The sequence below is a fragment of the Corythoichthys intestinalis genome, chromosome 21 (genome assembly GCF_030265065.1).
Source record: "Corythoichthys intestinalis isolate RoL2023-P3 chromosome 21, ASM3026506v1, whole genome shotgun sequence".
NCBI classification, from domain to species: Eukaryota; Metazoa; Chordata; class Actinopteri; order Syngnathiformes; family Syngnathidae; genus Corythoichthys; species Corythoichthys intestinalis.
The window spans coordinates 13083322-13155410 of record NC_080415.1 but is presented as its reverse complement, the minus strand read 5'-3'; positions in this window follow the sequence as shown (position 1 = coordinate 13155410).

Genomic DNA, 72089 nt, shown 5'->3' with positions numbered 1-72089 from the left:
AGAGGGGTGGGGGCAGGGCTGGATTGGGTGAGTGACACTGTGGTGATACAATTTGATTCAACTGATAGATAGATACTGCAGGTATAATAACAAATAGCAATTTCACATAGCAAAACAAATAATTATAAACACAAATCGGAATAATAATACAGTGGTACCTCTACATACGATCACTTCGACACACGATCTTTTCGACATCCGACGTAAAATTTGAGCCGCCATTTGTTTCTACATCCGACGAGTTGCTCGAAATACGACGACATGACAGCACTGCAAACGAACGCACGGTGGATTTTCTTGTGTGAGAAATCAACACAGTTTTCAAAAAAAGTTGATACAGTTGGAGAAACAAGGAAAAAAGTGATGCTTACCTTTGAAATGAAGATGCAAGTTATAGAAAAATATGAGCTTGGGGTGCGCGTCCCTGAACTGGCTCAACAATACAGCTCCATGGTCCTCTTCCGACCACCGTTCGCCACTATTTATAAGTTAAGGTGACAATTATTATTGTGGTAACATTGCCAAGGAAATCGCCAGCTTCGTCGCGTTTTTATCATTTATTTAAGAACTTATCCAACACAAAACGCCCATTGTCTTAAGCAGTTGACCGCTCTCAAGAAAACGAAAGTATTATCTCTACCGCACCGACCTATCTCACTGAGACGTCACCTTCGCGGTGCGTTCAGGGACAGTAAAAAGTGTCCGCCATATTAGAATCCGATTCGTTACATTATTTACAGGAATAATTATTAATTATTCTTCTTATTATTATATTATTCTGAATTATTTATTTATAACTTATTTGTTTTTCTATGTTTAATTGCCATTTGTAACAGTGCCAGCAGTATTTATTAAGAATTTAGTGTATGTTTTTAGGCTTTGGAACGAATTAATGGAATTATAATGTATTCCTATGGGAAAATCCTGCTCGACATACGACCATTTCGACTTACAAACAAGGTCCTGGAACGAATTAAATTCGTATGTAGAGGTACCACTGTAATAATAATGTAACGAATCGGGTTCTAATGTGGCGGTTGTTGCTGTTACTGAACACACAGTGTGACTGATGCGAGAGAGAGAGGTGCGGAAGAGTGGGAAGTTTTACTTTATTTTCATGTTCTGTTGTTGGCGTCGGCTACGGCGGACAGTAACCGTATCTCAGACACCTGTGGGAGACGATGTAGCCGCTGAATCATAATCCCTTTTCCATAACATTTCTTTTATGGCCTTTTTGTTTGCCTTGATTTTTTTTTTTTTAAATGTGTCACCTCTACATTATTATTATTATTATTTTTTGTCTAAGTGGTGTATTCTGAAGCCAATCTGATTGACAGACATGTGGCATTTGAAACTGGTAGGTAGGCTCTTTAGTTGCATGGTGCCGCATTCGAAACGTTAAAAAAATCGTAAAGGCGACAGGTGCGCCATCAAGCAGAATAATTCATCGTCCTCCTTCCCCTACTTCTTTGTGTGTGCGTGTGCTGACAGAGCGCATCCTTCGTCTTGCCAGAGCCGACTAAAGATGGACCGCCTGTCGCGTTTGTGCCAGATAAGGGAAGATGTTGTCTGCATGGGCAGAGCAACAACAGCGATAATGACAATGCCACAACATAAAAAAAGTGAACGGGGATAACGTGAATGTCACACTGGCACAGATACTGCAGAATATGCGTTTTGCCTGGAAAATGACAATTCATTTTGATTAGTGATGCACGATAATACATTTTTCAACCGATACCGATAATTTCCTCCTCTTTCCAACCGATAACCGATAATGGCAAGCTGATAATTCTATTAAAAGATTTACCGGTATGTAAAATTTTAAACTATACACAAGAGAAAATATTACTGTGCAAAATTATAATTTATTGCTCTTTGTTTTCAACATCAAATATGAACAAGTAGTAAATTCCAACATCTAAATAATGACAGATTGTCTGACATTGTGTAATGGTAAACTTTTGGCAACAATTTGTTAGGTTTTGTGTTGGGTTTTTCCTAGTGTGACTTGTCTCTGTGATTACCCATTGATTTCACCTGTGTGTGTTCTCCCAGTGTATCCTGCAATCTGCATCCACCTGTGTTACCCAGCTGTTCCTCGTCTCGTTACCCCTTGTCTGCGTGTGTATATAATGGCCCAGTTCCTTGTCACCCCTTGTTGCGTCATTGTCTATGTCAGTGTCTATGTCTACGTCTATGTCTACGTCAATTTCAAGTCCGGTCCAAGCCCTCTTGTACCAGTCCCTCCGATTTAAGTAAGTTTTGTTTGAATCTTGCCCTTTTGATCCTCAGTGCTTTCAGTTGTACTTTGTGTTTTTGTTAGATATCATTAAACGTTTTTTTGAGTTCACCTGCCTTGCCGCTTTTGTTTCCCTGCAATTGGGTCCACACAACCTGCCTGCCTGCCCGCGTCCCTGACACAATTACTTACAGAGTAAACTTAAGTTGCACAAAAATGCCTTTAAAAGTAAGCCATTCCTAACATATATAACATTACTACACTGCAAAAACACACCTCCTTAAAACTAGTCAGTTTTAAGTGTAAATCTATTGGGAAAAAAGTGAAATTATCTGCCAGCGCTTCAAGTGTATTTCTCTCAGATTTCTTGGAAGAAAAATAAGCTTAACAGCCTTACTTTAAGCAATAAATTATTATACGTATTCCTAAAAAAAAAAGGGGGAAATGTGAATTTTTAAATGTTTTTTCAACTGTGCTGACCTATAATGTTTATTACTGGTTATTGCACTTGGAAGGAAGAAGATAAGATTTTGAATAATATTTATGGCTACAGAATATTATTGTTATTTCTTTACAACAGAAATGTGAACATTTAAATTGATAAGTGTCAATAAGTGCCAATAAATAAAATAAAATAATAATATATAATAATAATAATAATAAAATAAAGTTTTGATTATCTACTGTGACTGTAATTGAGCAGACAAATAAGTTAAATAATTTGAAAAGTGATTGCCAATGTTATATGCTTTGTTGCACACTGTGAAAATGATTAACTCAAAAGAGGCCAGAGACTCACGACACTTGTTCACAACAGCTAATCTGATACACGGCAGTACTTTTTGGCCGGAGTTTGAGCTATGCGTATTGTTTTGTGCCTGAGTTTTTTTTGAGCCGAAAATAAAGGCAGTGTACTGAATGCATTACTGACTGGCTGACTTCTTGTGTGGTTTTCTGCGTGTTTAAATTATTTACGCATGCTTACTTGACATCACTTGTCCAAATGTTCGTGGTGAAACTGATGTGTTTGGTTTTTTGTTTTTATGAAGAATGGTGGTCGTATAAACTGCATTATTTTTTTTATCCGGGGCTTTGGCTCTCTGGTGATTTCGGGAAAACGTCTTCCGTCTCGGCGGCCCCAGCTACGTTCATACCGGATAATCCGCCCACCCCGGCCGGTTCGCCACGGCATATTCGGGGCCTGGCTCTGCTCTGGATGGAGGCGCACGCCTTGTATCCCGCATGCCATGGGGGAACGCTCGAGAATCTGGGGTGTTCACCGGAGGTCCAGCCGCCGGGGAACCGGGCTCGGCCAGCCCCGCCTGGGGTGAGGCAGCGGCGGCGGCCTGCCGGTATCGGCACAACACCGGCCAGAGCGGCGGGCTCCGTCAGAAGACGGCTACATGTCGACTATCGGTCTCGTGCCGGTGTTTAGCCTTAGATGCGAGTTTACCAACCGCTTTGGGCTACATTCCCAAACAACCCGACTCCGGGAAGGCTGCAGCGTCTCTGTATAGTCACAAGCCCCGTATCTTAGCTTAGTTTGTGTTTACAATAGCTTTAGCATTCCCGCTAGCAGCAGCTTCGTATTCGTTCCAAAAATCTTTGTGATGCAGTTTTAAATGGCTGCTGGGTTAGTGGTGTTGAATGACCACGCTTTCTTTCCGCTTCGTGGAACTTCGGCAGTGCATGTTTTGTAGATGGCGAGAGCGTCGTTTTTTTTTTTTCCACACACGATAAATCCAGCAAAGCTAGTAACAGCCGCCTTAGTCTACAACTGCTTCTTGTAATGTAACTCCACCTCCTCAACCCCTCCTCCCTGAGGGGCTTCAGAGAGGGGAGGGTTTGAGGAGGTGGCGTGCTGAATTCTTCGGTTGCGCACATTTGGAGGCTAAATCAAGTATAAAATTATCGGATTGGATTATCGGTTGAATTTTTTTATTATCTGGATTATCTGTGTGACGTCATAATTGCCATTATCGGCCGATAATTATCGGTGACCGATATTATCGTGCATCTTTAATTTTGATAATTATGATACATTATGCACTCCCAGTCTTTTTCTATTGTGTAAAGTGGGGGTCATCAAGGAATGGTTGGAGCATTTGCAAGAGTCATGCACATGTGCAAACATATGATTATTTTTCATTCTTTTCATCACTATTGCTCAAGGTGGCGTTTCTGAGAAAAACTGATGATTGGAGTCATCACATGTAAATATATGTCATTCAATGTGCATGTTATTGTGATTTTTTTTTCGTAGTGTTTCCATTTCTATCGTTCAAACAGTTATAACTCATCTATTTCATGTCCTCAACTTGTTGAGAATCAGTGTTTGGAAAGTTAATTTTCCACATGAACTAGTTCAAATTGCAGTTCGCACATTTTAACATGAACTGTTCAGTTCATAGTTCATAATTCAACATTTTTTAACCAAAGTTCATGGTTCCAAAAAATCTTTGTAATTCTGTTCTTTTTTTTCTCCCCAAAAATTGCTGCAAGCGATTATCAATATAGAACCAAAGACAGCAAACGGACCTTTTCGTAAAACTCACTTAAATGTTGGTACACTGCAAATTTATAACATCTTAAATCAGATTATTCTTCTTAAATCTAGTCTAATAATTTTCTCCATCTTGTTTTGAGTGTTAAAGACTAGTTAACAGATTAATGCGTTAGATATACGTACAGTGAATAAAAATGAGTATTTGAACACCCTGCTATTTTGCAAGTTCTCCCACTTAGAAATCATGGAGGGGTCTGAAATTTTCATTGTAGGTGCATGCCCGCTGTGAAAGAGATAATCTAAAAAGATAAAAATTAGAAATCACAATGTGTGATTTATTTTAATGATTTATTTGTGTTATACAGCTGCAAATAAGCATTTGAAAACCTGAGAAAATTAATGTTAATATTTGGTAAAGTAGCCTTTGTTTGTAATTACAGAGGTCAAACGCTTCCTGTGGTTTTTCACCAGGTTTGCACACACTGCAGGAGGGATCTTGGCCCACCCAACAGTCAGATTTCTGGGCTGTCGCTGAGAAACGGAGTTTGAGCTCCCTCCAAAAGCCTGGAGACCAGCTAGGCCATGCTAGAACCTTGTTATGCTTCTTACGGAGCCAGTGCTAGTCCTTGGTTTTCCTGGCTGTGTGCTTCAAAGTATTATTATGTTGGAAGACCCAGGCATGACCCATCTTCAATGCTCTGATGAAGGAAGGAGGTTGTTCCCCAAAATCTTACAATACAGGACCCCAGTCATCCTCTCTTTAATACAGTGCACTCGTCCTGTACCATGCGCAGAAAAACATCCTCAAAGCATGATGCTACAACCCCAATGCTTCACAGTAGGGATGGTGTTCTTGAGATAATACTCATCATTCTTCTTCCTCCAAACACGGTTAGTGGAATTATGACCAAAAAGTTGTATTTTACTCTCATGTGACCACAAAACTTGCTCCCGTGACTCCTTTGCATCATCCAAATGGTCACAGGCAAACTTAGGACAGGCCTCAACATGTGTTGGTTTAAGCAGGGGAACCTTCTGTGCCATGCGTGATTTGACCGTCATGTTTAGCTTCTTCCATTTTCAAATGATTGCTCCAACAGAGGCGCAGCAGTTTTTTCACCAAGCTGCGTGGCCCTTTCCAGCCTTGTGGAGGTCTCTGGTGTCTTTGGACAGCTCTTTGGTCTTGACCATGTTACAAGTTTAAGTCTTACTGACTGTATGGGGTGGACAGGTGTCTTCATGCTGCCATCGACCTCAAACAAGTGCATCTGATTCAAGATAATACATGGAGTAGAGGTGGACTTTTAATGGGCGGACTCACAGGTCTTTCAGGGTCAGAATTCGAGCTAGACAGATGTTCAAATATTTATTTGCAGCTGTATCACACAAATAAATTGTTTAAAAAAATGGTAATTGCTGGATTTTTCTTTTTAGATTATCTCGCTCACAGTGGACATGCAACTACTACGACAATTTCAGACTCCTCCATGATTTCTATGTGGGAGAACTTGCAAAATAGCAGGGTGTTTAAATACTTATTTTCTTCACTGCAAGTAAATATTACCTTTTTCATATGAAGCCTATAACATTTGCTTTCAAATGTTTTGAACAATATCTGTTCTTTAACTAAAAAAACTAGTCATAAATGTTCTAAGAATAAATATACTATCGCTATACTATTATAGTTTAAATTTTACTTGAAACACTGGTAGATAATTTCACTTATTTGTCGTAGATTTACACTGAAAACAAAGAAATGTAACTAGTTTTAAGGAGGTGTGTTTTATTCAGTGTATGGGCCAGGTGTTTTGCACTCCATCAGAAATTGCAACTCTGCAGGTCTGCGCATGCGATCAGTGTTGTCACGACATGGCGCTCGGAGGACCCAAATGCAGGGAAACAAAAGCAGGGAGGCAAGGCAGGGTGACAGTGAACTAAAAATATCTTTAATGATAACAAAAAGTAAAGTACAAACCAAATTCAAACAAAAGACTGGATATGATTTACTATGGTAATTCACTATATAAGCACAATGTGAGCATGGCCACAGACATGAAATGAGAACAGACACTTGGCTAGACAAAGACCCAACAGGAAGAGACAGCACATGAAGAACTTAAATACAGACATGGGGTGATGAGACAATGAGACACAGGTGGTTGATGCAAGAAGCAGCAGATTGGTCAAGACACAAAGAGCAGGCCACAACAGGTGAAATCAGTGGGTAATCATGATGACCAGACACACTAGGACAAAATCTTAAAGTGATCCTCTACCTTAAATACATGTAGACTCTAATAAACCACAATTGTTCACTTGTACTAAAATATGTTGTTAGAAACACATAAAATATTAAATCAATGGCAATATTTTATAATATTTATTACATATTTTGACCGTTAGTTGGCGCCATGGTTTGCGGGCTCGCAGTGATGACGTCATTGGGATCTTTCCAAATGTGTAGCGTGTTCAACAATTGCTTATTGCGGCCTAAACTCGCGAAGTAAAATGCCACGATGTGCTGCTTTTGGATGCAATTTCCAGTAAAATGGAAACAAGGGGGAGTAAGGTGAGTGGTCAAGGTGGAATTATTATTTTTAGTGAATAAATGTGCATAAGTGGAAGCTTCTCCACCTTTTTGGTCCCTGTATGCACGTACGTATCCTACCCACCACGCGTTACAACTGGCGCCCGAACATTTTTCCTGGATCCTCAGTCAGGTAAGTGATCCATCTATTTTCTGGTCCCACGGTCCCACCTCGTCTGCAATATTGGTTTCGGATGTGTCTATTTTGTGGAATCGACCACCTGATCGCGGCTGCAACATTGCAATGGGATCGGTCTAATTCCTGGATCTTCGAGTGATTAAAAAACACGGATTTGAATTACTATTGCTATCTTTTTTGTTGACTATTCTTGGTGGGAGTTTTCCCCAAATCATACCAAATAATCAAAGCACTATGGCACGCTACAGTGACGACAGTGACTCTGACATGGACCTTACAACAATGTTCGAGTTCGTCAGGGAACGCGTGTTTGCGTACTGCTGAGCTCCCGAGTGAAGAGTGGTCAAGGTGGAAATATTATTTTTTTCGTGAATAAAATTTGCATAGGTGGAAGCTTCTCCTCTTTTTGGTACTTTTATACACGTATCCTACCTACCACGCGTTACAATGTACAAGACATGGATTACATTTGTGTGCTCTTTGGCCTGTACTGTATGTAAAGCACATGACAGCTCTGGATGCTAACAATCTACATAATTATATTGGGATAAGTTTGAAAACGCAATATGCTTATCTTGAATATCTGCTAATAAAACCGGAGTTCCCAACAGCATACACTCTCGCTCCCAACCGGAGTTCCCAACAGCATACGCTCTCTAGCTCTGTTGTCATTGGGACTTTTGCCCAACTTTTGTCTTATCAGGTATTTGCTGCACGCATTTTTCCCTGAAGCTCGTCTTGTGAACGACCGACAGTGCTGTCCTGCTCCTGACTTTTCAGATCTGGTTCAAATAGGAAGGGTGGAACCGACGACATGTTGGGAAAGCTAACGAGTGACACGCTGGAATTTCGGCAACGGGCCCGGTGACGTCACGCACTGTGACGTAACAAGAATGGCGACCTATCACTTAAAATAATTTTACAAACTTTATTAAAATACAAAACATTAAGAGGGGTTTTAGTATCAAATTATTATAGCTCATACTAACATTTATCTTTTAAGAATGACTTGTCTTAAAAATAGAGGATCCCTTTAACAAAACTCAGCTCAAGACATGACATATGTTACAAACGGCTGTAAATGCAGCAATTCCAAAGCAAACACCAAAAACTTTATTCAAAGAAAGGCATATATACTTTCGTTTTGTCATTAACACACACGCTGGAAAGTTCTCCTCACACACATCCTCCATGTGGCTGTGCTCAACTCGACTTCACACCGCTCTCTCACCGTTAACGTCTTCACCGTGCTGTTAAGCATTTATTTACATGACTGCTCAAAAAAATTAAAGGAACAAAGTGTTCCTTTAATTTTTGTGAACAATATGTACTGCTCCGCTGGTGGAAAGCTGTTGTCTACTGTGTTCATGCTGTCGTATTTGCCAAAACAACACAGCCGTGACTTTTTTAATAGTGTTTTTATCTTCAGTTTTGTCGGATTCTGAACTCATGAATGAGGTTATGAACACCGCTCACAACCGCTAGAATGAGCACGTTCACAGTAATGTTCAGTAGACAGAAAAATGGTGCATTCAATTCACGTTTGCGCAAAATATGAACGTGTTCATGCACAACACTCTTACCCCTGTGCTATCGTCATGCCACTGGCTTTCAGCTCATTTTAGAATTGATTTTAAACTTTTACTTTTTGTTTTTAATTCTGTTAACGGCTAGGCATACGCTTCACTATCAGTTGATAGGACATAGGGCTCGGGGCCGACCAATAGGGGGCCTATTTTCATAAACTTAAAATTCAAATATTTTCAAATCCAAAGCTGCTAGCGACCTAAAATCAAAACAGGCAACTCCATTAAGCATATATGGCTACGTTCATACTACAGGTCTTAATGCACGAATCCGATTTTTTGTCATATCCGTTTTTTTGGCGTGCCCGTTCAGACTGCCTTTATCCATTGAGACCGTTCAAGTATTACGCATGCGCACTAATTCGCAGTCCGACACGCGCTAAGCAAGAAGACCCGCATGCGCAGAAGCATCAAAATAAATGACAGACGTCATCCGCCATTCCAGGGATATCATATTTTGCTTTTCAAAAGGTGGACACAAATAACAGACAAAAATAATCCCCGTTTAGGCTTATATTCAAAGTTTATATGGATCGATAGCATGCACGCATGGTCCGTGCACGTCACACACACATACGGGCAGTTTGTCCCGACTCTCGGCCGTGGAGGCAATGTTGAAATACTGCTCACTTGGAACAGAGAAAAAACTGAGCATTCTCAGGCTTATCCTCAACCCATTTTTATTTTTTATGACTGTTGTCAAGCTCAGCCCTTCCTCAAAAGCCGTGTTCACTGCAAGCTAGGCGCTAATAACGCACAGGCGCATCGCTACGGTAACGACTCTCTCGCTATTTGATGACGTAATTGCTGCATTAAATCCGATTTGCGGGACTGGACAGTACAGACCGCCGCGACAGTCTGGAAAAATGTGGCCCAGATTGTATTTGGACCACATACGAAAGTGACCCAGATCGGATTTGAAATGGTCTCGTTCTATGAGACTTGTCACGTTCAGACCGTCAAGTTAATGCCTCACTCGAGTCGGAAAAACACGAAAAAATTGGATTCGTGCATTAAGACCTGTAGTATGAACGTAGCCTTTGAGTCTCCTTGAGCAATGAGCAGCGACATAAAACAAAGTCGGTCCCTGATAAAATCCCGATTAATTATCTTTTCATACAAGAATAACAAAATGTAAAATGGCTTTAAAATTCTCAAATTTTACACTAGATGCACAAAAATCACCAAATGCTGAAATAACCACCTATATTTTCGGGATCAATAGCAATATTTAACATAGCTTATAAGTAGGGTTATTCCGATCATGTTTTTTTGCTCCCGATCCGATCCCGATCGTTTTAGTTTGAGTATCTGCCGATCCCGATATTTCCCGATCCGACTGCTTTTTTTTGCTCCCGATTCAATTCCAATCATTCGCGATAATTTTTCCCGATCATATACATTTTGGCAATGCATTAAGAAAAAAAATGAATAAAACTCGGACGAATGTATACATTCAACATACAGTACATAAGTAATGTATTTGTTTATTATGACAATAAATCCTCAAGATGGCATTTACATTATTAACATTCTTTCTGTGAGAGGGTTCCACGGATAGAAAGACTTGTGACTGTATATTGTGACTAAATATTGCCATCTAGTGTATTTGTTGAGCTTTCAGTAAATGATACTGCAGTCATGCCCCAATGCATGATGGGAAGTGGAACCATGATGGGAAGTAAAACCATGACTGTGCGTCGTGCTACCAATGGATATATCTTCTCTGCTTTGGGAAATAAATTAAGGTGTTAAGACAAAGATCAATTGTCAACTTGCTTCCCCACATTGCCTCCCATGATATTTCTAATCACAGGGAGAGGGATTGCAAGGTCTTAGCCAACTGCAGAAAGGCTCTGAAGGCTGCCAAAATTCACTTTTCTCATTTTGCACTGCCTTTTATCTCTCTATATAAGTAAAACGACATCATTACAGATTGAGCGCGACAATGAGTGAGAGGGTCGTGCAGCACATATATTAATGGCGTTAAATATTTTAACGTGACACATTGTTTAATAAAATAATTGCCACCATTATCGGTATGTTTGTGATAACCCTACCTTAAGGCTAAATTAATGACTCTGGATGAGTTTAACATATTATGTCTGTAACGTTAAATACAATTAGAAAATGATTTAATTAAAAAAAATATATATTAAAAAAAGGCATGGCCGATATTTTTTGCCGATTCCGATACTTTGAAAATGACGTGATCGGACCCGATCGATCGGCATCCAGATCGATCAGGACATCTCTACGTATAAGTTTTAGCCCAAATAGCAACCTAATTTTTTAAATTAAGTTTGAAACAGCTAATAAATCACTCAATTTTCACATCAGAAACTTAATACTCGAGGAAAGCATGCAGAATCATCTGAATTTTACTCAACAAAAGCAAAATTAGCATTTTTTTATATACAGTCACAACTTATTTAGGTTGAATTCAGCTATTGTGTGGTGATACAAAATCAGACATGGCAACCGTCACAAAACAAAGAGTTTTTTAAGTTGACAATTGGAAATAACTGCTTATATCTCAGAATTTCTATAGATATTATCGTAAAACAGTTTAGATTCCTGGCAAAAAAACAGGCAGTTATCATTCATTTTATATAAATATTTCAAGCCAAAGTTACATTAATTGTATCCATTGATTTCTTTCACAACATTTCAAAGTGCATGCATGGTGCTATTTAATATAATAATTACCTTGAATCCTCGACCAAATCCATCTAGAGACACTCCTGCCTGCTTGTATGTAAAACCTTTGTCCTGTTTCCACCTAAAGCCTGCGTTAGAACGCAGCTTGTGTGAGTTTATCACAGTGAAAGCCAACTCAACGTTCTGCCTGTGTCAGCCCCAGGGGTGTAAGTGGTTAGAATTTCTTTCTGGAACTCCCCGACATGAAGGTCGCCACGGAGCAAGAATTTTTTTTTTTTTTTTTTTTTTTTGGGCGGCGGGTCGAAACTAATTGAAGTGCAAAGAAAACTGTTTTGGTCAGTTATATCTATAATACATACAAAAACTGATTTTCATTCAAAATTGTATTTTTTCAATGATTTGCAAAAAATAGTTAACAAAAACAGCTATATCCCCAATCTCCATCTCCTAATTTTATTTTCCCTCATTCCCTCGCATACAGTACTAAATGCCATATCTAAATTTCAACACCTTAAGAACATAGGATGTATATTAAAATTGAAGTAATGTCAAGTGATGTAAACATTTATGTATTTATTTATTTTAATAATAAAGATATAAGTAACATACATTCAGAAAAATAAGTACAAATGACCTATATCATGCAGAGTGAAATGGAATATATTTTGAAGATCACGCAAACATTGACTTTTTTTAAATCATAAGGAAATGAATAAGTAGCCTAACATAAATGAACAAATATACGTTAAGTCCAAAGTGCACAATGACAGCTAAGATGTCTGAACCTCCCCATCAGAGCAAATAAAACTAAATATGATAAATAAGCCTCCTTAACTCTTTGCTTGCTCTTAAAGATATCATCCGTTTTCTGTTGCATTGCCCTTTTTTTTGCCGTTTCAGAAAACATGCACATTTGAACCAATCAGAACTAAATATCTCTGGTGATCACATGTCAGTATGTCATCCAATTGAACGGATAAATGAGTCCAGGCGTTTTGCTTTGCTGCATGCATTCGCACATTGACATGACTCGTCATCGTCAGACTCAGATAACTGCAGCAGCTGGGGAAATCTCCATGCCGTCTGTGGAATAAAATAAATAATAAATATTGGTGGAAACGGATTACACTACACAATCACTATATTATGCTTGTTGTTAACACTTGTGTATGTAAATCTGATGTTGGTAGATTGTTTTCTTTCTGGAGATGAAATGCATGTGTGGCAGCTTTGTATTTTTTTTTTTTTATTTTACATAGCTGACAGTTGCCGTCATATTTTCGGAATCAAAGCGCCGTATACAGTAACAGTATCTATTTCAGTATCCTGAATCTTATACCAGAACTGCGTTCTGGGCCTGAATCTTATACCGGAACTGCGTTCATGACCGTTCCGGCCCACTTTCACCCCTGGTCGGCCCCCTACGAGAAGGCGTGGTGCAATGTCTGTGGGAGCTGTCTTGTCAACTGAGGGTGGAGTCTATGGGCCAGGCTCCTTCCTACTTGTCGGAGATCTGAACCTTCTGTAACCCTGGCAGGGTTTTTCATTTTCTGAGCCAGCTTCTTTTGCAAGTTCCGAGGTCGAGACTAATCGATCTTTTGCGGTTGTTGCCCCCATGTTGTCGAACAGCCTGTCCCCTGATATCCAGACAAACATGAATCTCGGCCTTTTAAAATCTAGGTTAAAGATCCACTTTTTTAGACTAGCTTTTTTTTCCTGACAAGGGTTTTTAGGGTTTTAACCCCTTCAGACCTGCATTTTTTTCTGCTGGGCAAAAAAAAAAAAAAAAACGCTACTTTTTACTCTATTCAAACACCAGAACAGAGTGTGGGTTCATCTTTTTGGTTGAGGATATTTCGTGCGTTCATAGTTGATTTTTAATGTTAATGTGTTTTTGACGAGAAATGAGCACTTTACATTATCCTTTTTGAAGTTGCGATTGTTCAGCCATTTTCAAATAGCCAAAAATAGCAAAGAGGGCGTGCCAAACCACATGATTTGATTTTGATGGTAAAGTTTCATCCAAATATCTCCCAGAAGTGGCAATAGCAACTAAATTCAGTGTATGTATTGGTTTAGCATCATGAGCGCATCATGTCCTTCAGCAGCATGCTTAGGTCTAAAAGGGTTTTAATTAATGTGTTCTGATTTTATTTTATCTGTTGTTATGACCGAACAGGATGCATTGTTTTTTTTCTTCTTTGTAATTCTATAGTACTTTCCTTCCTTTAATTTATCAGAGACCCCTGAGGTTTTTGTAAAGAACTATATGAATAAAAGAGATTTTTTATAATGGAGATAGTTGCCATCTTACTAATCATATGACAAGCCATTATATATCAATTTTGTGCAATAATTTGCCTTTGTGTATTTTTTTAACTACAACTTCTTACCATTGGTAGTAGTTGCAAGTAATTTTGTTTTTTTCCAATGAGTGAGGCTCATCACGAAAAACAGGTGAGAGAAGCTCATATAAGAAATGTATAGTACAGTGGTATTAAAAAGTATCTGAACCTTTTGGAATTTCTCACATGATCTGATCTTTATCAAAATCACACAGATGAAAATACATTGTCTGCTTTGACTAAAACCACCCTAACATTTATAGGTTTCCATATTTTATTGAGGATAGCATGCAAACAATGACAGAAGGGGGAAAAATAGGTAAGTGAACCCACTGCCTAAGGAGGGCAATTGAAACCAATTTTCACCAAACATTTTATGTCGTGTGTGCCCAAACACTGATGAGTGGTGTAAAGCTGCCCTGCCACCTATAAAACACACACCTGGTAAGAAATGTCTTGAGAAGCATTGTCTGATGTGCATCATGGTAGTGTCATCAAGTAGTGTTAAATTGTATAAAGCTGGGAAAGGACACAAAACTATCCCTAGAAGTCTGGATTTTCATCAATCAACAGTCAGAGAAGTTGTCTACAAATGGAGAAAGTTTGGCACTGTTGGTTCTCTCCCAAGGATGGCCGTCCACCAAACACGTCACCATTAGTTCAGCACAGAATACTCAGTGAGGTAAAAAAAGAACCCTAGAGTGTCTGCTAAAGACTTACAGAAATCACTGGCACAGTCCAATATCTCTGTGCACACATCAACTATATGTAAAATTATGGCCAAGAATGGCGTTTGGCTGCCTCAGGGCCTGGACAACTTGCAATCATTAATGAAAGAATGAATTCAAAAGTTTATCGGTATGTTTTGCTGGAAAACCTGAGGCCGCCTGTCGGACAGTTGAAGGTAAAAAGAGGATGACTGCTGCAACAAGACAATGATCCATAACACAGAAGTAAATACACTTCAGAATGGTTTCAGAAGAACAAAATACACGCTCTGGAGTGGCCAGGTCAAAGTCCAGACTTGAACCCCATTGAGATGCTGTGGCATGTGCTAAAGACATGCCAGACATCTCAGAAATCTGACTACAGCAGTTTTGTAGAGAAGAATGGGTCAAGATTAGTCCTGATCAATGTGCCAGACTGATCTGCAGCTACAGGAAACGTCTGGTTGAAGTTATTGCTGCGAAAGTGCCACAAAAAATTAAATGTGATGGTTCACTTACTTATTTTTTCCCCTTCTATCATTGTTTGCATACTATCCTCATTAAAACATGAAAACCTATAAATGTTTGATTGGTTTTAGTTGAAGCAGTTTTTTTCATCTGTGTGATTTTATCCAGAAATGTGTGAGAAATTCCAAGAGGTTTAGATACTTCTTTACACATGTGCTGAAGAGTGAACTTATATACTTTATGCATTTATACCTGTTTTTCTAGTTTATTTATATTGCACAGGGTTGCAGTAATCATAACAAACAGATATTGATACTACGGTTTTGTGTCAACAATTGCATGTACTGTATGTAAGCACAGAGCGGATCATGTTTATCAAAAGTGTGACAGCGTCTGTTGCCTTACGTGCATCCATTCTATACAACCTTCACTTATCGTGAGCACAAACATACAAATGTTTACATTTATGGAACATCAACAAAAATGGTGGATAATTAGTCACAATGCTGCTCCAACATGACTGACAAGGTTATGTGATGACAGATTGATGACCATATATCTGCAACCCTGTCAATCAGCTAACAAAGATTTATACACATGAGCGCCGCAATGGAGAAATACTTCACATTTGTGCACATTGAATCGGCATACGCATTTACCATGTATATATTTTTCATACACACAATCAATTAAATCTACAGTGTTTGTAGCTGGCGTCAGCTCTGCTGTGTCAGCTTAATTAAAAATCATCTTTTCACTGAGATTATTGCTTTTCCTTCGTCTGTCACGCTGTAATGTATTTGTGTCAGAGAGGCTTGGATGCTTTAATAAACAGAAATCACTTTTATTATATTATGTGATGCATTCCCGTATGCGTCTTAATTTAGTCACAAATTTTAAAAGCTCCTGAGCTTTTCTAGTAAAGTTTCATCCATGGTTGCTTATAATTTATAAAATGCTTTACCGTATGCATATTTTCAACTCTATATCACATGTTGTTCACAAATGGTATGCACAAAGCACCTATTTTGGATGCCATCCATAAAGGAGATACATGTCTCTGCACACCACTCTACACTTCTGTACCTGTGCCTCCTAGTATTCACAACGTTGGACAGCTCTTTTGAGTTGACATTTTGACGACAAGGAGCATTGGTCGTGAATGTTCATCTTTCAGTGCCATTGACAGTGCCAGACCAGTGGTTCTTTTTTAAAATTTTATTCTTTTTCTTTTTTTAAACCAGTCCTGTTCAGCTGCTTAGACACGGAGTATTGGAATATGAGTGTTTTAATGTGCCACATGGGAGTTTGATATACTCCCATTGTGGTTCTTCTTCTTTTCTTTTGGCTTTTCACCTAAGGGGTCGCCACAGCGAATTTGTTTATTATGTTTTATTTATTAGGAGCAAACAATAGACAGGATGGAGTTTTGTGGGGACAGAGAGAAGGGAAGCAGACAGAAGAGGAGAAAATCAAACAACAACAGACCAGCGGTTCTTAACCCTGATCGAATCGCAGGGGTTCGGTGAGTTAAGACTAAGTAAGGGTTTGGCGAATTTTCCAGGCATCTCCGCATCTGTAAATGCAGGGTGGGGCAGAGCAACTTGCTTATTTAAATTTGGCGCCCTGAAGCGATAGTTGCTCTGAGGATGGTAGGGATGGGCTTATTTGACAGTGTGGGGTTTAAAGTTTGGTTCGTAACATGCTTTATTTATTTTGTGTTTATTTTTCAGGAACCCCTGTGAGCATCATGAGTTGATGAAGTTGGAAAGCGCTTTCGCTGTTGAGGGATTTTTTTCAGTCCACTCCATGATGCGCACTGGGGTTTCTGAAAAAATAAACACTAAAAAAATAACGTTTGTTAAGAACCTAACTTGAAGCTCCACCCTCTCAAATAAGTCCATTCATACCATCCTCAGAGCAACCATCGTTTCAGGGCGCCAAACTTAACCCTTAGATGCACAAGTTACTGGACCCTACACTCTTCCATATGTGAGTCAAAAATGACCCATATTAGAACCAATGTGTTTTTATGTCATTCTGGTGAAGAATAATCCCTTGTATATTAATTAGTATGATATTTAGGGCCACACAAGAATGATTTCATGCTTGAAATATCTTTATGATTCAATTAACATTTTTTGATGAAAAAAAAAAAAAAAAAAAAACAGAACAGCAATAGACTTTATCCTTCCTTGTATTTTATCATCAATGATGAAGAGGTTGGGTGGGAGGTAATTCTCTCTAGTAAGAGCCCCACCAACTCATTCTGTTGGCCACTATTTGGACACCTTTTTCTTCAGAGGACATACAGTATAAGTGGAATCTTATGGGTCAGATTGATCCTGTTCAGTTGGATTTCCAGGTGGGCCACTGCCACTGCCACCTGGACAATAGTCTGGGTCCTTATCATCAGAAATTTCGGACACTTAAGTCCAACCCCGTCACTGCATTTCCATCATCAAACATATGTAGAACCATTTCAGCTGTAAATCTAGCACAAATCCGATTTTTTTGTGTTTTTCCGACAAGTTGCATAAAAGTCGACCATTTTCAAATTCGATCCAGGTCACTTTCGTATGTGGTTAAAATCCCATCCGGGCCACATTTTTCCAGAATGTGGCTGCGGTCCGAACTGTCAAGTCCCCCTAATTAGAATTCATGCAGCAATAAACATCAGCAAAGAGTGAGAGAGACAGGGAGCTATGGTAGTGGTGCAGCTGTGCATCAGCGTTAGCACCTAGCTTGAACGCAGCTTTTGGGGAAGGAGCGGGCTTGACGGCAGTCATAAAAAGAAAAAAAAAAGGTCAGAATAAGCCTCACAATGCTCGGTTTTCTCTCTGCTCCAATGCTCCTGCGCATGCGGGCCAGTTTGCTCAGCGCATCTCGGACTGCAAATTAGAGTGTGTGTGTGATACTTGAACAGGCTCATTGGACAAAGGCAGTCTGAACAGGTACGCCAAAAAACCAGATATGACAAAAAATTTGGAATTGTGCATTAGGACCTTCTGTATGAACCTAGCCTTAGTTAGCTAGCTAGTTAAGAAGTAGGTTAATTTGTTGATAAATATAATAAATAGTCATGAAAGACACACACACATAATACTATATGGACATAATACTCACAGTACACATATCAGCTCTTGCTGTGTAAAATAATCTTCTTAAGGGATGTCACTTTTTACATACCTAGTCTGTGTCGTCCACGGTAAATTTATACCTGACAGCCAAAGTTGATAAGAATGAAAGATTTCTATTGAATTCCATAGAAAATGCATGTGGGTCATTTTTGACCCACTTGTGGAAGCTTAGGGTAGTAATACAAAAATGACAATTTCTTCAAATGTATAAAAAGTTCATCAAAAATTTGAAATGTCTTTATATCAAGAACATGTTTTTTGAGGAATACCTGAAATATGAATTGACAATTTTTCAAAATATTTCAAGAAAACAACCACACCGGGTCATTTTTGACCCACTTATGCATCTAAGGGTTAAATGAGCAAGTTGCTCTGCCCCATCCATTATAAAAACATTAAACACAAAATTATGACCGGTTTAAAAACAGGCTACAAAATTAAAAGAAATGTGAAAGGGAATTTGCTTTCTGTACATATTAGCTTGTTAGCTTAGCTTTTAGTTTCGCTACCAAAGCTTCGATATCTAATTCTGAACAGTTCGCTGAATGCTCATTTGAAACTCATGGGGTTCAGTACCATTAGCAAGGTAAAAACCACTGCACTAGATGTCCAATTAGTTTTGACTGGGAGGGGTAAATACTGTAAGATTGGATTTTCTAGCGCCATTAGTTGCAGCCAATGAATTGAATGAGTGCCCTGTAAGGGTAAAAAAAAAAAGAAGTTATAATTCATGCATGAAAGGGTTAATGTCCACATCCATTCTCGTGTTATGTTGATTTCAATACTGTGAGACTTACCATGTCCACGTTACAAATGTCGTTCATAATATTTTGATACTTGGGGAAGTGTAACAAAAGCAAATCACTCACATATTCTAAAAATAGCCGGGAACCATTTAAAATTGTGTGTTTAGATAACTCCTTTAGATAGCTTACAGCACTTGTCTCTTTTACTTTGGCAGGATTTCAAACACGTGTTATTATTCCATCGTAATGACCTGATGCTTTGCAATGTCGCTTGTTTTAGGGCACTCGAATAAAGTCTCTGCACACAGTTGCAATAAGGTAATGGAGGGTGGAAAAAAAAAAGACTGATCAGCACGTTTCTGGGTTTTTCCACGCTGATGTTATACAGTATCGCAGAGTGTGGGTTTTAATTAAATTGAATTGGACGCACTTTGATCGGGAAGTCTGCAGCCATTGTCAAACGTTCATTGCATAAATCTTTTTTTTTTTTTTGGACTTTAGAGGCATATCTTGCTGAAAGAAAATATATATTACTCTCTTGTCGCATGGAAAGTGACAGACTTTCTGATAGCAGCAAAATGAAGACATTACTGTTATATGGAACAGAAGCAGATGAAAGAACAGGGCTTCTTGCAATTTTTAGTTGTAAATCCTTCACAGAACTTTACAGTGTGAGTAAGGCTTAATTCCTACTGATTTTTAACTTCTTCTTTTAACTTCAATTGTTTTCTTTTACACCTCCCCAGGAAGACGTAAATATTTCATGCCCCCCTGCCGCCAACTCTCTGCCGCCACTGTAAATAGCATCATTTGTCTAAAAATATTATTAGAAATACACCTATCCCTAACATTGTGTCCTTTTTAATCGTACAGACAAAAGTAATATAGATCAACTTAACATAAAGTATAACTTCAGTAACATTGTTATGTCTGAAACAGAAAAGACAAAGCACATCATATGGCCTCAATTAGAGAAAAAAAAAAAAAATCACATCAAAACTAAAAATGCACTCAAGGTACATTTTTTTGACCCTTTGATATTTAAAAATAAAAATCAATAAAATCAATAAATAATAATAGCTACAAATTTATTAGCAACATTAACTCATGGGGACAATATGCCAAACAATTTGACTGAAAAAAACAAAACAAAAACAACAGTGTGAGTGGTATAGTTTTTATTTTTGCTGCAGGCAGTATCAGCTCCTTGGCTATGGTGTAGTGTTATTTTGCACAGAGCAACTTGGTATGCCACCTTATATGATGCTAACAGTGCTCGTGGGTTTACTGATATAACTCTGACAAAGCGGAACGATTGTTGGTAAGATTCATTTTCGGTAAAAAAAAAAACAAATCAAGCAGCTAATCATTGTGATTGAGGTCTAATGTCTTTAAGTGACGTCTTACTTGATTTGGTTCCTTAAGGCCGAGTTATGCTTCCGCGTCAGACCTGCGCCGTCAAGGAAGACCCGATTTACGGCCCTGCACTTTAGCCTCTCTGGCTCCTTTTTGTTTTTTCTGACTTCGCGTCGCGTCAACGCGTGTGACGGAAATGGACTATGATTGGTCCGCTCAGACTGTTGTTTCCAGTTCAGCGCAAAATCAACGCCATTCTCAAACATTATTTTTCTACACTCAAAAACGGACCAAGTTGACGAGAGTATCAACAAAGAGCAAGTACGACAACTTCTACAATGTCTCGTCAAGACCTTATGAAGATTGCCAAATGGCAAGCAATTTGTGGGAGGAGATTGCTGAAAATACGGGGCTGAAGGTCAGCCAGCGATTGAATAAAAAAAAAATGGAAGAACCACCGAGACAAGTACAGTATGTGTGTGTTCGGAATCGAATGGCCATACAAAGCGGTAACCCAGTCGGCCAAACACTGCCAGCTTTTTATCACTTTATGTCATATTTTTGGTTGGTGCAGTTCGCCATTTATTGTATACATATGTTTGCTGTGAGTCTGTCACTTATTTACATGTCAAACTTCAAGTATACTAAGAATAAAGCACAGGTTTGATGTCAAAAGAGTTGTTTTGATGTTTAATTTTCAACAACAGACAGTTCACACACGATACATCATCACTTATTGAGAGTGCCTCGGTGCTTTTATGATAACGTTAACATCAAGGCTTCCAACGCAGTTTGGGAAGTTCGATAGACTCCAGAAATCTACTATGGCTTCCCACTGGCTGGCTGTAGGACACGGCAAACAAATCGGGCTGGAGGGCTTTGCAGACCTCGGACAAAACGCTGGACGCAGTGCTCGACGCCAGTTTGAAGCTAGCTGCTACAGCTAGCTGGTTTCCACCCGAGGCTAGAACTCTCTGTGCGGCATCAAAAGTTGGAAAGACCGCCTCGAAACAGTCTTCTGCGTCGCCTGCGCCTCAACATTTGGGTGATCAACATTTATTCAATGTTGATGAGCTGAAGATCCACATTCAAACGTTCCATCTTGCATTGTTTATTCCTTTCTCCGGTAAACTAGACAAGAGGAAGTCAACAAGCATGCCCCAAAACCGTACAAACTTAACGCCACACCCCTCTAGTGGTTTGGCGGTGAATTACAGAGCAACGAGTCACCTGGCCGGAGAACCATCGAATGTCAAATGACGCCATAGTCGCTGCGCCGTCACCGCAACGCGGGAGCAGAACTCAGGCTTTACGGTCTGCTGCAAAATTTTTTACACAAAGTAAACAGACTGGTCTTTCCTCATCTCCCACTGTATTAAAAGTCAAAGCCAAACCTTACATACGCTTTGTCATATTTCCTCGTCTCAGCTATTCATATCTCCAGTGCTCTTTGCTGTGTGCTCTTGTTTGGTCAAAAATACTGCGCACACTCTGAAAATGAGTCGCCACTACCACCCACTGAGTGGATGTGCAATTACACTTTTTTCTACAACGGCAAAATAGTATGTTCCCTGAGGTCACGTGCACAACCACCGGCATCGCTTTGCGCCGCCGCCCTGGGGAGACGCACCCCACTATTTGAGAAATACTGCTACAGTGCATGTTGGCTTACTAACAACGTATTATTCTTGGACCCCCTTTTCCTAGTACCGGTAGGATACTGAAATGGCATCATCGGTGTTGGGGAGTACTAAGAAATAACGTGCCGTTGCTTCACAATATGCATTTTTGAGATTTGCTTTCCAACCCCTGGTCGCCCTACCCAAGACGGCTGTTAGTTAGAAGACCACGTGTAGGTCTGCATTGCTTGCTGTATCCAAGTTCCCCCGTTGTTCTTGTTCATCATATTCCTAGTAATGATGATATGTATTGAGAATGATTGCAATTATATTATTATAATGAGAGTACAGTATATGGACCATATTTACTGTACATTGAAAGAGCAGCTGCTTTCTCTGCCCAAAGACCTTATGTAATGCACTCCGCAAATGTACTCATTCCAAATATTTTCATTATTCTCGTACACCTTGAACACTTAAAAATGGTAGTTAAAAAAAAGTTTAAAAAAATCTAAGAATCGAACTTGACACATGAACCGACAGTTGAACTGAATAGTTTTGATGGTTTTCAATGACGCCCCCCCCCCCCCCCCACAATAAACAGATACACAGGGTTACCCAAAAAACAGAAACTTTTTTACATTCCAATAAAACCAAGAGTAATGGAACAGGGATTTAGTGAGTAATTAAAATGGTATAAAAGTCATTAAATGGAATTTGTCAAAATTAAGGTCTTAAAACAATCATTAAAAAGCTTTAAAAATTACGGGGCCTTAAAAATTATGTTAACTTGACGGTTAAAAATCTATTTTTTACATTATTTGAATTGTCTGATATTATCGGGACTCTGAACATAAGATCATTAAGTGATTGGAGAGCCAACACTATCAGCTACCCGATAAAATTGACCGATAAACCCATTTTAAAATGATATTGCATAATAACGACATTGGTTTTTCATTATTGGCCAACATGTACTGTATGTAACATTCAAATTGAATGTAGAAGCCTTCTGCCTTTGTACAAGGGCTGATCACAGCTTAGCACAGCAGTTACGCTTATTGACCATTAGATATCTCCAAAAGAAGATGCTAGGGATTTGCTATATGAGCAGACCATTTGCATTCTGGTGCAAAAATTAAATGAACATTAAAAATATTGAAAAATGAATTTAAAAAAACTCATTATTCACTGTACTGAAGCTGTGTGCCTTTGTTGTGATTTTGAGGCATACAGGGTGACCCAAAAAAAAGTTTACACTGCCATAATACAATTTAAATGCCATGTTTATTCATCTTAGAATTAGAATTGAATCACAAATTATACATTATTGTAAAGAACATGTACAGTACACTCTATTTTTCAATGTGTCTTCCCTTATGTGTCACAACAGCCTCCAGGCGCCTGCGGAACGCTTCTTTATGTAGGATGCCGTCATCTTTTCCCAAGATCTAACAATGGACCTCTCCAAGGCTGCCACAGAAGTTTGTGGCTTCTTACAGGCACTGTCCTCCACAGTTGCCCATATGCTATAATCCAGGGGATTGAGATCTGGACTCTAGGGTGGCCACATATCACCTTGTCAATCAACTTTTTGGTCCGCACAGATCTTCACTTCCAGACCCAGGTTTTAGGGAGGCTGTTCCAGTATCTTTCAGCCTCTTTTTAACTTTGTAGACTGCACATCTGGATATTCTCAGATTTGCTGCAATCTCAGTAGGTGTCAGACCGGCATGCAGCAATTCAGGTACAGCTAAAGTTTTCTTCATTTTCAGCAGAAGCACAGGAATTGGAGAGACGAGAGATTACCAGCTGCATTGAGTGACCTTAATGTACCACTTAAGCATGACTACCTATTTAGATATGTTTCAATGGCTTTTAAACAAGCAGTCAACTGAGTGTAAACTTTTTTTTGGGTCACCCTGTATGTCATATGGTAGTGCCTTATTGGCACTTTGCACTTGCACTTGATCTGAAGAAACTCATGTTGGCACTATTTTCATTTCAACAACAAATATAGTGGTGCAATGTAGGCACTTTTTCCCAACACCTCTGTGAAAAATAAGAGAACAGAGAAGAATAAGAGAAGTTGTTACATTTACCATTATTTTAAAGTATCCGGGGGTGCATCACAATATAATTAGCCATGAAATTTTACGTCTACTACTGCAAATATCGATATCGGTTTCATATAGGTATCAGATTTTTGGAATTGGACAATATCAGGATATTGGTTATAAAGTCATTATGTACATTTGTATGTGTGAAACAATCTGCAGTTGAGCATGGGCATTAAATTAGTTTACAATGGCATTAAAAGTGGCATTAAAAAGCATTAAATGATGTTTGCTCTTACCAGTAGAAATCCCGTGGAAGAAAAATATTTTATTAACAGTAATTAAAACCTTAAAACATGCCAATTAAGAAACAAATGCAGATTTTTTTAAAGGATGTCCTTTAAATGGCGTCCTCCTGCATGAATGCATTCTGGAAATCTGCTGTTGACTACTGTTGAAAAAAATAGGATTTTTTTTTTTGCGCATTTGCCAGTGTTGTTTTCAATAACGATGACTTTAACGATAATATTTCGTTGAAGAAGAATTTCTTTTCATGACAATGACGCGACGATAACAAGCAAAAAACGTGTCTTGGGAGATTATAACATAACAAAACGAATGCCAGTTTTCGTCTGACGAGACGAGAACAAGATGAAAATGCGTCCAAGTTTTCCTCACATTTTCAGGATGTGTTACATTTTTATGTTTAGCTACCCTGCATTGTAGCAGTGTGACATGTGACGTGCTGCTCTCTTCAACCCCCAACTCACTGGTGTCCTCTCCTCTCCAGGCTTGCGTGTTTTGCAACACAGTAAGATTTGTTTTATCTTGGCAAGAGAGAATATCCAATGTTGCTTTAGCCTTTACACGTCTGTGTTGAGTGATCATAGCACACTAAATGTAACTTGTAGCATTAGCATTAGGCTAATGACAACGGCGAGCATCCTCATAAACTCTGACAACTTTTATTACACAAAGTATGTGGGTTCCAGGTGGGTGCAGTGGGGCAAATAAGTATTTAGTCAAACACAAATTGTGCAAGTTCTCCCACTTGAAAATATTAGAGAGGCCTGTAATTGTCAACATGGGTAACCCTCAAACATGAGAGAAAGAATGTGTGTGTGTGTGTGTGTGGGGGGGGGGGGGGCAGAAAATCCCATTGTTTGATTTTTAAAGAATTTATTTGCAAATCATGGTGGAAAATAAGTATTTGGTCAATACCAAAATTTCATCTCAATACTTTGTTATGTACCCTTTGTTGGCAATAACGGAGGCCAAACGTTTTCTGTAACTCTTCACAAGCTTTTCACACACTGTTGCTGGTATTTTGGCCCATTTCTCCATGCAGATCTCGTCTAGAGCAGTGATGTTTTGGGGCTGTCGTTGGGCAACACGGACTTTCAACTCCCTCCACAGATTTTCTATGGGGTTGAGATCTGGAGACTGGCTAGGCCACTCCAGGACCTTGAAATGTTTCTTAACAAGCCACTCCTTTGTTGCCCTGGCTGTGTGTTTGGGATCATTGTCATGCTGAAAGACCCAGCCACATCTCATCTTCAATGCCTTTGCTGATGGAAGAAGATTTTCACTTACAATTTCTCAATACATGGCCCCATTCATTTTTTCCTTTACACAGATCAATTGTCCTGGTCCCTTTGCAGAAAAACAGCCCCAAAGCATGATGTTTCCACCCCCATGCTTCATAGTGTGTATGGTGTTCTTCGGATGCAATTCGGTATTCTTTCTCCTCCAAACACGTGAACCTGTGTTTCTACCAAAAAGTTCTATTTTGGTTTCATCTGACCATAACACATTCTCCCAGTCCTCTTCTGGATCATCCAAATGGTCTCTAGACAACTGCAGACGGGCCTGGACGTGTACTGGCTTCAGCAGGGGGACACGTCTGGCAGTGCAGGATTGGAGTCCCTGGCGGCGCAGTGTGTTACTGATAGTAGCCTTTGTTACTGTGGTCCCAGCTCTCTGTAGGTCATTCACTAGATCCCCCCGTGTGGTTCTGAGATTTTTGCTCACAGTTCTTGTTATCATTTTGACGCCACGGGGTGAGATCTTGCATGGAGCCCCAGGTCAAGGGAGATTATCAGTGGTCTTGTATGTCTTCCACTTTCTAATAATTGCTCCCACAGTTGATTTCTTTACACCTAGCATTTTACTTATTGCAGATTCAGTCTTCCCAGCCTGGTGCAGGTCTACAATTTTGTCTCTGGTGTCCTTCGACAGCTCTTGGCCTTAGTGTGACTGACTGAAGTTGTGGACAGGTGTCTTTTATACCGATAATGAGTTAAAACCGGTGCCATTAATACAGGTAACGAGTGGAGCCTCGTTAGACCTCATTAGAAGAAGTTAGACCTCTTTGACAGCCAGAAATCTTGCTTGTTTGTAGGTGACCAAATACTTATTTTCCACTGTAATTTGGAAATTCTTTAAAAATCAAACTATGTGACTTTTTTTTTTTTTTTGTTTTACACATTCTCTCTCTCATGGTTGAGGTTAACCCATGTTGGCAATTACAGGCCTCTCTAATCTTTTCAAGTAGGAGAACTTGCACAATTGGTGGTTGACTAAATACTTATTTGCCCCACTGTATACAGTAGTTAATTGAAAGTAATGAATTAATTTACTCTAAACAGCAAAACTACTTTCAATTATCACCAGGAAGTTGGTGTTGTCCTCGTAGATGCTACAATATGTGCTCATCTGTCAATGTTCATTGGAAATTGTTGGGAAAAAAATGGAAGTCTTTATTTTTGGACTAACACTTTTGAATTCTAGAGACGAAAACAGTAAACGGCGACTAAAACTAGACACAATTAGTTAAATTTTCGTCAGCGAAAACTAAACGAAGACAAACACATTTTTAAATGACTGAAATATGACTAAGAGTAATAAGTGTTTCTGTCCAAAACACTTAGACTAAAAGGAAAAATTAAAAGGGGTGCGAAAAACAACACTGGTATTGACAGACAGTGAGTGACCTTGAGCAAGTAAAGAATGTGCCATTTTAGTAACCACGGTGAATTCAGGATGAAATTCACAGAATCCTACTTCAGATGAGCAATCAGTGAGGAATCTCAACAGCAGATATGAAGAATGCATACCAACTGAATGAACGTAATTAAAAAAATATATATAATTCCATTATTGTTTCTTAAATGGCATGTTTTAAAGTTTCAATTATTGGATTGTTAAAAGGTTCCTGTCTTTTGGTCACCCTGTATTTAGGATAAACCATATTAACAGATTAGCGTGCTTAGTTTGGCTTTCAATTTATACCTGATGGAATTTTTTACATATGGATTCGCCACCATGCTTCCTGGGTAAAGGTTCAGTAATTTACAGTACCACCTAACTTCTGCAAGGCATAGCTGTATAATAACCTCCACGTCAGCGTTTGTGTATATAGGAAGGCGGGTCAGCACGTGTAAAAAGGTGAAATATAGCATCGGTGATGGGTGCGGCGTAAAGCCGACCACTCCAACTTTTTTTTTTTTTTTTTTAATTTGGATTGGCAAGCCATCTGCCAGCAGGGTAATATTTTATCCACAAGTCGTTTTCTGAGTATTCCTGCTCCGCAGTCGAGTGCCTCTCCATCATGCTTGTCCGAAGGGATTTTTATTGAAGAACACTGAGATGGGATTGGATGTTGTGTGCGTGCGTGTGTTTGTGAGTGATTTTATTGCATTGCAGCAGCAGCAGGGGGCTGTGTCGCTAGGTTACAATAAAATATGTTCAGTTATTTGTTGTCACAGACTCAGCGTTTGACTCCTGACTGAATTCTTTAAAATACGTTTCTTGTTTCACTTGAAAATCTCAGTCCTCATGGCTTCACACACAGCCACCTTTGTCCCAGGTGTCTCTGTCCACTTCTTTCTTACATTGCCGTTCACAAACACCCATGTATCAATACGAGATGATGATAGACATCAAATCGTATGGTGTCCAATCATCCTTCTGTTTGAATTTAAATGAGTATATCACCATTACACGTCCAATCCATTTCAAGTGGGAGAGTGGCAGCAAATGAACGTTTGTTGATGGCAAACAATGAGTTAAGCAGAGGTTAAATTTACATGGGCAACATTTCCGTAATCCGATCTATTTTTAGATTGAAATTATGACCAATATGCCCTTTTCAGGAAACACTAAAAATATTGAAACGATTAGGACTATATTATGTGTTCATGCATCATACTTTCGGTCAGAACAAAATATTTGGACATGCGCCAATTGACTAAATATACCGGATATGGTAGTACTGTTACCTCCCTTTACTGTGACTCTTGGCATAATCAGCAGAAGACACGCTTACCCAAAGTCACACTTAACGAAGTGCTTTATTGCAGCGAACACAAAAATGACAGGCTATCTCTAACATTGCCACACATAAGCCCCTTTCACACACGCCTAATCACCGGTAAAACCCCGAGATTTAAACTGGCAGCCCTTGTATTCACATACAAGGGCTGCCAGTTTAAATGCAAATGTAAATATCATGGCGGGCCGATCATCACTTCCTCTTTCTTCGCAGTAAGACAAAAAGCGGTAAACAATCATCGCAATTATTAACATAGCAGGCTGGAAATAGCTAAATTAACCCTTTAACACCGAACGATTACGCATATCGTCTTTGAAGCTTCGTCACGCTGTAATTACGTCACCCACGTGTCGCTGGTTGGTCTCATTTGAAAGTGCGGAAGTTGATGTCCACACCAGTTTTTATTTGAAGTCAATCGACCAAGTAAAATGGGAGATAATGTCACTTGAGTTTTATAGTTTTATTACACTCATAAATATGCATTCAAACGCTGCATGGACCATGTATCTATCTCCATATTTCCATCATTTCTTGTCCTTTTTCAAAACCGAAAGCAGCACAAAAGACTACATATCCTGAGAGCTGTTCTGATGTCAAGAAGGACGAACCGAATGTGATCATTTTTAATAAATTTCCGAACGAGGCGCACACTCATGAAAGGGAGGCATGCGACGCAAGCAATGGCCGGTTGGTTTGAGCGAGCGACTTTGAAACGTGCAGAATGAATATAAAACTACATTTAGCGCAAGCTAATGCATTATTTCATTAACTCAAGGAGGAAGATGAGCCGTATTTGTCGTCTTTTTCTTTGCATGAGTCGGTGTCTCGGCGAATAGAAGTGACCGCAGCGCGCAAACGGCGAAAGAGTAGTGTGACGTGTGTGACGCAGCTCCGTCACCTTTTCAAGCTTTATTGAGTGCGCAAAAAAAACAAAAACAAAAACTTTATTAGGTCGCATGCCTGCACATTTTGAATTGAACTGAACTACTTGTCAATATTTTTTAAAATACTTTTTTGTCAATGTTACATATATTTTTTCTAACTATAATCTTTTCAGTTTTTATGTAGATGTGTGTTCGAGAAGCTTGATTGCATCTAGGTATATACTTTTGATAAGGTGATGGGTACAACACCTAACTTCACAAAGAGATATCCTCCAAAATCTTTTTGTGTTAGATGATATATATAATTTTTTTCTCTCACTATTTTGCACTGTATATAACCTGTTTTGACCATAGTATGTGTAAAGGCCAAAAACGCCTATGACCATACCTGCTGTTTGTGTTGAATTGTCAAACATAAAACTATTCAATCTTATTTTTTTTCAATTGAATGTTTATCCTAACAAGTTGAATAAATATGATCAAGCTTCAAAACGGTTGGTCGAGCATGTTTTGTTGTCAGTGGGACGTCAACATTACAAATTTTGAAAAAAGATTTTGGGATTTTTTTGTCTTTTTGGGTCCAAAATGTGGATTAAAATTGGTCAGTGAAGAAAACAACAGTTTGGACATGAAGTTCAAGGTGTCCTGAAAAAAGGGACCCAACTTGGCCATTGTAAACAATTTTTTCTTTGAAATATAAAGGCAACATCAAATGCATGCAAATTCGGCCAAAATAGGCTTAGGTGTTAAAGGGTTAAACGGAAAATATAACAAAGTTAAGTACAGTACAAAACAACGGACGTATGCATGCAAGGGTTTATTAAATGCAAACAAAAATACATGCAAACGCGGAAAAGGGGGAATAACACAATGGGCCTGCGAAAGTAAGCAGTAGGCAGCAAGCCGATAAGACAACAAAACAAATACACTGAAATACCGGCACAACGTTGGGGATTTCAAAGCAATGGCGGCAGATGTGTCGAATGGCGCCAAGCAAGTTAATACAGTATCTCGGCAACCTTCTCTTGGATCACCTAATTTTAAATACCGTCTTGATGAACTTGATTTGGCTGCAGTTACAAAGTCAGGAATGTTCCTACAACCGGCTCTGTAACAAAACACGATTTGACCAACATTGTGACAGCCAATGCCGACCAAAAATGATGTAATGCCCGAGAAGTTGCCAGTGAGCAACACAGGACAAGTCTGTGAAAGTGTCCAACCCGCGTCATTCCCGGGATATCTCTACATGCGTGAAAGCAATGACGCGAGTAAATCCCGCGTCACCTTACACGGGAATTTACAGGGATATGTTTGTGAAAGGAGCTAATTACACTAACCTCCGGGTGGGCGTTTTCTTATTTTTCATGTGCATTCACACTCTGCACTTCTGCGTATATAAAAATTTCCGGTGTTCAGTCGATTTGCGCTCCCTGTCGAGTGATGATGAATTGATTACGTCCAAAGCGCTACTGAGCATGTGCATGGCAACCACACCCCCCGAGGGTTATCACAAGTCAAATGTCCGTCGAGTTGATCTACCATTTTGACTACGACGTCGTTACTGTTGTTGTTGCTGCAAGTAATATTTTTAAAGTACAGTATATTCATTTTATAGTGCCTTTTCACCACTAACCTCTGTAAGCAATTATGGATGCACGAAAGACTAGAATATTGATGATCAATGGTGTTAGACTATAATGCGTTTTTAACGGTGTTACTTTTTCAGCAGTGAGTAATCCAATTAATTACTTTTCACATCTTTATGTAGCCCCTATCTATACCCTTCTGTATGTATACCGATAGGAGCTGCAACCTGGGTTCGGCTTATTGGTTTTGATACGATGACCACCATAAATCAGGTTTAGGCAACTGGAATCCTTTTTGTATATTTTTAATGAACAATAAAAAAATATATTTTTTAACCATTAAACAAACAATGAACTATTAATAACACACTATAAAATAACAAGAAAAAAAATTAGTCGTGTTGGGTCTAAGTCAATTGTTTGTCAAAGTCAAAATCGTCCCTTATTAGTTGAAATGGCAACTAAGTCAATGTCTTAAGTTTTTACTATTGCAATAGATTTTTTAAAAAATGTTCGTTGGCGTGCACTCTTTTCGAAGAAAAAAAAAATGTAGGTATCAGTCCGATGATCAGCTCGATGTTCTTGGTTCTTCAGTCACTCTGGGTTAGCTCGCCATCGTTGAATCCAATCTGATGATCTTTCTTTTTTTTTTTTCAATCAGAAAAAAAAACCTGACCTGTATTTAACACAGGTCCTGAGTTACAATCTTTTCAGTTTCAATGTTTCAGTTTCACTTATGTTGTACAACTTTTTCACTCAATAATAAAAATTCGAATCATTAACTAGCATTTTGTATGCAATAAAGGATACATTTTTCACACAAAAAATGTTAATTACGCTCTCAAAGCATTTTGTATGCAATATGGTACATTATACATTTTCCAAAACACAAAAATGATCATTACATCCCTTTTCCTTTCAATTGGAAACTATATTTTAGAACATCTCAAACAGCAGTACATCTTAACAACAATATCTCACCGAATAGCCTTAACTGACGACGCCTGGTCCTCTTCCTCTCACACAAGGCTTTTGGCCTGCACAAATAAGGCGCTAGCAGTTAGCCATGAATGTAGATTTAGCTTTAGCGAATTAGCGAAGTGTATTTGCACATCTTACAGAGTGGCTTCTGCTCAATATTTTTACCACGCGACCGTCTGAATTCGCATTTAGCAACAGACGCCACACAGCAGCAGTTGATGAATCCGTCAATTTGCTTTTCTTAATCTTTTTTATTTCTTTCTGGAGCGAACAAAACTTTTCCCCCTCAGTTAGAAAAGCCAAAAAGGAAGTGCGCATGCGCTGACGTCACAGTTTTGAGTCTCTGACTGCATTCAAATGTCGCTCTTGCCGTCTAGTGTTGTTATTGGGTATAACGCTTCAATATTTTTCTCTGGGCTATATCTGCAACGCCATTACCATTGCTGATGATGTGAAGGGGGCGTTACTACAATTTGGTTGAATGAAACGCAAGTTTTCTGATTTTGTCACCGCTTCCTGGGAGAGATCAGAGCGGGAGTGGGAAGGAGGGATTGGTGTGTTGACTCTGTTGTAAACGATCACAAAGCGGGACGATTGTTGGCAATATTCTGCATGACACAGGAAACATACATGTCTTTCCTAGTCTCCTACTGTATTAAAAGTGAAGCCATATGCTACGTACACTTCGTCATATTTCCTCGTCTTAGCTCTTCGTATCTCCGTGTTTGTTGCTGTGTGCACGTGTTTGGTTAAAAAAATATTGCACACACTCTGAAAATGGGAGAGCCACTGCCACCCACTCAGTGGATGTGCATTACACTTTATTCTACAGCGGCAAAAAAGTATGTTCTCTGAGGTCACATGCGCCCTCCCCCCTGACATCACTTTGAACTGTGCTACGGCGAAACGAGTCATTGGCTAAAGGCTGGATTTATCCTGCCCACCAGATGCTCAGCGTCGGTTGGGGTCTATGGGCAATGGGGGGGGCTCGGCTGACCTGGACTACTACTACTCTGTTGTTGGATTCTTCTATTTTCTTTCTGCTGTTCTGAGTTGAACTGGAGACTTTCCTAATCAACCTATACTTTTTGGTAACACTTTACAATATGGGTCCCTTAATTAACATTAGTTAATGCAGTTTTAGACAAAAACTAATGTTTAAGTAACATTACAATAATTAATATAATTGTTTATCTATCATTTATTAATATATCAATTAACATGAGTTAATGCATTAGCTAATGCATTGGTTAATGCATTAGTTAATGAATAACCAGACAGTAACTAATGGTTTTGGAAAATGAAACATATATATAGGCCTATACAGGGTTAGGGTTTTGGGTTTACGGTTGGGGTTTGTTAACTTAGCATTTATAATTTCTTAGTTAAGGGACACATGTGCTACACTTTACAATTAGGGTCCAAAAAACATTCAGTAATGTTTAATAAAGGTTGGGGGGGGGGGGGGGGGGGGGGGGCTTAAACATTTATAATATCCTAGTTGTGGGACAAATGTGCTACACTTTACAATAAGGGTCCAAAAAACATTCAGTAATGGTTAATTAAAGTTAAGTAATACTTATGAGGTACGTTCACGTGAAATAATACCATACTTAAGGTTATTTAGCACAGTGCTTCTCAATTATTTTCTGTTATGCCCCCCCCCCCCGAAGACGTAAACGTTCCGCCCCCCCCAACTCTCTGCCGCCACTTTAAATATACTGTTGTGTCATTTGTATATAAAATTCTTATTATTATAAGTACACCTCTGCATAACAATGGTTCTTTTTAATACTAAAGAAAAAAAGTGATATAGATCAACTTACAAAAGTGTTTAAAAAAAAAAAAAAAAAATGTAAAAATACCCTCAGGATACATTTTTTGACCGTTTGATCCTGTAAAATAAAACTTAATAAAATCAATAAATAATATTAAATTCAAATTGATTAGCAAAATTAACTCACGAGGACAATATGCCAAACAATTAGACCGAAAAAACGAAAAAAATATATATATATTCGAATAAGAACGACATTGTCATTGGACAGAGGGATAGTTTTTATTTTTGCTGCAGGCAGTATCAGCTCCTTTCTTATGATGTGGGGTTATTTTGCACTGAGCAACTTGGTATGCCACATTATATGATGGTGACAGTGCTCGCTGGTTTAGTGATGTAACACTGACATAGCAGGAGGATTGTTGGCAATACTCGGCATGTTTTGGCTGAAAAAAATATTTCCTGCTGTCCGCAGCAAACATTTTTAGACAAAGTAAACAGACTGGCCTTTCCTCGTCTCCCAATGTACTAAAAGTCAAAGCCAAATGCTACATACGCTTCGTCATAGTTCCTTGTTTTAGCTTTTCATATATCCAGTGCTCTTTGCTGTGTGCTCTTGTTTGGTTCAAAAATATTGCGCACACGCTGAAAATGAGAGCGGCACTACCACCCACTGAGTGGATGTGAAATTACACTTTCTTCTAGTACGGTAAAAAAGTATGTTCCCCAAGATCACATGCGCCACCCCCAGCATCGCTCTGTGCCCCCCTGGGGGGGCCCGCCCCACTATTTGAGAAGTACTGGGTTAGCAGCCCCCAAGGACTCACAGAGCAATGTTTCTCATTTTAGAATAACATAATCACTTACTAGTACCAGTATACATTAATAGCTACTGATTAATGCACTAATGTATATGTTAATTCATTTTAAGTAATGTATTATATATATTATATATTATAACCTAACCTTAAGTATGGTACTATTTCACGTGAACGTACCTCATAAGTATTACTTAACCTTAATTAATCATTACTGAATTTTTTTTGGACCCTTATTGTAAAGTGTAATACACGTATCCCTTAACAAAGAAATTATAAATGCTTAAGTTCCTCCCTCTTAATCTTTATTCACCATTACTGAATCTTTTTGGACCCTTATTGTAAAGTGTAGCACATGTGTCCCTTAACTAAGAAATTATAAATGCTTAAGTTACCAAACCCTAACCCTAAACCCTAACCCTATATAGGCCTATATATTTTTTTAATTTTACCAAACTATTAGTTACTGTCTGATTATCATTAACTAATGCATTAACTAATGCAATTACTAATGTTTATTCATATATTAATACATGTTAGATAAGCAATGTTACTTAAACATGAGTTATTGCCTAAAAATGCATTAACTAATGTTAATTAAGGGACCTTTATTGTCAAGTGTTACCCGTTTTTTTTTTTTTTTTTTGTTTGTTTGTTTGTTTGTTTTGTTAAAAACGACTAGCGAAAAGTTGTGCTTCTGTTTTTTATGCAGCTGCTTGCGTTTGGAAACTTTTATCTTTTAGCCGTTTGTGTCCCTACCGAACAGTGGTTGCCGCTAAGACCCTCCACCGTCACAAAACACTCACAGGCAGACACACTTTGAGCTTCCCTTCATTGAAAGACCACCATCCGCCACTGATTGGTAAAGTTTTGGCATCGACCGATACCGCAAAACTGGTTATCAGAATTGGTATCGGGAACAAAAAAAAATAGTAACGGTGCAAGACTAGTAGTAAATAGAGTGCATGCACTTTTACAAGATAAGTAAATAAGTTCCAGTTTATATCAAAACACACCAAAAAAGACTAGTACTCGATATTTAGTCTTTTGTGTGAGCTGAATTTACTCAAGGACTGAGTCATATATACACATGTGTGAATCCTCAAGGTAAGCGATGTTACGCTTTCAAGCGGCCGAGACCTCGGGTCATGCTCTTTCTTCTTCTTTTGAGTACATAAATCATGCGCCCCCTGCTCTGCCCTTCCCTTTTTCTGTGTTAACTGATAAAAAGGTGCAATTTATATCCATGGGTGAGCAAAATTAAATAGATCCAGCACAAAGGGAGGAAAAATGGCCTAACACACTTTTTCTTGCTTATTTACAGAGGCCCCCCAACCCCCCAAAGAGAGTCTAAAAACAATATAATACAATAACGGCAACAGATTTGCCAGCGCAATACCTGCCATACTTTTCCCATCTTTTAGTTACACTAAAAACAGATTTTGTGTGGGAGTTCACAACAAGCAGACAGTTGATCCAAAAATGTTGAAAGCCAAAACTTCTTTGCCAACAACACTGACAAAAAAAATTTATAACAACTTTAAGACAAGATGGTGGGAATAGTCTGGATTACCTTGGAATTTAATTGGGAATCGTTAACTGTAAAAGGAAGCCAAAACTTGTAAGCCTCATTGTAATTCTCTTTTTCTATGGACAACAAAAAACAAACATTAAAACTGGAAACCATGTTTATTTATTACTTACAGTGGGGCAAATAAGTATTTAGTCAACCACTAATTGTGCAAGTTCTCCCACTTGAAAACATTAGAGAGGCCTGTAATTGTCAACATGGGAAAACCTCAACCATGAGAGACAGAATGTGGGGAAAAAAAAACCCAGAAAATCACATTGTTTGATTTTTTTATTTGCAAATCATGGTGGAAAATAAGTATTTGGTCAATACCAAAAGTTCATCTCACTACTTTGTTATGTACCCTTTGTTCGCAATAATGGAGGCCAAACGTTTTCTGTAACTCTTCACAAGCTTTTCACACACTGTTGCTGGTATTTTGGCCCATTCCTCCATTCAGATCTCCTCTAGAGCAGTGATGTTTTGGGGCTGTCGTTGGGCAACACGGACTTTCAACTCCCTCCACAGATTTTCTATGGGGTTGAGATCTGGTGACTGGCTAGGCTACTCCAGGACCTTGAAATGCTTCTTACGAAGCCACTCCTTTGTTGCCCTGGCTGTGTGTTTGGGATCATTGTCATGCTGAAAGACCCAGCCATGTCTCATCTTCAATGCCCTTGCTGATGGAAGGAGAAATTCACTCAAAATCTCTCGATTCATGGCCCCATTCATTCTTTTCTTTACACAGATCAGTTGTCCTGGTTCATTTGCATAAAAACAGCCCCAAAGCATGATGTTTCCACCCCCATGCTTCACAGTGGGTATGATGTTCTTCAGATGCAATTGAGTATTATTTCTCCTCCAAACACGAGAACCTGTGTTTCTACCAAAAAGTTCTATTTCGGTTTCATCTGACCATAACACATTCTCCCAGTCCTCTTCTGGATCATCCAAGTGCTCTCTAGCTAAACGCAGACGGGCCTGGACGAGTACTTTCTTCAGCAGGGGACTTGTCTGGCAGTGCAGGATTTGAGTCCCTGGCGGCGCATTGTGTTACTGATAGTAGCCTTTGTTACTGTGGTCCCTGTAGGTCATTCACTAGGTCCCCCGTGTGGTTCTGGGATTTTTGCTCACCGTTTTTGTTATCATTTTGACGCCACGGGGTGAGATCTTGCATGGAGCCCCAGATCGAGGGAGATTATCAGTGGTCTTGTATGTCTTCCATTTTCTAATAATTGCTCCTACAGTTGATTTCTTTCCACCAAGCGTTTTACCTCGTGCAGATTCAGTCTTCCCAGCCTTGTGCAGGTTACAATTTTGTCTCTGGTGTCCGTCGACAGCTCTTTTGTCTTGGCCATAGTGGAGTTTGGAGTGTGACTGATTGAGATTGTGGACAGGTGTCTTTTATACCGATAATGAGTTAAAACAGGTGCCATTAATACAAGTAACGAGTGGAGCCTTGTTAGAAGAAGTTAGACCTCTTTGACAGCCAGAAATCGTGCTTGTTTGTAGGTGACCAAATACTTATTTTCCACTCTAATTTGGAAATAAATTCTTAAAAAATCAAACAATGTGATTTTCTGGTTTTTTTTCCACATTCACACATGTAAAATGCTTGTGAAGAGTTACAGAAAACGTTTGGCCTCTGTTATTGCCATCAACGGGTACATAACAAAGTATTGAGATGAACTTTTGGTATTAACCAAATACTTATTTTCCACCCTGGTTTGCAAATAAATTCTTTAAAAATCAAACGATGTGATTTTCTGTTTTTTTTTTTATCCACATTCTGTCTCTCATGGTTGAGGTTTACCCACGTTGACAATTACAGGCCTCTCTAAGCTTTTCAAGTAGGAGAACTTGCACAATTGGTGGTTGACTAAATACTTATTTGCCCCACTGTATGTATTTTATTTTAAAGCCATATATTGTATCACCCAGTTGGCCCAACCAGTCTACATGTGTTTCATGAACTTGGAGGTGTTCGACCCTGTCACTCTGGGAATACTGTGGGGGTGCTCTAGGAGTATGGGGCACTACTACCAGACTCTCTATAAGGGCGGTGCCGGACTTGTATGACCGGTGTCAGAGTTTGGTCCACATTGCCAGCAGCTAATCCATTGGCAGTTAGTTTCCAGTGAGGTTTGGACTCCGCCATGGCTGTCTTTTGTCACCAATTCTGTTAATAATTTTTATGGACAGAATGTCTAAGCACAGCCGTGTCCAATGTCCCCTGTAATTTTTCTTGTGTCTGAGCAGACACATAAGCTCCATGAGCACACTAAAGACCACTGTGAGAAACATCAGACGTGTACGCTGAGGCCACACACTAGTATCGCGCCTGTTCAAAACCTTGGTTCATATAAAGTTACATGGCTTAATAAAAGAATCAAATTACAGCAGCAATTTTCATTAGTTTACTTTTTATATAATTGATTTGGCCCACTTGAAACGAAAAAGACAAAAATCTCATTGTTCATGAGATGTGTACTTGTTAAATGTGAGAGTCCTGCTTTAACCATAGGAAGTTGTGGCATAAACTCCCACACTAAAACTGTTCAGATCATAAGGAAACTCAGATTCCTATTCTCAATGTCTAAGCAAGTCAGTAGATGTACAGGACAGCTTTTAAATAAAAAGGAAAGGAAAAATCTCACCCAATTTCACCACTTGTTTTTCTATTTGCACATTCTCATACAGCCATTCCATATTAAAAGAATCTTATTTCTTATTTACTTAGGCTTGATGAGTGTAGTGTTGCTGCCAATTATTTTCACCATGACAAGGGGTTAGCATTTGCGTTTCTTAACTCAGCAAGTTGCTAACCTGCATGGTGTGTATGGGCAGGGCACATACTGTATGCAAACACTGTCAATGCTATAATTGGCTGCGTAGCGTAAGAGAACTCAATCGTTATCTTGGTATCGACAACCTGTCGCTCATTGAGTTAAGGGGCAAAATGGTATAAAAAAACAATATTATTGGTCTAATTACCTAGATAATATCTAATTTTAGAACTAATATAAATTAATACATTTCTGTTTGTAGGTGCAGCCGAAGTGTTGAGAGGGTCCGGTTATGTTGCCTCAGCTTTGCATCTATGTTTTTTGCAGATGATGTGGTGCTGTTGGCTTCATCAAGCTGTGACCTCTAACTCTCACTTAGCGGTTTGCAGCCGAGTTTGAAGTGGTTGGGATGATGATAAGCACCTCCAAATCCGAGACCATGGTCCTCAGTCTGAAAAGGGTGGCGTGCCCTCTCCGGGTCGGGGATGAGATCCTGGCCTAAGTTGAGGCATCTGCGGTGATGCTCACTCTGCACCGTTCCAAAGTGAAGAAGCTCTCAATTTATCAGTCAATCTACGTTCCTACCCTTGCCTATGGTCACGAGCTGTGAGTCATTATCGAAAGAACAAGATCCCAGATACAAGTAGCCAAAATGAGTTTCCTCTGCAGGGTGGCCGGGCTCTCCCTTAGAGATAGGGTGAGAAGGTCGATCATCCGGGAGGGACTCTGTGTCGAGCCGCTACTTCTCCGTACTGAGAGGAGCCAGTTAAGGTGGCTCGGGCATCTGGTTCGGATGGCTCCTGGACACCTCCCTGGAGAGGTGTTCCGAGCATGTAACACTGGCGGGAGGCCCCGGGAAGACCCAGGACACGCTGGAGAGGCTATGTCTCTTGGCTGGCCTGGGAACGCCTTGGGATCCCGCCAGAAGACGTGGTTGAAGTGCCTGGGGAGAGAGAAGTCTGGGCTTCCCTCTTAAAGTTGCTACACCCCGACCCAACCCCGGATTAAGAGGTGGATGGATGGATGGATGGATGGATGGATGGATGGATGGATGGATGGATGGATGGATGGATGGATGGATGGATGGATGGATGGATGGATGGATGGATGGATGGATGACATTTCTATTGAATTTAATTTTGTGCGCTGCATAGATTTTCTTGTGTGCTAAGTATGTGCAAGCAGTAAGCGATTGCGCACGCGCACAGCTTAATATTGGCCATGGCGTTGAGGGAATCCGGTTTGGTGGCCTCAATCTTGCATCTCTGCTTATTGCAGATAATTAGGTTCTGTTGGCGTCATCAAGCCACGATCTCCAACTCTCGCTGGTGCGGTTCGCTGCCAAGGGCGAAGCAGTCGGGATGAGAATCAGCACCTACAAATCCGAGACCATGGTCCTATGTAAGAAAAGGGTGGAATGCCCTCTCCAGTCAGGCATGAGTGGAGGAGTTTAAGTATCTTGGGGTCTTGTTCACAAGTGGGGCAAGAAAGGAGTGGGAGATCGACAAATAGAATGGTGCGGCGTCTGCAGTGATGTGGACTCTGTATCGTTCTGTCATGGTCTGTCTTCGGCTCAGCTATCTATTTACTGGTCAGTCTACGAACCAACCCTTACTTATGGTCACGAGCTGTTTGTCATGACCGAAAGAACAAGATCTCGGATACAAGCGGCTGAAATGAGTTTCCTCTGCAGGGTGTCTGGGCTGTCCGTTAGAGAGGGTGAGGAGCTCAGTCATCAGAGAAAGGCTCGGAGCAGATCCGCTGCTCCTCTTCATCGAGACAAGCCTATTGAAGTGATCCGGGCATCTAATTAGGATGCCTTCTCTCTGGAGAGGTGTTCCGGGCACTTCCCACTGGGAAGAGGCTGTGGGGCCGACCCAGGACACACTGGCTCCCGGCTGATCTGGGAATGCCTTGGGATTCCCCTGGAAGAGCTGGATGAAGTGGAAGTGGATGAAGTCTGAGCTTCCCTGTTGAAGCTCCTGCCACCAAGACCCGACTTCGGATAAGCAGGGGAAGATGGATGGATGCATAACCCAGGCCATAATGTCAACATGTATGGCATTAGATTGATTAGAGCTACGGTCAGACCAAAGAGTACTATTCTCTATTTCCATTTTTTATTTACACAAAGTGACACACATTTACATAAAACACAACAACAAGTGACATGCATGGGCAAACAATACTGTAGAACTGAAAAACAGACAATTTCTTGGAAAATCACCAGTTTTGTGCTTGAATTCAGAGAGGTCTTTATTTTACACAGGCCATTGCCTCATCAGCGGCACGTCCTGGTCCAACAGAGGGGGCCACTCTGCAAGTTCCCATTACGAGTACAGCGATTCACCAGCCCTTCCATGACGGCTCCATCCATAGAGTATGTACCAATTGTAATGCTGTAATCTTATTTTCACCCCTATCTGTTTTATCATATTGGAATGAAATGACATCTGATATACTGTATACAGTATATCTTATTTATATCATACACAAACAAAGTCTGGGTTGGACTTGGAAAAATAAGAATCGTACTGTTCATGTTGTATGGGGAAAAAAAAATCTTGAAAAATAATTTTAACACAGCCTAATAAGATGTCTAGCAAGTGCCGCGCATCAAATTACACAACAGGGCTGGAATTGAAAGTTGCTTTACATTCCCGACACCACTAGAGAATAACACCATAGAGAAGAGGCAAATTAACATGATGCCGCAAGAACACTTCCTCCACATTGTATACTGAACAACCCCAAAGGGACTTCTTGATTCGTAAACCTTGAAAGAGCTTCTCGGCGCTCTCTCCCAATTTAAACCTGACCTTTTGCAGAGCGCCCGCACATGAAATAACATCAACTCCGGGAAGGACGCAATTAGTGTCGACGTGTGCACAACTCCTGGCACAACATCTGGCTTTGCGGGGCCAGTTTCCCACATCCCACCCCGCGCCCTCTACGTCCTGACACCGCCGCTTGTTTCACTGCTTAATTCACTGAGGCCACACAAGTATTTATAGAGTTTGCTGTGCAAGAAGGTGCCACATGCAAATTATGTCTGCTCGTAAATAATAAAAGATATATGGACGTGTAATCGGAAACAGGTAGCGCGCATTTGCTTGTTATTGATGACTACGCTTCACGTGCCCTTCTTGCTCGGCCGGGAGTGGCGAGTGTCTTCGAGGACACTCGGCTGAGCCTCTCGCACGACTAATTTATGTTGGGTGACAAAATAGCAAGAGAGGGAAAAAACACCAAATAAAATGGAGAAGCAGCCCACTAGAGTAAAAGGCAGCAATAAGAAGTGCGTGGCGGCCCCCCGGTCGACGATAAATTCAGAGTGATGTATGGGTGACAGCAACACTTGTGTGGTACATCACTCACATTCCAAGTAACAGATAACAATTATAGTATGTGATCATGACTCAGGCCCTGTTTAGTATACTGTAAGTATACTGCCATGCGCCACTTGTTGATCTTTGTATATTTGCAAATTTTTACTTCTTTGTCCCAAGTATGTGGAAACAATTGTACAGGTAAGTTTGTCGTCAAGAGAGGGATTCTGTTTACAATAATTGTGACGGCAGCCGCCATGTTAGAAGTGCTGAACTTTTTAAATTATTTTTATGATTATTTTCACGACTGTTTTCTCTCAAACCCGATTCTCCGATATTGATTACGATTGCTTGGCAAAATAAAAATAATGACAAATAAAGTATTCAGAATGTCTCTTCTATTTAAATTTACCATAATTTTCAGACTATAAACCGCTACTTTTTTTCCTTCATTTTGAAGTTCAGTGCGGCCTATTTATTGATTTATTTGGGTTAATAGCTAACACTATTTGAGAGCGGCATCATAAGAGTATCATAAGACTGTCATAATTATGACATGACACTATCATGGGCATTACTGAATCATTATGACAGATGTCATTAAGTGTCATCTGGCAAACTATTTCACTAACTCCATTTATGTCCCGCTTGGATCTTTTAATCGCCATTCAGAAGTGAAATAATTTGCCGGAAAACACTAAATGAAATCTGTTATAAGCATTCATTAATGCTCATGATAGAGTCATGTCATAATTATGATTGTCTAATGACAGTCTTAAGGTGCCACAGTCAGATAATGTGTTACCAAATACCATAACTAGCAATTATTGGAACAACTGGAACAGTAACTGAAGACATATTTAGCACAGAACATGAATTTTGATTGTTATTTACATCTGTAGTGCCTTAATTCATGCTAGGAGGCATGTTGGACAACAGCAGTGTTGACAGCAGGTGGCAGCAGACTTTGACTGTCTTCCCTAAGGGAACAGTGATGGCCAAATGAAGCTTCTTGAAGCAATGAAGCTTTGCAGCCAAATGGTTCAAAGCTTCATGCTGGTTCATTTGGTTTTATGGCAGTTGTATTTGGTGGGAATATCCCATAATACAGTGAGGAAAGCTGCGGCTTATAGTCAAGTGCGGCTTATGTATGAACAAACGCTGTTTTCGTGCCAAATTTGATGGGTGCCGGCTTATAGTTAAGAGCACCTTATAGTGTAAATATTACGATATTTTTTATTTAATTGAATAAGAGCGCCAGTGAATTTAACTCTGTTAATACACACAGAGCAATCCCTTGGGAATAAGACCATTTTATTAATACAATAGATTCTAGCTCTGTTCTTAATTAAAGAGATAATGAAAGAAGAAAGTGTATATACCATTTGAAACAAAATCAAACATGAGAAAAGGTAATCAGTCAGTCTGTAAACCAAATAGTCTATCAGCAAATCAGTCTATCATATTTCTCTCTGGTTTTACTTGCATAAATTGGCATAAATTTTGCGGTTAATGGGGACCAGAACCCGCCACGCTAAGTGAAAAACCACAAAGTAGTATCCCCAAAATGGAAGACATACAAGACCACTTAAAATCTCCCTCGATCTGGGGCTCCATGCAAGATCTCACCCCGTGGTGTCAAAATGATAACAAGAACGGTGAGCAAAAATCCCAGAACCACACGGGGGGACCTAGTGAATGACCTACAGAGAGCTGCGACCACAGTAACAAAGGCTACTATCACTAACACAACGCGCCGCCAGGGACTCAAATCCTGCACTGCCAGACATGTCCCCCTGCTGAAGCCAGTACACGTCCAGGCCTGTCTGCGGTTCGCTAGAGAGCATTTGGAGGATCCACGAGGTTCTCGTGTTTGGAGGAGAAAGAATACTGAATTGCATCCGAAGAACACCATAGGTGTGAAGCATGGGGGTTGAAACATCATGCTTTGGGGCTGTTTTTCTTCAAAGGGACCAGGACGACTGATCTGTATAAAGGAAAGAATGAATGGGGCCATGTATCGAGAGATTTTGAGTGAAAATCTCCTTCCATCAGCAAGGGCATTGAAGATGAGACGTGGCTGGGTCTTTCAGCATGACAATGTTCCCAAACACACAGCCAGGGCAACAAAGGAGTGGCTTCCTAAGAAGCATTTCCAGGTCCTGGAGTGGCCTAGCCAGTCTCCAGATCTCAACCCCAGAGAAAATCTGTGGAGGGAGTTGAAAGTCAGTGTTGTCCAACAACAGCCCCAAAAAATCACTGCTCTAGAGGAGATCTGCATGGAGGAATGGGCCAAAATACCAGCAACAGTGTGTGAAAAGCTTGTGAAGAGTTACAGAAAACGTTTGGCCTCCGTTATTGCCAACAAAGGGGACATAACAAAGTATTGAGATGAACTTTTGGTACTGATATAATGCTTATTTTCCACGATGACTTGCAAATAAATTCTTTAAAATCAAACAATGTGATTTTCTGTGTTTTTTTGTCCACATTCTGTCTGTCATGGTTGAGGTTTAACCATGTTGACAATTACAGGCTTCTCTAATATTTTCAAGTGGGAGAACTTGCACAATTAGTAGTTGACTAAATACTTATTTGCCCCACTTATAAGGCTTATATGTGTGCGTCATGCACGCACAGCATGCACACATGCGTTCTATCATTCCACATAAAATTTGAATATAAGACTAATCAGCGATTATTAAGGTCTGTTACTTGTTTCCTCTTTTTGGAAATCAAAATATTATCACCCTGGAATGACATGCAGCCAGTATATGTAGTCATTTCTTTTGATGCTTCCGCACATGCGGGTCAGTTTGCTCAGCGCGTGTCGGTCTGGGAATTACTGCGCATGTGTAATACGTGAACAGGCTCAATAAACAAAGGCAGTTTGAACGGGCACGCCAAAAAAAAGAGATGTGACAAAAAAAAAAAAAATCTTGAATTGCGCATTCAGACCTGCAGTATGAACCTAGCCAAAATGAGGAACTCAATTTACTGTATTTGCTACATTGGCATTGTGTAGTGTACTTACATTCATAGTAACATATTTTATGTATGTATGTACTGTATGTAAATTCTTGTATGTATGTAAGTTGTTACTCAATAAAAATAAAAATTAAAAATCACAATAAAATGTACTGCGTTATATTTGTTTCAGTCATATTGGTGTCGAAGAATGGCCCAAAATTGTCCCATGTCGTGGGACAATCGCAATATGCGAGGATCAACCTAAAACACCTAACCATAAACTAGAGGTGTAGCCACAAGCTAGGGGTGCCAGAGTGACCTATGCAGGGATATATACGGTTATTATTCTTCCTTACCTTGTTCCAACAATTGTATACAATTGTATGCTTGTAATCGCTAGGTAATGCATCTTTAGTATAACAACAGACAATTTATTCAAAAGTGACGAACTGCTTTCTTTATTCAATTTTGACTTTGTTTCCATCTTCCATGTCCTTCTTTGCTAAATTAACTGTAAAAATTGTATGCCTATTATCATTAGGGACTTCTTCTTTAGTATACAGTAAGTATGAAAGCAGCTTTCATTGTCAAGTTTTGACTTTTTATTATTCACATTCATCTTGTTCTTATGAACTGTAAACAAATTTTATCTTCATGATCAAGTGAGGGCCTTTCTTTTGTACAAGTGTGAGAGCAGCTACTGTGTCAGTTTGCATTTCCTCTGTTCAATTTCAACTCCCTTTTTTCCTTGAATGCAACAATTCCATTATTCGTGCTTGCAAGGCAGCTCCTGTTTATTTTACTTGTCTCCTGTGTTTGCTCGATACAATTTCTCCTTTTTCTAAAAACATACTCGTGTGGCGTACCACTAAGAAGAACCCCTCGGGGACTATAATTCTTTGTTTTCTCCCAATTATCGTTCTTTCCATTTGCATCGAAATGTGGCACAGATGATTTCAAACGATGAAACGGAGGCCATATGTCTTTACGCCATCTCTTTATGTTTTTAATCTTGCGTTGAAAATAATAATAATAATTTAAAAAAAAAAACAACAACAGAATTTTATGATGTAATCGGGAGCACCATCTGTCTAATGAAGTGAGAGACTGAGGCACATGGCGCATTTGCATGAAACTGGTGGTGAAAGGCGCTGCTCACGCTGTGCTCATGAGAAACGATCACGTCGACCGGTCACATACTTCCTCAAGAAGATTATAGTCATTGGTTTCTCGACTGTCAGATCATTTTACTCCGGGCTATTAAGATCTCACACTTCCTGTTTAAATCAGAAAATTGTTTTTTTCACCAAAATTTTGTATTGTTGTTCCCCTGACATTAACACTGTTTGTACCTGTTTTTTTTTTTTTTTTGCTGCTACCTGTCTGTCTCTTATTTTAGTGTAACAACGACAGCAGCTACCATATTTGTCGGCAGACCTTGTATACTCATTTAGCGCATTCAATCTGTGCAATTAGCTAGCTTTCCCTAACTGCTAGGCCATAAGCTCGAGCTGACGGCCTAGCCGCCAGCACACACACATGAAGGCATCGGAAGTAAGGTTTTCCGCAAACACGGACCTGCGTGTAACCGTTACAATCACCCCCCGAAAACCTTCACTGCCGATCCGGGTCACGGCACCAATGTAACCAGCCACGCCGACGCATTCCAATGCCCCTCGTCCAGGTCAGGACTCGAACCCACGCCGCACGACACGTCCACATGGCAGGCAGAGGCACTCACCGGCACTAGCCGCCAGCGCACCCACATGAAGGCATCGGAGGGAAGGTTTTCCACGCACCGCAAACACGGACCTGCGTGTACGCATTACAATTAGGATAATTGGTCTTTTGGAAGGTCCAACCTCACCCAAGCCTCAGCTTTATCAATGAGTGCATGACATTTGCATCCAAGATCTCCTGGTATTGAACTGAATTCGTAATTCTAGCACACGCTGAAGATTCCCTGAACCTGAAGACGCAAAACAACCCCAGCGCATGACTGAACCCCCCGCCCCCCACTGTGCTTCACAGTAGAAAGGGTTTTATTTTCTTTATAGGCATCATTCTTTGTCCTCCACACGTACCGGTGTCCATTGGCCCAAAAAGTTCCAGTTTGGTCTCATCACTCCAGAGAACAGTATCCCAAAACCTTTGTGGTTTGTCCACATGGTTTTTGGAATACTACTTGTGCTTCAGAGTCATGAGGGGGGTGCACCTGGCAATTCTTGCATGTAAGCCACCATTTCATAGTTTGCATCTTATTGTCTGGGATGAAACCTGAATACCTTCCAATGACATGTCCAGGGTCCCCCCAGGATTGATAAATCTAAATCCAAGACTTTTAAGACCTTTTTTAATGCCATTTCAACTGAAAATTAATACTTTTCTCGCACCCATTATTTAGATAATATTGAATCATATTTAAAAAAATAAAGCACTGAACATCAAATTCAACCTCAATTACTAAGTGTGTTTGACAAAAGAATGCACATTTTAGAAGATACAATTAAAACACATTTAAATATAAGATCTTTCAGATATTTTTTCCCAGGATAAAATGCATTTTACACTATTACTGTAAAGCAACTTCAGAAATTACATTTGCAATACAACAGGTTTCCCTTTTAAGAGGACCTAGTCAAGGTGGTAAGTAGGTGATTGTCAAGTTGGCCACCTTAACTAGTTGTAAAGTGCTTGCAATTGGCAGTGAAAGTTTAAAAAACAGCCACTAAATGGCAGTAGTTTACAATTAATTACCACAAAATAAAAAAGCTACACATGACCATTTCCCTTGTTAATTGTTTTTTCTAATCACATTGCAAGAAGTATACAAAACACATGTTAATCCTTTGTTAGCTATTGAAGACATTTCTTTTAATCAGATAGAGAATATCCATACTCTTATTTAATCAAGAAAAACATATAAATATACCAGGAGGTGTTTTACTATCACCTACATTATAATTTGCCTCTCACATTGCCATGTTATTCAGATCAACGTTACCCCGCACTCGTTCCAATAATAGACAGTGTCAACCGTGTTGTGTATCTGAGAGTGATGGTGAATCTACGACTCCGGTTTATCCATGCTAAGGCTAGCGCACCTGCCAATACCACATTGAACATGGCTAACTCTTGAGTTAAAACTGCGAAATTCACATTCATTCGAAAGGCAAACCGTGCAGAAATACATTGTTGCATCTAACGCATTTTAATTGGAGAAATTGGCAACTTACTTTGAAATGTTAAGCAGGTCCACTGCCTTCGCATGACCCATAAACTGCGACCCAAAGTATCTGGATGCGACTTGGTCGCCGATCCAATACCTCACATGCTGATCCAACTGTTTGGACTTGGTTGTCTTGTTGAGGCTTACAACTAAGGCATCTGAGCAGTTCCTTGCGTTAGCACACAGTACTGTGCGATTGCCTGCTGTTGTGATGTTGATGCTAATGATGCTAACAGGGCGCACACACGAGGTGCAGTGCAGCGTAAAAATTCAACGCGTCATCTTCGTTATGGATTAAAAAAAAACAAAAAAAACTTAGTCACGGATATAATTTAGGTTGCACTGAGATGTTCTTGAAAATTAAAACCACGGTGAAAAAAATCCAGACTTACGACAGCTAATTTAATACTTTTAATACCTTTAATAATGGAAAACTAAATTCAATGCTTTTTTTAATACTTTTAATAACCCGCGGGTACCCTGCATGTCCTGTCGTAGTTCCTCAGCAGCCACCCGGGGATTTTTCTCCACCTTTTGCTTCAGGTATCGCGCAGCAGTTGCAGACAGTAACCTCTTTCTATCATGCCCAGGTAGCGTTTCAACTGTGCCTTTAGCTTTAAACTTGCAGACTATGCTCTCAATTTTGTCTCTTGAAATATTTAGTCCTTTTGCTATCTTTTTATATCCTTATACTTGCTTATGAAGCGAAATGACTTCCTCTCTGTATTTTTTTGACAATTCCTAACACTTCACCATGTTGTAAAGATGTAATTAACAGCCATGAAGAGCCATGTGTCACAGTCCTTTTAAATCGGTTTAATTTCTGATCATTAGGGTTCCGTTCACATCTACAGATGTTTTATCAGCTGTTTGACAACATCCAATGGAAACCTTTGTTCCTAAGAGTGGTGGACTTGGGGGGTTGAATAATTGTGTCAAAAAGGTAATCACAGAAAGGCTATTAATTGGAATATTCCCAAAAATGTTTTTGTTATTTCAGTAATATTTGTCTATTTGACATGTTATTATTTGATCTGACGATCATGAAAAATTAATGTCAAACTTGCAAAAACACTTATCCACTGTGGGGGTTGAATAATTTGGATCACAAGTGTAGGTTTGCATAGTGACAGTAGGGACATAACACTACCAACTTTTCAGGATGCTCAAATTGTCCCCAGCATTTTTTAAGCAACCTTATTTGCGTTATATAATGAGTTCAGTTATATAGGTAATTTAGATTGTCTTCACATATGTTTTAAGGATAGAATAGACTCTACGATTATTAAGTGAATTATTTTCACTATGTTCAGATTTATATTTACCCCTTTTCACTTGCTGAATGTGCCTGTCCATTTTTTGCCCCTCAAATGCACGATTGGTTGGCTGATGATTTGACTCCAGACCCCCACACACCTAACCCTTCCTGCCACACACGCCCATTCACACAGCCCTGAAAGATTCATGTCAACAACATGCCACCTCCTGAGCCCCCTTTGAAGAGGAGGGATATTAGAATTTTTTTTCGGCCAGCAGCAGCCACCGGAAGTAATGTAAAAAGATATCAAAGTTGTTGTGGCTGGGGGAAACACCACCGCTAATCATCAGCCCTCATGGAGGCATACGGAGCATTGTTAGCTTGATATAACTAATGATTTGTCGTAAGCTTAAAAGAGATGGAGATCAAGACATCTTCAAATCTCATATTTTATAGGAGCAAAATGCGAATTAAAGGGGTAAAATCTGTGCTCGCACTCGTTTCTCCACTTTTTTCTTAACTCACAACAAATTATTTTTAGGCTCAAATGCGAGCTAAATGCTCGCACTGTACAGCCCTGATTTAATTAGTGTGGGAAATAGAATGTGATTGGGGAATTATGAATAATGTACCTACAGTATCAGATAAGATTCATACATTGGCTATTTCCCACAAAAACCTAAATCTGTAAACCAAAATTACAAGTCTTGGGGTAATTCCCTATTGATTATTACTAATATTTTTCTTACAGCGTATTAGGCATGAATATGGATAATAGCTGTATTATTGGAGCCCAATGATTCTACTACATTTTAGAAACAGTGGATGGAACGTCCATAAACATTTTTTTAATTCTTGTTTTTTGTTGCAAACATGTAGCTTGAAAATGTGCATTAAAAAGACCAGCAGGTAAGCTTACTGTTCCCCCACCTTCTGAGTCTTACTGCAGCCAGAGGTGGGCAGGGGAGGCTTACAAGGGGGCGGGAGAGGTGGGGGTCCCTTTCATTGCACGAGGTGCCGTGAAGACCAAATCTTTCTCGTGTCACATGTATCGACTGACGTCCCTGAAGGCTGCATGTTGTGTCACATGGCCAGTCCATCTGTTTGGAGGTTGGCAGCTAGCATGAGGACCGGCGTATCCCCCATTTGCCACCCCCCTATTCTCTTGTCCATTTGCAGCGTTTAACCGGGGCTTGACAAAGCATCTAACTCCAGGTGTAATATCCCATGAGGCGTTCTCTTTCTCTTCCAAAATATGAGCGATGCCCGAGTAGCTGCCTGTGTCACTCCAGCCTGTTCCCTCAGCGACACGGCGGGAGAGGCGTAGTGCTCTTCATCACTTCTGAGCAGAATGAGATTTCCTTGGAGACGTGGCACCACCTCCGCCGCCTCCGCCATCTCATCCTTTTTGTGCCAGGCTCCAGGGGCCCGGACGTCACCTTCGATGGCCAGCGGCTCATCACAAGGCCTGCTTGTTGTGGACATATGTCACCTGAGACAGAGGAACGAGTGTCTTTCGCCCCAAGGGGAGGAAGAATATCTCACATGTCCCGCTTCTATTTTATTTCATCCCTTTGTGATTGATGGTTGACAATTTCTTTAGCTATGTGCTTTTTAATGGAGTAGCTTTACAGGGACATGTGAAAATTGGGTGTAAAAGCTAGTACATGGAGGGGGTGGTGGGGATAGTCAGGTTACTATGGTTTAGAGGATTTTACCTATTAGCTTTGAAGGGGTTTTGCACAATAGAAGGTCATTGTATTGTATTGTCTTCATTTGATTGATTCATTTTTATGGATGTCACCAATCCAATCACATGATAGTAAATCAGGTCCGATTATGTCCTTTTCATAGGACTGGAATCATGTAACAATTATTAGGTTTTAAGTATTAAGTAATTGGAAGAGGTGGGTAAGAACACTTTACAGATTACATTTACTCAGTTACATTTACTTGAGAAAAATGTACCTTGAAGAGTGGTTTTACCAAACCGTGTTTTACTTTTACTTGAGATTAGTGAAGAAGAAACGCTACTCTTCCTCCGCCACTTTTGCGATACATTTTTCCTCTTTAATCTACATATTAGATTATTTTTGTCAGCTATGCCCACAGTGGATTTACCAGTTTCGCCAATGAGATGTCGCAACAATTATCACATGACTCCATTATACCAATCCCATGACCATACACGGGTTTACAGTCAGGAGTCCTATGATCACGCTCACCTACGAATTACGTGGTGTCTTTAAAATGCCTGTGACCGAAAACAATTTTTAATAGCCTTATTATGTGAATTAAAATCATATTTTCAGACGATTTGACTACCCTTTGTTGGCAATAATGGAGGCCAAACATTTTCTGTAACTCTTCACAAGCTTTTCACACACTGTTGCTGGTATTTTGGCCCATTCCTCCATGCAGATCTCCTCTAGAGCAGTGATGTTTTGGGGCTGTCGTTGGGCAACACGGACTTTCAACTCCCTCCACAGATTTTCTATGGGGTTGAGATCTGGAGACTGGCTGGGCAACTCCAGGACCTTGAAATGCTTCTTACGAAGTCACTCCTTTGTTGCCCTGGCTGTGTGTTTGGGATCATCGTCATGCTGAAAGACCTAGCCACGCCTCATCTGCAATGCCCTTGCTGATGGAAGGAGATTTTCACTCAAAATCTCTCGACACATGGCCCCATTCATTCTTTCCTTTACACAGATCAGTCAACCTGGTCCCTTTGCAGAAAAACGGCCCCAAAGCATGATGTTTCCACCCCCATGCTTCACAGTGGGTATGGTGTTCTTTGGATGCAATTCACTATTTTTTCTCCTCCAAACACGAGAACCTATGTTTCTACCAAAAAGTTCTATTTTGGTTTCATTTGACCATAACACATTCTCCCAGTCCTCTTCTGGATCATCCAAATGCTGTCTAGTGAACCGCAGACGGGCCTGGACGTGTACTGGCTTCAGCAGGGGGACGTGTCTAGCAGTGCAGGATTTGAGTCCCTGGCGGCGCACTGTGTTACTGAAAGTAGCCTTTGTTACTGTGGTCCCAGTTCTCTGTAGGTCATTCACTAGGTCCCCCCGTGTGGTTCTGGGATTTTTGCTCACCCTTCTTGTTATCATTTTGACGCCACGGGGTGAGATCTTGCATGGAAAACCAGATCGAGGGAGATTATCAGTGGTCTTGTATGTCTTCCATTTTCTAATAATTGCTCCCACAATTGATTTCTTTACACCAAGCGTTTTACCTATTGCAGAGTCAGTCTTCCGAGCCTAGTTCAGGTCTACAATTTTGTCTCTGGTGTCCTTCGACAGCTCTTTGGTCTTGGCCATAGTGGAGTTTAGAGTGTGACTGACTGAGATTGTGGACAGGTGTCTTTTATACCGATAATGAGTTAAAACTGGTGCCATTTTTATTTTCCACTCTAATTTGGAAATAAATTATTTAAAAATCAAACAATATGATTTTCTGTTTTTTTCCCACATTCTGTCTCTCATGGTTGAGGTTTACCCATGTTGTCTATTACAGGCCTCTCTAATCTTTTCAAGTAGGAGAACAATTGCACAATTGGTGGCTGACTAAATGCTTATTTGCCCCACTGTATATCCATCGCTTCCACACATATCCAAGCGGTCCATTTCATTCAGGAGCATAAATTACCGCGTGTAAGATGAAATAAACATGCTTTTTTGTGTCACAGGCACTTTGAGTAGCAGAATACGCAAAACAAAATTTCTGCCTAGTGGGGATGCCTTTGAGTTTTAAGGACCTTTATCCCACACAAGACGGTCACGTTCTGACCTCACAGAGCTGAGTTATCAGCGTTCTGTATTTTATGGCCAGTCGTCAAACTTCCCCACAATGCTGCACCCACACACCATGATGAAACACTCCTATTCGCTGCAATTTAACATTGGCCAACCGTATACTAAATTCAGTAGCCATCGGGGGAAAAAAAAAATCTCAAGGAGAGTGTTTTTGAAGACCACCTGGAAAGAGATTAGTCTTTTGTCTTTCCCTGCATGGCTTTTTCAGACTAAGTTTTGTGGCTATTCATGGTTGGCATGCATATAATTTTTTTTTCAAACTGGCTTTAATTTTCATAAAATCTTGTGCTTGAGTTATTACAGTTTTGTGTTTTATTACCAGCCATCAAACTTTGCACACTAGGCTGCGGCATGCCATGATGAAAAATTAAATTCTTTGCTGTTTATTGTCGACCAGCTGTCCCATGATGCTGTTCAAATCTGGTAGCCATTGAACAGCATCTATGACAATTTTGTTCTGAAAAATCACCTGGAAAGTAAAATTGCTATTTTATACCAAAAAAATGGCAGACTTCTATTTTGTTTTTCTACATGTGTGTTGTTGTGGTTATCCCATGATAGCTATATGCTAAAAAAAACGAATTTTCAGAAAGATTCCAGAAGGCGGTATCAACTGTTTGGCCCGAGAACGAAAACAACGCACAAATAAGAGAGCTTGTATCACTCAAATGTCAACAAGGAAAGTGCAAACCCCGGGCAAGGCCAAATGATTTATAAAAGTGAAACTAAATTATATGTATGCCGATATGTACAAAAACTTGTTAATTAGTCGAGTTTGCTGAAGGTTACTTCCAGAAAAATAGAGAATGCAAAATGATGTTTTGAATGGAAGGAGCATCCTCTCCAAACTATCTCAAACTGCGAAAAAGTGGAAACTTTATCCGAAGCCATCAAAGATTTATTGACCCAGTCAAATCTTTATCTAATCATTGATGGTAGCTTTGCATGGAATGAGGTACTTCTCAAATAGTGGGGTGCAGAGCGATGCCGAGGGTGGCGCATGTGACCTCGGGAAAAATACTTTTTTGCAAAAGATACCATCTATATTGTAAAACTGTTTGACCCACCGACATCATTCATCCATCAAAACGACCGGAATTCTCACACGACGTGGGATTCTTTTGTTTGACACCCTCAAAATGACTGCTCAAAAACATGGATTTTTTTAAAAAAATAAGTGAAATTTCAAAATCCTGCTTGTCCTATTATTTTTGACCAGATTCAGAAAGCTCAGGGGCACGAAGGTTTGATACAGTTTTTGCTAAAAACGTACGAATATACCTATTCATATCAAATGGGCAAAATGTCCCATTCATATCCAATGACCCAATAGGTCACTCATTTCAATAGCACCAAAAAATTACATTCACTCCCATTGATTTCCAACCTAAGTGACCTGATGTCAACAGGAAGTGACCCAATATGAATAGGATGTGACCCTGAAATTCCCTCAAATCAACTGGAAGTGACCCTGGAATGCCTCAAAATCAACAGGAAGTGGCCCAATAATTACAAGACCTGAACCCAAAATTCCCCCAAATCAACAGGAAGTGACCCCGCAACCCCCCTCATATACACAGGAAGCGACCCAATATGAACAGGAAGTGAACGTGAAATGTCCCAAATCAATGGGAAGTGAGCTGATATACAGTGCCTTCCAAAAGTATTCGGCCCCCTTGAACCTTACAACCTTTCGCTACATTTCAGGCTTCAAACATAAAGATATAAAATTTTAATTTTTTATCAAAAATCAACAACAAGTGGGACACAATCGTGAAGTGGAACAAAATTTATTGGATAATTTAAACTTTTTTAACAAATAAAAAACTGAAAAGTGGGGCGTGCAATATTATTCGGCCCCCTTGCGTTAATACTTTGTAGCGCCACCTTTTGCTCCAATTACAGCTGCAAGTCGCTTGGGGTATGTTTCTATCAGTTTTGCACATCGAGAGAATGACATTCTTGCCCATTCTTCCTTGCAAAACAGCTCGAGCTCAGTGAGGTTGGATGGAGAGTGTTTGTGAACAGCAGTCTTCAGCTCTTTCCACAGATTCTCGATTGGATTCAGGTCTGCACTTTGACTTGGCCATTCTAACACCTGGATACGTTTATTTTTGAACCATTCCATTGTAGATTTGGCTTTATGTTTTGGATCATTGTCCTGTTGGAAGATAAATCTCCGTCCCAGTCTCAGGTCTTGTGCAGATACCAACAGGTTTCTTCCCGAATGTTCCTGTATTTGGCTGCATCCATTTTCCCGTCAATTTTAACCATCTTCCCTGTCCCTGCTGAAGAAAAGCAGGCCCAAACCATGATGCTGCCACCACCATGTTTGACAGTGGGGATGGTGTGTTCAGGGTGATGAGCTGTGTTGCTTTTACGCCAAACATATCGTTTTGCATTGTGGCCAAAAAGTTCAATTTTGGTTTCATCTGACCAGAGCACCTTCTTCCACATGTTTGGTGTGTCTCCCAGGTGGCTTGTGGCAAACTTTAAACGAGACTTTTTATGGATATCTTTGAGAAATGGCTTTCTTCTTGCCACTCTTCCATAAAGGCCAGATTTGTGCAGTGTACGACTGATTGTTATCCTATGGACAGACTCTCCCACCTCAGCTGTAGATCTCTGCAGTTCATCCAGAGTGATCATGGGCCTCTTGGCTGCATCTCTGATCAGTTTTCTCCTTGTTTGAGAAGAAAGTTTGGAAGGACGGCCGGGTCTTGGTAGATTTGCAGTGGTCTGATGCTCCTTCCATTTCAATATGATGGCTTGCACAGTGCTCCTTGAGATGTTTAAAGCTTGGGAAATCTTTTTGTATCCAAATCCGGCTTTAAACTTCTCCACAACAGTATCTCGGACCTGCCTGGTGTGTTCCTTGGTTTTCATAATGCTCTCTGCACTTTAAACAGAACCCTGAGACTATCACAGAGCAGGTGCATTTATACGGAGACTTGATTACACACAGGTGGATTCTATTTATCATCATCGGTCATTTAGGACAACATTGGATCATTCAGAGATCCTCACTGAACTTCTGGAGTGAGTTTGCTGCACTGAAAGTAAAGGGGCCGAATAATATTGCACGCCCCACTTTTCAGTTTTTTATTTGTTAAAAAGTTTAAATTATCCAATAAATGTTGTTCCACTTCACAATTGTGTCCCACTTGTTGTTGATTCTTGACAAAAAAATTTAATTTCATATCTTTATGTTTGAAGCCTGAAATGTGGCGAAAGGTTGCAAGATTCAAGGGGGCAGAATACTTTTGTAAGGCACTGTACCATATCATACCATATTGCATTTTCTAGTTTTTATATGCTCTTTTGTTGAATGTTCTGAGAACTAGAGTTGTCCAATATTATCGGGTAGCATATTATATCGGCTAATAAAAGCATTTTAAAATGATATCAGATAACATCAACATCGTTTTTTCTTTATAGGTTTTGGGCCAAAATGCATGTGAATGTAGAATCCTTGTGCCTTCTTACAAGGGCTGGTCACAGCTCAGCACAGCAGTTACTCTTATATACCATTAAGTTGTCTCCAAACTAAGATGGTTTGGATTTGTTTTATGAGCAGACCATTTGCATTCGTGGTGAATAAATTAAATTAGCAATAAATGATAGAAAAACAATTAATTATAAACTCATTGTAAATAACTGCTGTGGTACCAGAAAGAAATAGTCACTAAGAAAAGTAATAAAATAAAATATTATTATAAGAATTATGTATTACAGTGGTATGAAAAATTTTCTGAACTTTTTGGAATTTCTCACATTTCTGCATAAAATCACCATCAAATGTGATCTGATCATTGTCAAAATCGCACTGATGTAAAAACAGCGTCTGCTTTTACTAAAACCACTTAAACATTTATAGTTCTTCATATTTTAATGAGTATAGCATGCAAACAATGACAGAAGGGGGGAAATAATTAAGTGAACCCTCTGCCAAGGAGACTTAAAAAGCAATTGAAACCAATTTTTACCAAACAATTTAAGTCAGGTGTGTGCCCAATCACTGATGAGCGGTTTAAAGCTGCCCTGCCCACTATAAATCACACACCTGGTAAGAATTGTCTTGATGAGAAGCATTGTCTAATGTGCATCATGGCTCTGTCAAAAGAGCTGTCTGAAGACCCATTATCAATGATTGTTGATTTGTCTAAAGCTGGGAAAGGATACAAAACCATCTATAAAAGTCTGGATGTTCATAAATCGACAGTCAGAGAAGTTGTCTACAAATGGAGAGATTTTAGCACCGTTGCTTATCTCCCAAGGAGTGGCCGTCCATCAAAGATGACACCAAGAATATTGAAACCAATTTTTACCAAACAATTTAAGTCAGGTGTTTGCCCAATCACCAATGAGTGATTTAAAGCTTCCCTGCCCACTATAAAACACACACCGGGTAAGAATTGTCTTGATGAGAAGCATTGTCTGATGTGCATCATGGCTGGGTCAAAAGAGCTGTCTGAAGACCTGTGATCAAGGATTGTTGATTTGTATAAAGCTTGGAAAGGATGCAAAACAGTCTCTAAAAGACTGAATGTTCATCAATCGACAGTCAGAGAAGTTGTCTACAAATGGAGAGCACAGCACTATTGCTGCCCTCCCAAGGAGTGGCCGTCCACCAAAGATGACGCTAAGAGTCCAGCACAGAATACTCAGAGAGGTAAAAAAGAACACTAGAGAGAAATCACTGGCACAGTCCAATATTTCTGTGCACACATCAACTATATGTAAAACTATGACCAATAATAGTGTTCATGGGAGGACTCCACGGAGGAAGCCACTGCTGTCTAAAATATACACTGTTGATCGTTTAATGTTCGCAAAAAGGCACTTGGACACTCCACAGACGTTTTGGCAAAATATTTTGTGGACTGATGAAACGTTGAATTGTTTGGGAGTAACACACAACGTCATGTGGAGGAAAAATGGAACAGCTCACCAACATCAACACCACATCCCCATTCTGAAGCATGATGGAGGGAACATCATGATTTGGGGCTGTTTTGCTGCCTAAGGGACTGGACAACTTGCAATCATTAATGGAAGAATGAATTCGAAAATATCAGGATGTTTTGCAGGAAAACCTGAGGCCGTCTGTCAGACAGTTGAAGCTAAAAAGAGGATGGATGCTGCAACAAGACAATGATCCAAAACGCAGAAGTAAATCAACTTCAGAATGGTTTCAGAAGAACAAAATACACATTCTGGAGTGGCCAAGTCAAAGTCCAGACTTGAACCCCATTGAGATGCTGTGGCATGACCTAAAGACAGTTATTCATGGCACACATCCCAGGAATCTGACTGAACTACAGCACTTTTGTCGATATGAATGGGCCAAGATTAGTCCTGATCGGTGTGCCAGACTGATCTGCAGCTACAGGAAGCGTCTGGTTCAAGTTATTCTGTCATTGTTTGCATTCCATCCTCATTAAAATATGAAAACCTGTAAATGTTTGGGTGGTTTTAGTTAAAGCAGACGCTGCATTTTCATCTGTGTGATTTTGACAAAGATCAGATCACATTTGATGGGGATTTTTTTGCAGAAATGAGATCCAAAAGGTTCAGATACTTTTTCGTACCATTGTATACACTGTCTATTATTGTATATATCTGCATTGGTCTGATATCGGTATCTGATTTTTTGGAGTTGGACAAAATAGGGATATTGGTTATCAGTTAAAAAGTCATTATCGGACAATGGCACTGAGAACTTGTGTTGCTGCGCTACAGTGTGCCTTTCTTAATGTCAATACAGTAAGTAAAATTTAAACATATAGCAGCACTTTAAAACCATAGTGGTGTTCAGAGACACATCCTTCCATATCCGTTTGATTCGTGGCACATTTGAAGCCTTCCCACAGTTGGTAATGTGTCAGACTGTTAGAGTGTTACCTTTTTTTGTGTTGACACCTCCATCATTCGGCATCTCGCGGGGCGGTGACAGAATGACAGAACGTCGTCAGAAACCATCTGTGTACGGTCATGAAGGCCAATGACAAACGTCCATCACCTGATTAGTGTGGGGGAGGGGTGAATGAAAGACAGACAGAAAGAACTCTCGTTTAGAGAATGTACGTAGGACTTGTCCTTCTGTTGTTTTTATTACTTTGTGTTTTTCTTTACGTTCAATACATTTAGATCAATAAAATGCTGACATTCACAAGCAACATGCACGAGGTGTTCAGGAAAACATTGAGAAAGAAAGAATGAGGGAGAGTGGCACAGAAAGTGTTTAACTTGCCGCCAACAAAGTAAGCGATGTAATTAAAAGCCCATGAATAGTGTCTTTGAGGCAGATTTGTTGTGCGTTTTAAAAAGCTAATGAGAGGCCAGTGATGGCAACATAATGGGCATGCATCACCGCCACTGTGCTAGATCTGCAAGGACGGATCTGGAGGTTTGTACTTTGACCTTCATGCTAATTCTTTCATCGCGCTGACATCAAGCATCATGTGTTTCTCGGCAGCTCAAAGGTACATCGTTCTCCCAGCTCTTACGCAGGGAATTATTTTGCGCTCAAGATCCCAAACGATCCGAGGCATTGATTAACAGCGGCCGGTCGAGGCCTGCGGCAGTTATTAGCAACTCTGTCATGCCGTTTTTAATGGAAACTAGGCGGGGGTAAAGGCATGTATCATCGGTATGAGCGTGCATTCGAATGATTTATCAACAGTCATTTTGGCGGAACCAGTGTGTTTCATTTAACGAGCGTGTTTGTGCACCGTGGTAGGAAATTAAGAAGCAAATAATTGGCGACAAAACGGCGTGTCGCCAGGGTAAAATATGACAGGGCAAAGTGACATTGAGGAATGCTGTCATGCTAAACCAACTCTTTCCAGACACTTTTTCAGGTTAGGGAGGTAGCGATGGGATTGTCTGAAAACTCATTTATGGTTCACTATTGCCCCTTTCAGACTTTTATCCCGGTAAATTCCTGTGTAAGGTGCTGGGGTTTTAGCTGTGTAATTGCTTTCACACATGGGGAAATGTCCCGGGAATACAGTAAACCGGGTTGTATGTATGAAAGTGGTTTGATTTATTCCGGGTTGGCATCCCGGCGCTCTCTGTGCGGGGAGGGCGGCTAGCGCAATTTTGCAACATGGACATTGAGTACAATTTTTGGCTGCTGTACCCACCTCTGACTGGATTGGACGTCTAGCGCCGTCAATGGCATAGAAAGTATTCACAGACAGTTTATGAGGGCATTTACAGGTTAATTCCTGTTGATTTTGAGTCACTTTCAATTAAATTAAACTCAATTCAATACTCTTTATTAATCTTTTGAGAGGGTTCCCTCAGGGAAATTAGTAATACGGCACACAAAACGACAGCAGCAAAGATATACAGTAGGGCAAATCAGTGTTTAGTCAAACACTAATTGTGCAAGTTCTCCCATTTAAAAATATTAGAGAAGCCTGAAATTGTCAACATGGGTAAACCTCAACCATGAAAGACAGAATGTGGAAAAAAAACAGAAAATCACATTGTTTGATTTTTTAAAAAATTATTTGCAAATCATGGTGGAAAATAAGTATTTGGTCAATACCAAAAGTTCATCTCAATACTTTGTTATGTACCCTTTGTTGGCAATAACGGAGGCCAGGTCAACGTTTTCTGTAACTCTTCACAAGCTTTTCAAACACTGTTGCTGGTATTTTGGCCCATACCTCCATGCAGATCTCCTCTAGAGCAGTGATGTTTTGGGGCTGTCATTAGGCAACACGGACTTTCAACTCCCTCCACAGATTTTCTTTGGGGTTGAGATCTGAAGACTGGCGAGGCCACTCCAGGACCTTCAGTATTCTTTCTCCTCCAAACACGAGAACCTGTGTTTTTAACAAAAAGTTCTATTTTGGTTTCATGTGACCATAACACATTCTCCCAGTCTTCTTCTGGATCATCCAAATGCTCTCTAGCGAACCGCTGATGGGCCTGGACGTGTACTTTCTTCAGCAGGGGGACACGTCTGGCAGTGCAGGATTTGAGTCCCTGGCGGCGCATAGTGTTACTGATAGTAGCCTTTGTTACTGTGGTCCCAGCTCTCTGTAGGTCATTCACTAGGTCCCCCCGTGTGGTTCTGGGATGTTTGCTCACCGTTCTTGTTATCATTTTGACACCACGGGGGGAGATCTTGCATGGAGCCCCAGATCGAGGGAGATTGTCAGTGGTCTTATATGTCTTCAATTTTCTAATAATTGCTCCCACCGTTGATTTCCTTACACCAAGCGTTTTACTTATTGCAGATTCAGTCTTCCCAGCCTGGTGCAGGTCTACAATTTTGTCCCTGGTGTCCTTCAACAGCTCTTTGGTCTTGGCCATAGTGGAGTTTGGGGTGTGACTGACTGAGGTTATGGACAGGTGTATTTTATATCGATGAGTTAAAACAGGTGGCATTAATACAGGTAACGAGTGGAGCCTCGTTAGACCTCTTTAGACCTCGTTAGAAGAAGTTAGACCTCTTTGAGAGCCAGAAATCTTGCTTGTCTGTAGGTGACCAAATATTTATTTTCGACTCTAATTTGGAAATAAATTCTTTAAAAATCAAACAATGTGATTTTCTGTTTTTTTTTTCACTTTTTGTCTCTCATGGTTGAGGTTTACCCATGTTGACAATTACAGGCCTCTCTAATCTTTTCAAGTAGGAGAGCTTGCACAATTGGTGGTTGACTAAATACTTATTTGCCCCACTGTAACTAATTTGTCACCCATTCCAGGTATGCAATAAAAAGTTCTACTTGATGTAGCATATATATAAATTTCTAACAAAGTGGTATCAGTATCGGCCGATACTGCACAGCCAGGTATCGGTATCGGGGCAAAAACTGGTATTGGTCCAACACTAATTATAATATTATTTTTCGGATTTCTATTAATAATTTGTTTTTCTCTTTGTAATTGCTATTTGCAATAGTAACACCAGTATTAATAAGGATTTAGTGTAGGTTTTCGGGCTTGGAACGGGTGAATGGAATAATAATGTATTCTTATGGGAAAATCCTGCTAGACATACGACCATTTCGACTTACAAACAAGGTTCTGGAACTAATTAACTTCATATGTAGAGGTACCACTGTATTTTAGAATGATTCCTTGACCCTTGTATCGATAATTTTTGTATTGCCATATTGTGAGATAACCGTTATCGTGAGGGCACCCAGAGTTTCCCACTCCTACTCTTTACTGAGAAAATTACAAGCATAACAGTATTATATGAGTATTTAAATAATGGTGGATACTAAAGTTGTGCTCACGACCACTATCAAATTCCCATTTTATTAACATTTTCTTACAGGCTGCACTTTCAGAGGGGCATGAGCATTTACAAGGGAAAACAATACCTCCAAATGTTTGTGCGGTACATGTTCAGCTTTTCATACTAGTGCCTCTAGTTTTTTCTTTTCCACATTCCCTCTAATGGATCCTCAAGTGTAGAACACTATGTCCATTTCCCAGCATGGGTAGAAAGAGTGCCACCCAATTAGATAACATTTTGAAAGTGAAGTGCCATGATAACTCGCCTACATTTTGTAAACCAAAGATGAACAGTGAAAAAATAACATGCAGGGATCCGGCCTTCAACGGTTCGTATTCGGTAAGATTTAAGTTTAAAGATGTGAGACAGATAAGAGGACGTCACTGCACTCAAAGTCACTCTTAAATAATCTCTAATTCTTCACGCAGAGCTTATTTTTGCCCCCTTTTTCCTGTACCACCATTCCCATCTTTTCTTTTTTATTTATTTCTATCAAAGAAAATGAGAGCTGCTTTTCAGAGCAAGAAATAAGAAGTCGGTCTCACTCGACTGGGCAAAGTAATCGAGAAATGACTGGAACAACAGCCGAGGGTTATTTCAAGCTTTTATTTATTTATTTGTTTGCGATACTATCTGGTCGTTGACGCTGACAAGTGGGGGAAAGCAATATTCATTATTTTAATGGAGAGGCCACCGTCCGCTGTCTTATTTTCTTTCACACCATTTTTCTAAGTTATTATTGTTTAAGAATAATGCAATGGGACAGTAACATGTATAAAATGACATTTTTTTTAATTTTATTTAAACAACACTATTTTTCGGTATTGGATCAGACTCGGTATCGACAGATTCTCAAAATCAGGTGACTCTGATTCGGAAGTAAAAATATGCAATCGGGTCATCCCTACCAAGATAGCAAAATATAACTGGAGCGGACATGGGCCAGATGTACTATACATCAAATTTCGGCCCAATCTCATAAGATTGATCCGCCTCAGTGTCTTTTTGAACAATGTACCAAACTCATTATGGAATCACTTGCTGGATCAGCATCCAGTTTTGGGCCAGAACTGGTCTAGCAGTGTATGGCCCTGATGAGGCATACGTTACCCAATTTGGACTAGATTTGAATCGAAACCGTTTTCAGTATTAAATTTGAGGTCCATTTTGTTCAATGTATCATACTGGATTGTGTTTATATTGCAACTTATTTTATTCTATTATAAGCAATAATAACAACACTTCTTTTTCATACAATTTATTAATGCTAACACATTAATTCGCCAGAACAATACATTGTTTTTTCACTGTATATATATATATATATATATATATATTATATATATATATATACACACACATACTAGTATATATACACACACTAGTATAATAATAATAATAATAATAATAACAACCCTACCCCTAACCCTTGGAACAAGCAACTCCACATTCAAGATGACCCATTTGAAGACTGTAAGCATACTGTATTTGTAAAGGTTCTGGGGTAAATGGGGACCTAAGCGCAGAGACGGAGGCAAACTGGCAGGGGTAACAAGAGTTCAATGACAATGAGAGGCCGTGGCAGATAGTGTCCGAAGAATCCGGTGAGCAGTTTGGTGATAGAGCAGGTGACCGGGCAGGCAGGCATTCTGGCAGGCAAGTAGTACAGAATCAAGGGGGAAAAAAAACAAACAAAAGTGAGCCCAATATCAGGATTACAAGATTCTTTGTTAGTTGAAAGCCAAGTCAGTGAGTTGTTGATTTGGCGATGATGTGAGGCCAAAGACCGGTTTAAGTAAGCGGTCTTTGGCCGCTAGCCAAAGCTGCTGACGATTATCAACGGCACCTGGTCCCAGGATCACCCATCGGTGCAATCAAGGCAGTGACACAAATACACAAATACAAGGAGGAGGGACTCAGTTTGAATTATAGTATTCAAACATTGAAACATTTACAGCAACATAGAGTAAATGCCTTCTCCATATGTTGTTACGCAACAAATTTTGAATTACTTAACTTGCAGACATGGCAGATCAATTGAATACACCTGCCATTCAATTAACACTCGGTTGAATAACTTGTTTAACAGTCAAGCAGTGACTTCAAAAAGCGATTATGACTTTGAATGAAGCATTTACCATACAAATTTGCCGTCCAGTGATATGTTGTGAGTTCTGCGTGCTCTTCTGTTTAGTTGCCTTTCAGGTGCGAGCGGACAGTCACGTCACACGTGGACCATTAAACTTCAGATTATGACCGTGACCTTTCTCCACAGTCTGCCCCAGAACAGTGCATAACCTATCATTTGGACTGTCGTAGTGCTGATCCGGGCCGCATCTCGCGCACAGATGTTAAATGGGCGTGATTGCTATGCGGATCTGGCGAGCTGAGGTCGGATCCGGCAGGCAGTCACCTGCTATTGGGGTAGTATGAACAGCAAAGTTTGTAATCCAGCAGCTCTGCTGGGAACAGGCTGTCAAGGCAAGCAGTGATATTAAATCATGTTTTTAACCACTGATTTTTTTTTGTTTTTTTTGTGGGTACAAAAGGAACTCCCCAGCAGACTGAACACAACTGGCCGAAGCACTCCTCTCTATTGTAGTCACATTACACATCTAAAAAAATAGTCCTGCAGAATGAAATGATTTACGGCAGTTTGGTGTGACATTGTTCAAAATAACCATGCGGCCTATACAATGATCTGCATTTTGAATTTGTTTGACAATGTTAGATCTGTCGCCCCTGAAGACAAACATTTGCCCAATTATAATGTATGAAATGTGGCAGTTATACCTGTAGGTACAAAAAAGTCAGCATGAGTTTCCCCCTTAAGTGTTGCGTGAAGTAGCGGAAAGAGCGTCAGAGTGCACTTAGAACACCCGTCCCCAAGCCTCCTCAAACAATCTTTGACAAAAGGCCGTAATGGTGCTGCACAGCTGAGTGCCAGGCTGCTACGCAACTACTGGCACTTGTCATTCCCAACATGGGGAGTAAATTAAAGGCACACAAAGACACCCTCAAATCTTCCCAGCAGAGTCCTGGCCGCCCGCAGATTTACTACCGAACACTTTTAGCATCTGGGGAAGGGCACAGGGCGACTTTATTACAAAGCCTGAGTTCAAACCCAATACTGTCTTGATTAGGGCTGGGAACCTCTAGGTACTTCAGGAACAGATGCAATTTTCGATACAAGACTCACGCTAACGATCTCACGATATGGCAATACAACAATTATCGATACATTGGTCAGGAAATTATTGTAAGACATCTACAAAACAACTAATAAACAGAAAAAACAAGCTGATTTGATCCTTCTGCTGTGAATTGGAATGAGTTTATCAATTGTACATCTCCAAACCATTTGAAAATTCGTTCACCTTTGTGTTCATTATACTGTGCAAGTCATGTACGTGTGTTATTGACTGCTTTACAGTCAATTTTCATTGTTTATTGCATCAGCACTAATATGATGTAATTTTCTTTCCTTTCAGAACCACACATATACCCACATATGCCAGTCTTCTCCCACACACATACAAATACATCAACGTCTTTCCACGCATGGAAAGATCTGCTCATCTGCTCATTGAGTGATTGTCATATCAAATGCCATTGCATGTATATACAGTGCCTTGCAAAAGTATTCGGCCCCCTTGAATCTTGCAACCTTTCGCCACATTTCAGGCTTCAAACATAAAGATATGAAATGTAATTTTTTTGTCAAGAATCAACAACAAGTGGGACACAATCGTGAAGTGGAACAACATTTATTGGATAATTTAAACTTTTTTAAGAAATAAAAAACTGAAAAGTAGGGCGTGCAATATTATTCGGCCCCTTTACTTTCAGTGCAGCAAACTCACTCCAAAAGTTCAGTGAGGATCTCTGAATGATCCAATGTTGTCCTAAATGACCAATGATGATAAATAGAATCTACCTGTGTGTAATCAAGTCTCCGTATAAATGCACCTGCTCTGTGATAGTCTCAGGGTTCTGTTTAAAGTGCAGAGAGCATTATGAAAACCAAGGAACACACCAGGCACTGTTGTGGAGAAGTTTAAAGCCGGATTTGGATACAAAAAGATTTCCCAAGCTTTAAACATCTCAAGGAGCACTGTGCAAGCCATCATATTGAAATGGAAGGAGCATCAGACCACTGCAAATCTACCAAGACCCGGCCGTCCTTCCAAACTTTCTTCTCAAACAAGGAGAAAACTGATCAGAGATGCAGCCAAGAGGCCCATGATCACTCTGGATGAACTGCAGAGATCTACAGCTGAGGTGGGAGAGTCTGTACATAGGACAACAATCAGTCGTACACTGCACAAATCTGGCCTTTATGGAAGAGTGGCAAGAAGAAAGCCATAAAAAGTCTCGTTTAAAGTTTGCCACAAGCCACCTGGGAGACACACCAAACATGTGGAAGAAGGTGCTCTGGTCAGATGAAACCAAAATTGAACTTTTTGGCCACAATGCAAAACGATATGTTTGGCGTAAAAGCAACACAGCTCATCACCCTGAACACACCATCCCCACTGTCAAACATGGTGGTGGCAGCATCATGGTTTGGGCCTGCTTTTCTTCAGCAGGGACAGGGAAGATGGTTAAAATTGACGGGAAGATGGATGCAGCCAAATACAGGAACATTCTGGAAGAAAACCTGTTGGTATCTGCACAAGACCTGAGACTGGGACGGAGATTTATTTTCCAACAGGACAATGATCCAAAACATAAAGCCAAATCTACAATGGAATGGTTCAAAAATAAACATACCCAGGTGTTAGAATGGCCAAGTCAAAGTCCAGACCTGAATCCAATGGAGAATCTGTGGAAAGAGCTGAAGACTGCTGTTCACAAACACTCTCCATCCAACCTCACTGAGCTCGAGCTGTTTTGCAAGGAAGAATGGGCAAGAATGTCAGTCTCTCGATGTGCAAAACTGATAGAAACATACCCCAAGCGACTTGCAGCTCTAATTGGAGCAAAAGGTGGCGCTACAAAGTATTAACGCAAGGGGGCCAAATAATATTGCACGCCCCACTTTTCAGTTTATTTTTTAAAAAAGTTTAAATTATCCAATAAATTTTGTTCCACTTCACGATTGTGTCCCACTTGTTGTTGATTCTTGACAAAAAATTAAAATTTTATATCTTTATGTTTGAAGCCTGAAATGTGGCGAAAGGTTGCAAGGTTCAAGGGGGCCGAATACTTTTGCAAGGCACTGTGGTTGTGCCTGTTACCATGTTGGATTAAAAGGGCCAAAGACCAACTCCACACTCCGCTCCTTGTGTTCTAACCGACACCCCGAGGCGAATGAACCATAAAACATTTTGAACCCAGAACCTCATACAGTCCATCATTCCAATTAGAATCGATAAAGAATTGAATCATTAAGCAACGTCGATAATGGAATAGGAATCGTAAAAATCGTATCAATTCCCAACCCTACCCCAAATATATAAGAAGTGACTCAAAATCAAAAGGAAGTAACCTGTAAATACCCTAAAATGAACAGGAAGGGACCTGTAGATGCCCACAAGACTGGCTGTGAATGCTCTGGTTTTCACTGCCATTGACAATGCTTGACGTTCAATCCAGTCAAAATGGATGTGTGTGGCAGCCAGTGAGCTTACATAAAAACTATTCTAATGGACGTTTTATGTAGCAACCTGTTGGTTTCTTTCTTTTTTTTTTTTTTTTTTTTAAAACAATGACACTTTTTCAAAACGATATATCGATTCTTAGTGGGAGCATATCGATAACCTTAGATGTATTCAGCTCATTTTGTCTGCACTTATAGATTAGTTGAATTTGTCTTTTATCCCAGACAATTGTATTGTTTCAATTACATGACTACTTCCGTCTTCATCAGTTTCACTGGTGTTGGAGGAGTGGAGCTTTATTAGAAGAAAAACAGAACACAAAAAAAGTATGAAAAGTAGACAGAAATAAGACAAACAAGGGCAATAAAAGAACAAGCACAACAGGAACATCACAAGTCAGCCATCAGCGATCACTGCAAAAGGGGAAACCACATTATGGACTGGGTAAAGGCCAGGTCTTCCGCACCGAAGAAAACAAACATCAGCGCTGGAACAGGGAGGCCATGGAAATCCGCAAGCGGGGCCTGAGGACCATCAATAGGGTCGAGGGGACTTACATGCTCTCTACTACCTGGACCAGCATCATGGAAGAGTGAATCGTCAGTAAAGGGCATGACTTGCTGAATCTGACAGGTGAGTCACACCTCATGCATCTGCTGATAAAGACGCGTCACACCAACACCAGTGACACTCTGATGAAGGCGGAAGTAGTCGCCGACACATATCAGGTAATTGAAACAACATATAACAATTGTCTGGCATAGAAGAAAAAAAACAATGTCAATAACCCTCTGGATTACAAAGTACAGGTATGTATTAACTTTTTGATATAGTGTCACACCCCTTGTCTGGTTGCCTTACTACAGGGGTCTCCAAACCGGTCCTTGAGGGCCGCTGTGGGTCCTAGTTTTTGTTCATACCGATCAAGCACAGACTTTTAACCAATGTGGTTTGTATTAAAACAAGCAGCACCTGACTATAATCAACTGATTACACTTATACAACACCAGATTGGTGAAAAGGTTTTGGTCGTGTTTTGTTGGAGTGAAATCCTGCACCCACTGTGGCCCATGTGGAATAGTTTGGAGACCACTGCCTTACTATGAAATGCTAGGGGCTGAATGATGCTTCTGCTAGTGTTGTATCGGTCGTGAACGATTCGTTCTTTTTGAACGAATTGTTTGGGTGAACGAGACCGAACGAATCACCTTCTGCACTGATTAGTTCTTGGAAGCTGGGGCTCGCTTGCTGCATGGGAGGGTGTTGAGCAAGTGGCAGAGTCTTGACATCGCGCACGACCAAAGAGACGCCAGCCTCATCGCGGGCAGGGGAGAGAGCGGACACAGAATCAGAGCGTCTGTCACTCACTTCCACGTGTGGCCAATAAGCAGCCAGCGTGCAGGCAGGGGGCAAGACTGAGTTATGTCACTTCCCGTTCACTTACTCGGTCCTCCGGCAACTGACCGAGCTTGTTGCTAACTTGACTTTCCAGTCACGCGGTGAACGAGTCGAAAAATGAAAGGAAATGAATTTGTCACATATTTGTTAATGTGGGGGCCTATCATATGCTGCTCAAACAGAAAAACACCACACAAACCTAACGAGCATGGTTTAGTGTACTACTTTTCTCAACAGACTCGGGACTACATATGACTACATACTATCAAATTTACAGTAGTTTAAAACACTTTCGCGGGTAGCTACGAGGCGGGCAAAAGCTGAGCTGCGGTCGCGTGATGGCAGTCCAGGGGGGAGAGAACTGTCACCGTATGGAGGCTTCATGGCAGCGATATTTACCTCATATGTGCACAGGAAAATATTTAGTATGATGACCATAATACAGATTTGCAATGAAACTGCATATACATGTTTCTTATACATTTTTTCCGAGTGTTTTATTTATTTTTTTCGTGTCAGTGCGTGTCGGGTGTGTGTTGGTTTGACAAATTAATGCCCATCCGTCCATCATATGCTGCTCAAGCGCCCAAAAACAACGCACGCGGGCACGGAAGATGTAGCAATATATGTAGCGTACTGAAGGGGGCGTTGCGCACCAGTGCCTGAACCTTGTCCCCCAGGTGCTCCCAATCATCCAGATGTACACTTGGCCGCTATAAATACGGTCTTGGGTAGGGATGGGAGTCGAAATCAGATTCCAATTCGGAACCTGTTCCGAGTGTTTTGAGGCCTCGACATCACAATGAAAAAGCCGTAACGACCCCTGTATTGATTCCTCAAGACGCGTATTGCGTCGTGACGTGTGTTGTTGTCCAGACGCATCAAACTAGCATGGCGCCAAGAACCACTCGCTCCAAAGTTTGACTACACTTCACCAGGAAAGAGTGTGAAAATGAAAGGTTACGGCGGGTAAGCACGAGCATTGCAGCCATAAACATAACAATGACAGCACGAAGGTTCAAACGCTCGAAAGTGTGTCTTCACTTCACGAGGAAAATTTACAACAAAGCGACTTGCAGTCTTTGCAAGGTGGCGATAACTGCATCGGGAGGGAATACGACTGCGCTGTCCTCACAGAGAGGCTAAGGCTCAGTCCTGGCTATACAGCTAGCTAAACTCCCAAATGACGATGCAGAAGACGTTGGTATAATTTGCTGACTTTATTCAACCATCACTTGAAGAGTGAAACTAAGAATAGAAATGAAACAAATCAATTTCGTCCCCAACAACAAACAGGTTTGCATCAATGTAAATCAGCGATGATTAGCTGCTAATAACAGTATGGTTAGCATTCGTTCGCTAGCATTAGCACATCGTTCAAACCACTACACAACTGGATTTAAGTGTCCGATCGCGAGTGGAAACACAACAACAACAACAACACAAAAGATGATACATATATATATATATATATATATATATATTGTGCTGACAACCACAATTAAGACCATTGCTAGGCTAATCGCCGACAACATACACTCAGACGTTGTGAATGAACTACATGAAAATATATAATTATAAGGGGATAATCAGACAGTTGTCATACAATTAATTTACAATTTCACTATTGAGGTCAAAAGCCAAAAAATAAATTCAACTTGGGACAATCTGGAGTAGTGCTATCGCACTTCATATTTATTACATATTATATATGTATGTAGTGAGAGTGCTATCGCTAAACCATATACACATTAAAAGCCCTAGCTCTATTGACAAATGACATGAAATACATTAGACTTGACAGTGGATGTTAGCAAAAACAAAAGATTTTGAATTGAAAATTTCGTAACTCACCTTCCGAGCACAAGATTCCTGCCGAATTTTCGTGTACGAGGACCTGTTTCACCCAACCAGCAACGTAGCATTTATAAGCCTCCAAGCTCTTAAAGTTTTTCAAACTTTCGTGAGAATAGGCTGATTTTGTGTGGACAAGATAGTTGTAAATATCTGGGTCAGGCAAAGATGGCGAAGACAGCGGGTCGAAATACATCGATTTAGGCATCAAATATGGATCTGGCGAATGGATAAACTGAAGCTTTTCCACGTAACGCCTTTTATGCAACGCATCCAATGAGTTTACAGCGTCAGATAACACCGGGGCTTCCATGAATTGCTCTATAACTTGCACGACTAATTGAAAACAATGAGAATAGGTCTAAAAAATAGTTACAATATGGCGGCCGGAAACAGCGACACGCTCATGTTGTGACGTAGGTGGGTAGGGTCTATAGTCTGTCACTCACTTCTGAATCTATG